The following is a 71,932-nucleotide window of genomic DNA, read 5'->3' as shown; positions in this document are numbered from 1 at the left end:
TTTGAGACCATAACACGCAACATGCCCGTGAAAAACGAACAATACAGTATGTCAGGTTTAAAAATGCTTCTGCGAGAAGAGAAATAGGAATGTCCTTGGACGTGATGAGCAGCTCCATTTAAAAGCGATAGAATGACTAAAATGTCACCATTTTCCACAGGTGGCTCCAGTCATGACTCCAAATCATCAGCCGAGAAGCATGCCAATTAGATGCATTTTGGCTCTCTGCCCAACAATTAGCATGACATTAGCAGTCGCTCCAAACCAATGCTGACCTTGAGGTACAACTAAAGCTAAATTATATTCGCTGAAACGGACAAGAGAAGGGCAAATATACAACGCATACAGCGAGGCATTCCTGCAGAACATCATCATCGGCCTTTATTTCTTAAAATTTTTCAGAGAAGAATAATCATCGCTTTATATGAGGTCTTCAATTGGGAGCGGGGGTGGGGTATGGGGGTCTTTGAATATAGCATTTGCCATCATTGATCTCGAGGTTAATTATCCTACTTGGAAATACGAGGCCAAAGGTGCGGCATTTCCTGACCATTAGGTATGCTAATATGGGTTGGGTGTTCCACATGAGCATCCGCAGGGTACTTTCCATTGGAAATAGCACCAAATCAGTCAGTCATTACGGCAACATCATCATAACCGCAGCACCTTATATTACGGCGGGCCCTTCTCACCTCCGCAACCTCCACATCATCGCGATCATCATGACCGCAGACAAACCCCAAACCGAGCCCGAGTTGTCCTGTTTATGTGAGTTCAGATGAGATGCGGCATTTGTCCCAACTCTCCTTGTAACCTCTCGCCCATAAATCTGCCCGCGCGGCCTGCGAGCGTTTATGAGCACTTTACATGAAGATCACTCCCCACAAACAACGCCCTTCAAGACGGTAATGAAAGGCGAACGCGCAAAGGTGGAGATCAATGTCAGCTTTTGGGGACTGGTGACAGGGCCTGCTTTGCGTGCACAGATGGGGGATGAATTAAAGGGGGAACCTCGAGAGGAGAGCATAAAACGGTAACAAATGTAGATGGCGCATGATAGAAAAGAGGCGATATGTGTTTGGAAATAAGGCGAAGCATATGTCATTGCCTTTGTGGCCACCATTTCAACTGAGTGAGTCCATTCTGATCAGGTGAACGTGCATGTCTGTTTCTCCGAAAACACAAAAGGGGTGAATGTGAGTGTGGCTTGGGACCAGTCCGTGGTGTACACTGAGTCTCGCACAAAGTCAGCTGGAATTGGCTCCAGCTCCTTCCAATGACCATTGGAAAATCTCAAGACTATCGGGGCATCCTGGAGCAAAATTTTGAGAGACCACTCATTGTGGCCTATGTGCCAGCATCTGGTGTGACTTATCAAATGCTTGTTGGCGACTTGGGCCGAAAGAAACATTAACATCCATAAAGATAATAAATGTCCCGAAGGCCAAGGGCCAAATGAAATCAAACGAATCCCCAGACGGTGGCTTCCTGTCACCCTGTGGTCAAGGTCAGGGGTTAAACGGGGGTCAGAGAGTCTTGAACCTTGAGTGCAGGGACGTCTCAGATCAATGAAAAGATGTTGAACATGATTGTCCACAATGGGTGATTGATAAGAGGATAAATCAGTCATTTGGATTGGTTTTACGTTAAGTTAGTGTTCGGGAAAAGAGTTTCTACTTTTATACAGCACAATAAAATGTCATTTTTGTTGACGCTTTATTAGATCGGTATAGATTTCTAATACTTCACATCATGATGGAATAATGAGAAATCCACGTGGGGGGATTTTTTTTTTACATTTTGGAGTAAATAGGGAAGCAAAATTGAATAACGGTAAAATTTACAAATATCCAAATCCATATTTTGTTATGCTTTCCATTTTGCTTCCTCTTTGATTTTTTTTTTGTGCCACATCCAAATCTCACACCGCACTCTCGTTTGAATGTAAGCATATTCTAACTGCCTTTTCATTCCTCGTAAATGTAATATTTTACCACAACCAAAAAAAAAAAATGCCTGACAACATGAAATTTATCATGTTTGATCATTTAAGAACTATTTAATCATATTTTCAGTTACAATATCTGACTGCAAGACTTTTGGTATCCATCCCGCTTGACTTTTCAGTAACCAACTAAGATTCTTTGCCCGAGAAAGTGCTACTATGGTGGTGAAATGTTTTTTGCGGCTAACGCATGTTCGGCATGATCTCATTAGAAAATGAGGAAAAAATAATGTCAAATATGAACAATTGTTTCATCACAAGCAGTACCGTCATTTTTAGTTTTGCAAAAATTAAGAAAATAATCTGACGAACAAATGGGGGTGGCTCTTTGTTCCTCTTTCATGCCTGCTTTGGACCCGATGCTGTGCCGAGACTTGGTTCTGGCTGTTTTCAGGCAGGTACCAGCTCAGATCAACCACCCAGGCACAGATTAAATCACGTCTCCACTTTCATCTACAGCCAGCAGTCCGGCTGAGCATGCCCCTTCGCCTCCTCTTATCCCGCCTCACGCGGGGGGTGGGCCCGAGGGTGGCATGCAGAGACAAACCTGGCTCCCGAAAAAAGGGAAGGAGAAGAAAACAGGAGGGGAAGGATGACTGAAGGGTTGGGGAGGGCGTTGGAAGAAAGGAGGCCAGGAGAAAAGAAGAAATGCACATTGTACTTTTCAAATGGATGGGAAATGATTCGCTGGGATTTGCTGACAATTATACGGTGGGGTTTAATCAATTCGGAGCATTCACAGCGTGGAGAGGGCTGATCCTCGAGTACAAAGAAACAGACCGTGGGAGGGCGGTACCTGAGAAAGCGGCGGCCTGGTGTAAGTAACATGAGGCAACACTCCCCTCCCCACACATTGCACTGCAGCATATGGCCCCTTTCTGAACTTATTATCTCGCGGATTAAGGCCAATTGCAGAGACCCAAGGGCCTGTGGCTACCTCCATTGCAGCCCCCCCGACCCCTCGCCCCTCTACGGCCCCCCCCAGGAATGAGGCTGACTGACAAGGGGCATTGTGTTGCGCACCTTGACGGCCACACCCCTCACTTAGCCTGTCATGCCGCATAGTGTGATGAGGTTATTTGCTCGCCAGAACACGATCTGACTGCTAGCGCTGAAGCCACACGGCCTACTGTAAACACGCTTACAAGGCGGCAACGGTCCTCGTGCCGTCCAATTTCTTCGTCATGTTTCACGAAATGACATCACCCTTTTGGCCCGGGCTGCCTTGACAACAGGCATAATAGCCGCAAATTAGCAAAACGCTCCAGCTACGCCGTGGATTAAAAGCACCTGAATGTGAACACACAGATTAGCCTGGCAGATATGAGGACTAATTAGCATATCATTGCACCTCGACATGCAGGATCGACGTGAGTGCAGACACGCTGAGAGAAAAGACTTCACTAGCCGGAGGTTGATTATGGGTCCATTATGCACACAGTACTTTCGTGAGGGGCTGAGAGTACGAATTAAGATCTCGATGACCACTGTGAGGGGACCTAGGCTCGAATATATTGATGTTACAAGTGGACAGGCTCAGGGGTCCGCAGGAGGCTGAGACTGTGGGAGGGCATACGGTAGTTTGAGGCCTTCCTGAGTATTCATGGGGAGAGGTTTGACAAGAGAAGAGCCCCTCTTTAAGCCCTCATTTGATCTGGCAATGGGCAGGTGATCCTCTGCTTTCTTTTGTGTCCCGCCACGGGGGTTTGTCCACCCCGTGTGACCTGTCTTACCTGGCGCCCTTATTTAGAGAGACGCTAATTCAGGTCTGGCCATGCGCCTCCCCTACCCCCATAACAGAGGCCCACCTGATCATAGGCTGGCAGGGGCAATTCCATGCCGAGTCAGCAGGGAGGCCTGATGCCTGCTTTGCTAATCCCTTCACATACGAGGAGGTGTCAGAGGGCCAAAGTTCAGAGATGGGGCAGTGAAGCCATCTCCCCGGTTTCTTTTAAACAGGATTAGCGGGCCCGGTCGGGGTTTGTCCTCAGATGCGAGGTCTCACTCTGGTCATGGTGAGCCCATGTCTGAGGAGAGCAGACGAACTCTGGTGCCATTGCATCATCAGCCCACCAGTTTAAGACCTGCCAAAAGCCAAATGTCCACAAAGTGTTGCGGTTGACTTCGGTTGGCCACGCGTATGCTTCAGAACATCAAACCGTGGTCAAGAATGTGTTTGTACTGCAGTTTGTAGGTGAGACGGGAATCAGCTATGTAAATTGCATGACATCAGTGCAACATGAGAGCGTGATGTAAATAAATAAATAAATAAACAAACATAATCCTGAGAACTCTGATTTCACGCGGACATATCATCACTGCTGGGCAGAAAACGGGTTTGCCCAAATATGGTGAAGTTGATAATTTTTCACAAATCGATGCTAAGGGTCAGTCCCTGCAATTCTTAAAAAAATATTAAATATTGTTTTGAAAACAGCATCGACAACAAATCTGTTAACTTCTTGACTCAATCGCAGCATTATGTTGCCTCAAGATTGCAAGTCTGCATGTTTGTTCGACAAAAATGAGTGACAATAGGTTGGACGCATTTGAGTAGGCCTGTTTTGTGAAAAACCAATCGCTATCATGTTTTGGTGTAGCGGGAGTGAATGAGATTGTGAAAATGCTAAATATCTGCCAATCCCATCCAGCCAATCGGATCAATTCTGGTACCAAGATCTGGGCAACTGTTAAGAGTCCAGATGAGCTGCGCGTTCAACCTCGGGGTTCATTTGCCTGCATTTGCTCCCATTACCAAGTGAATAAGCAGACCTGCCTGGCAGAGAGCCGTTACACACCCCAGCGCTCCACCGGAGCCCGCTCAAATCACGTTAACTCGTCAAATCAGGTTAGCTCCTCCTTAGCGGCAAACGCACTTTTAATTCCGAGCGTCGCCTCGCCTTTGTCGGCATCCTCGCAGTTGTCAGGGCCTCTGCGCCAAGACGCATTCCAACAGGGTCAGGTGTGCGTATGCGGGGATGACGCACGAGATATTTTATCAGTCGGTGACAATGTGGCAGTCCTTCACGCGAGCGTGTGTGTTTAATGGCACGTACAGCCCATTGTCGCCTCTGCGACCCGCCGCTGTCACGAAGGGTCGAGGATGTGACAAAGTGCCGCTGTTTGTGCAGCAGACGACCACGGTTTGTTGAGTGTGGGTAGGCGGCGGACAAGGACAAGGGTGCTTTGTGGGGAATCTGGTGCTAAGGATAAAGGTTGGGTCGGTAGCGCCAGTTACTGTGAGGCGAGCAACAACCAAGGTTAGAATTGATTTTGGGGGGGGGGGGTACTTTTCCTTTCATTGTAGAGTAGCTTTGGTTTTTTTTGGGGGGGGGGTGCTTAGTTAAGTTTTTAGTTTTAAAAAAATATATATTTATTTATTTTGTGTACAAGATTTTTTTTTTTTAAGCATGATGGACAGACATAATTTAAGCCTTGGCAATGAATGGAAATGTAATCATGATTTCGATTTTGCCTTCTGTTGATCTTAAAATCATTGTTTAATTATATCAAATATGATGTGAATGCAAGTTCCCAATGCTGTGAAAGTACCCTGAACGCACCACGTTAATTGAATTTCAGTATTTACAAGGTCAATTTGTACTTGACAAAAAGAACAAGAATGTTTCAGAAAGAAAGTGTTCAACGTGCAGGGATGAATAGCCATGAGGCTATGATGGTTGTTTTAAGTAGTAGTCGGGTGCTTGGTAAATAAATGTCAAGTTTTTAAATCGAGAATGTTGAATTGTATTTATTTATTTTTTTCCATAATCGTCCAGACGTAATTTAGACATATAAAGAGACAGAACCAAAACGAAGGACATTTTCAGTATAATCATAGTTAGTTTTGTTTTCATGAGTTTTGCTAGACATCTTTTTTTTTAAAGTCTCATTGTTGTTTTTTTAACACATACTTGTAACTTTTCGTTTCAGTTCTTTCATTTGTTTTCCTTAACTTGATTAACCTTGAGGCAGACCACTGTTTACCCAGTAAAACTAAAAGATGCATCCAAGTCAGAATACCAGGAGAAAAACTGTCCCAATCCGAAATGCTGAACATTATGTTTGAGTTCAACACATTTTCCTGACAAATAAGCCTCTGTTACAGCACTTATTCCAAAAGGAGAACCAGCGTCCACCATACAATTTGAACACCTTTTTTGGGAGAGTTACTTTGACATATTATTTCTATTTCTATTATTTCCTACGGGGCGCAAGGGGGGGGGGGGGGGGTAGTGTCTCCCATCCTGAAACAGATTGAATTCAACCTTATAAATTTCCTACTGTGCAAAGATGGAGGCAAAACTCTTACGCGCTGCATTTTGTGACATATTCAATAAATGCCGTCTCCAAAGACGCTCTCACAACCTCCGTTCACCGAAAACATATTGATGTCTTTCCCGGGTCAATTTTCCTGAAATTCCGAGTAGCGAGCCGATGCGCGGCGTCCACACATGAACCAATTACACTCTTGAACAAGAAGTGAAAACGAAGGCGGTTGTGACTCATATGCATGCCGGGAGGTGGAGTCGGCCGGTCTGAGTGTCTGAGACTAATAACGGCAGAAGTGGGAGGATGAGCTGCGCCGAGCGAAAAAGGCTGAAAAGGCTTCGGGTGTCTGTAGGCGGCTGCCTGTGTGTGTCTCGACCACTCCATGTCACTTCGGTTGTGTTCAATGTGTGGCGTGATTGTGATGGGCCTTCTCTGTAGCGCGGTGCTGCAGGCCATTGTTTGAGCAACTTCCTGTCTCTCTCTTTCTCTCTCCCTCACCACTTTACTCATCCGTATTCCTTAACGTGCGAGGTAACGCCTTAATGAACCCATTTTCTCAAATAGTGGCCGAGACGGCCATTTACTCAACGGGTTTTATTTGAAGGGATTTCTTTGAGTTCTTTTTCAACCCAATTCACGTGGCTTGGTTGGGATGAAAACTAAAGGCTTTGTGCGCCACTCGGTGAGATGCCACAGAAAAGGGGCCGAAAAGGAAAACGTCGTTTGAAGTTGACGTCGCGATTGTATATGAGAAATATGGTAGCGTGGCATTGAATGTTTGATGATGTTCTCGCTTGTTCTCACATGTGTACTGAACTGCAGATCTGGGAAAAATGTATTAATAGGCCATCTGACATTAATGAGTGGATGATTAAAGCTTAACAAATGATTCCGAGAGATTTTTTTTTTGTTTTATTTTACACCACCCATTTTCGTATTTTGAAAAGGTTTCGGGATTTTTCCCATGATGGTTCAAAGTTCACCGGTTACATGTCTCTTGCTGTAACCTGTGCAAATCTGGTGGGAAAAACAACAGTTCTCTGGACTGTTTCCAGAGATCCATTTCAAAAAAAAAATCTGACATTTATAGCATGTACAGTTTGAGTTTCAAGATCACCAAAATTACCAGTTTTCCTTGATTAAATATAAAATCCAGTTTTGCCGACACGGGTCAGTCTTAGTATACGCACACGTCGAAGCTGTAGAAAAAAATTACTTTATTTTGAATGACTTAAGGAAAAGTCTTCAAATGTCGAGGTGAAAAAGTAAAATATTGGTTATTTTGGATTGTTTTGAAATGTAAAAATGGTTCTTTCTTTTTTTTTATGTGAGGGTTAATTATGACATAAAATGCTACTCCCAATGCCTAAGTCATGATGCGAACGAGCTGATGTGTAAAACTGCACATTGACAAATCTGCAAAACAGCGGCGACACCAACATGTTACAAAAGTAATTTTCGCTCGAGAACTAATGAGAGCTACAAGGCTTGAATCAAACAAGGTGTGGGAAGAGGAGGCGGAGTATGATGAGGCACGCAAAAAAAAATTGTCTTTATTTATTTATTTGTTTGGGGGGAGGCGGGGTGGGGGCATTGGGGGGGTAAGTTTCTCTGGGATAATTGTCAGGATGAGCCCTTTGGAAGATGACTGACAAAAGCGAAGCTTTCGACAGTGAAATTTGTTGCGGAAACATGAAAACGTGTCACACATTCCTCCCCAAAAAGAAATGCAATATTTATGAATCATCCGAGAACTCACTCTCTGTCTTGCACACACGCACACAAAGACACATACGCACACACACACACACACACACACGCACACTCACACACGCACACACACACACACACACACACACACACACACACACACACACACACCGATTGTTTGAGTATTCTCAGCATCTCGTCCACAAATCTTTCCCCACATCTTCATGCGCCTCCCTATAGCGTTCCTTCATAAAGGGATTAACATGCAGAAAGCGCCGTTAACATAACAATGATAGAAGTGTTTAAAAATCCATATTTTAAAAGGGGAATGTAATAATCACCGTGTGAAAGTGACTGTACATCACAGGCGCCCGCCCGACTGTGATGTTGAGATTAAAAAATAAAAAATGTCCGCCTCATTTTTTCATGGTTGTCATAGTAAATATAATATGAAAAACACACACACACATTTGAGTAGCTAATTTCATAAGTGATCAGTGGCCGGAGCATTTTGGTATGACTGCACATTCATAATTACAAGGGCTGGATTAAATATTTGGCCTATATAAAAATATTATAGTGTTTAGTTTTATTGAATGTTTATTATTATTTGCATCAGAGCAAAATTGCACTGCATTATTCTGAGAGCTGTGTGTAATGTCTCCCCTCTTGTATCACTTTAAGGTGGAGTTTGCTTAGAAAAAAAAACAACAACAAAAACGTTTTTGGCACATTGAATAAAAGAGTCATTATGACTTGATAGTCATACAGCGCATGACAAAGATGATCTGCGGGGAAAAGGAAAAAAAAGCCCATCTCTGGCCCCAATTTTCCGTCTCTAATTTAATATTCAAGAAACCACCCGACCCGAGGAAAAACAACCAATCAGAGATTCAAAGCGTGACTAAAACACGGACACGGTCGCCTAACATGAAACATCTGTCATCAAAATAAGAACAAAACGATTGCCTAACAAATGAAGTGCCATGGTAGCAAGGTAACGGGTCAGGAAATTCCAACCTTTAATTTTGTCTTGGAGCTTTCGAGGCGAGCAAAACAAGCGCTCTATGAGTTGAAAAAAAAAAGGCATACTTTCGTATTGTTTCCAAAGTATTTTTTGATCATTCAATCTTGAAACACAAACTAACATGTCTACCCACTTCATGACAACAAATCCATTCTATTTCTATTTTACTCTATTGATCGCTCCTGAGGAAGCGGTCGGTGAGTTTTTAATGTACTAGGACTTTCTGAACACCTATCGCACAGACTGAACAAAGACGAACATGCATGCAGGCTCTGCTAAGTGGAATGGAAAGCCTCGAAAGTAAAGGGAGGATATTACAAATTTGGAGCGAGGCCGCGATTAATTGGAGCTATCTGTTTGAGGACCTCCTGCTATGGTTAGACAACCACTCCTTCGTCTTGAAATACACACATACACGCAGACGACGCGCACACACACACACACACACACACACACATACACACACTCAGAAGCACGCACACACTCTTTTGCTGTGCTACTAAGAAAACAAAGCCCCACTAATCATTTGAAGCCCGCGCTTTGTAAGTGGGACTCCATCATTATCAGACGGCAGCAGTGTGGGGTTTTGTTGGTTTTAGCTTTGCATTCTCAATCAATGGCTCACAGGAAGAGCTTTAATCAGCCTTCTAATGCAGCTGTACAAGAGGTGGGCCGGCCTATTGTCCGGCCTTGAAAGGCCGATCCGGGGGGAGTCCTCTCGCGTTTCTTTACATTCACCTGCTGGGCCCTATTGGCTCTCTTTCTGGGAGAAAAGGACAAGGGGGAATGAATAAAGAACACGGGCAAAGTGTGGCTCAGCTCAGTCAGCCTTTGGGCTCATCAAGGAGCTCCTTGTCATCTCCACAGTTTGGCCGGTTAAGCCTCGGCCGTCTCTTTCCCAGGCCAATTCAGACGCTCCAAGGAGCCGGGCGGCGGCCAACGACGGCGAGCCACAACACGGCCATGAGCTAATGATATGTTACTTGGAGGGGAATGGAGTACGAACAGTACGCCACATTGGCAACTTCATTCATTCATTGATTCAAGAATGGCTATCTTAAGTTTACAGAGAATAAATAACACAATCGGAATATTGTATGGCAGGGGAATTTAAGTTAGACAGTACTTTTTACAACCATGGAAGTGTTCAATTTTAGTCATTTTAGTGCAGTACTAAACTGCAACAAGCAGAGGCACTCATGAGCAAGTCGCAATTAGAACATTGGATTGGATTGGATTGGAATGGACACAAATTTATTGTCAAATGTGCTGTATGTGTAACATACAGCAGCACAGATGAAATAATGTTAGATATGCTACTTGCAACATAGTCTGTTTTATTGTTCAACTAAAAGTTGTTGTTTTTTAATTAAAATAATCCATGACAAAGGATTGCGACAAATTATTTTTTATTAGGTTTTTTTTTGGTTTGTGATGTAGCAAAAAAGAAAATTATATTGCAGCTATGCTATTTTTGCATTAACATTATTAATAATAATAACAGCGTTTGATTTCTTGAAAAGAAATCATTGGTATGCTGCCTTACATTGTGCTGCGTTCTCTAAACCCAATAACATGTTCAATTAATTGATTTTCTCGATCATGTCAGTCTTTGTGCATGATTTTCAAGAATGACAGTAATGCATGAAGAAAAGGTCTGGTCTAAATTTTAAAAAAAGAAAAAAAAAAGCTCGGTTCCAAAGAGTCCAGAATGATGTTCTTACACCATCTAGTGAAGAGCGAGAGTAGTTCATTTGTTCGCGTGCGTGTGCGTGCGTGCGTGTGCGTGTTTGCATGTCAGTGTATGCGTGTGCGTGCGTGTGTGTGTGTGTGTGCGTGTGTGTGTGTGTGTGGCGAGGCGAGTACAGATTCTGTTCAACTAACCCCTGAAAAAGAAATGTAAACATCATGAAAATACATACTGCTCCAAATTAATTATCAGGTGAAAGTGAAAAATACTGTTTTAACGCGAATCTTTCTTTTGGATTAGTTAATATCACTTGTCTTAGCACAACCGAAACATTTGGCGGCGTTTTAGAATGATCATTTTCTATGTTACAACTGAGCACAGGATCACTCGAATAATTTTTAATGTCATGGAAGGATCAGAATTACATCTCCCTTTTTTTGTTGATAACATCTCATCACGTGTCGTATTTGTGCTTCGTTCGCATTTTAATGCTCATGACGTTTCATGATTGTTTTAAATACGTGTGATTTGGAATGACGGGCGTTCCTTAAACTTCACATTTGTCCGACAAGGTGAAGAGTAGTGCGACCACCAGGCAGGGATTTTTTTTTTTTTTTTTGTGGCGTGTCCACACCGAGTCCACAGGAGGCCCAAGAAGTGCTCACGCACTCTCAAGAATGTGTCCGAACGAGAGCTGGGGTGGCGATAAAGAAGACAATTAGGAAAACAAAAGGTGGCAGGGTGCCAGAGATGACGCAACAATTCGAGCAGCAACACAATCGAAGCATCGGAACACGAAAGGCAGTATTGTGTGCTGTGACAAAAAACAACAACAACAAACAAACAAACAAACAAACTTTTGCTGAAAATAAAAAAAATGTATTTTTCATTTCATCCGCTGAAACGAGTCCATATTTCAAATCTAACTTGTCTAATTTGCGGCGCTGGAGTGTGATTGTTTTTTTTTGACAGCCACTTGCTGGGGAAGGTCAGCTATTCACCTGTAAGTAGGGAAATTACCCCCGTCTAATTCCCGCTGTCGTTCAGGTGCAGACAGCCTGCTTTGCATTTTAATGCCCACAGCCTGATTATTAAATCTCTGAGATTTCGTTTTTTTTTTGTCTGAAAAAAAAAGATTTGGGTTGCTACGCAACCAGCTTTGATTAAGCAAGCCCCTTTTCCTCATTTTTAAACACCCAATTCAAACATGTACCTGCCAATTAGAAAAGAATGCATATAAAATGTATTAGTTTTTAATTAATACATTTATAAATCAAATAAATAAATAAGTTAATTAAATAAATTAATTAACAAAAATTAATTATTTTTTCTTAAAGCATAGCATTGAGGTTCAAACGCTTCATGATGTTAGAGTGGCTTACAATAATATTAAAACCGGTCGTATTTTATGTACACTAAGGGCTATTGTGCGAATGTATTTCAACGTTGGTCATGGTGGTGATTCTTGGAGAATTTGTTTTAGGTGATGTTTGGTGTCAGGTTTGAGAAGCAGTGGCACAGTTTAATGCTGCAGGCAGGAGAGGCGCCACGACCGAGATCTGCATGTGCTCATGGCATTGTGCAATGTTAACTACATTTTCAATCTTCGCATCGTTTTTTTTTTTCAACCTAGAGATCCATCACTATGTTGTGCTTATTAAAGATGCGTTAATATTGTTTAAATCGAAACTGCAACGTGCATCGAACGGAACAGAGATTTGCAGAGGGGAAATAGCTAAATATGTTTACATGATGCATTTTAAAAAAGAATATTAATTGTTAGCCTAATAGCATGGTTGCCTAAGACATTTAAAAAAAAGTTTTCAGCAAGCACCTTGGTATTTTTTACTGATATTGTGACAGGAAGTACTGTGAAAAAATAACTCGGGCAGTTATGCTGTTAGGCTAATGGAATAAATTCTGACGTTTTTACATTGCACCAAAACGATTAAGCGGAACCGTGAATGTGGACTGAGCAGCCCTAGCGTATCCTTCCGAGAATTCATATTCTATGACTCTTTCACGTGAATTTATAAAACGAAACGTTTTGACACAGTAGACTGTGCATGTCTTTTCAGGTGGCTCAGTGTGAGTGCATTGATTTGGTTTTGCTTCTCATCTCTCAGATGCTTGTTGTATGTTTTTCGGAAACACTGACAGGATGCGTCGGCTGCTTAGTATTCACTTCACGTAAAGTGGGTCTGTGTTCCTCATTTAGTTCTCTACTGTACAGCTGGGAGCTGTCCGTGGTGCGGGAGTGGTATGCAAATGAGGCTGTGTTTGAATAGAGATGGAGGTAGACACAAAGCTCAATTAGAGAGCCAGCGGGGGGAAGGCAGCGGGGGCGCATTAAGTGTCTGTAGGGCAGGGGGAAAGGATCCCCCCCCCCCCAAAAAAAACCCAATGCCAACCAGGCGAAAGCAAATGTAGGAACACATTCAAACCAATTTCTAATTTATTTTCACAAATCTTTGACTCTCCGAGGGGGCTTCGCCCCTCACGGCACATATCCAATCAACATGCACTTCCCGCTTTGTTTCCAAGCTCACAAAAACACTTCTCCCATGCGGCAAAATATATGAGAAGGGCGGGGAGGGGGGTGGGTGGGGGTGATTGGTGGCCATCTTGGTGTTGATGCCCAGCTTCAATGCACATGACCCAGTGCCTGTACGATTGTCCTTGGAGGTGGTTCTGACATCGAGCACCGGTTGCCACGGTAACGGCTGCACAAAGAAGGGCGGGTAGGGGTTGGGGGGTATGCATGTTGTAATGGAGGGAAGCATAATTAATATGCACATTGGGGGATTTAGAATCAGGCTTTAATTGTATTTGTTGGCGCGTGAAGCTGAGCTGTTTAGCAAAAAACGAAGACCATCAAATGAGATTTAGTGAGCTCATTGGTCAGAGAAATCATTTGCATGGCCGCCAAGGTTATTTCCAAATGATTTCCTTTTACACAAGAGAGAGGGGCTTCATACACGTGGTGGTAACTATTGTATCAGCCTTCCTCCTCTGAGACATGCGCGGCCAAGGTGACAATGTACCAATCCATCAGTCAGTACTTGGATTTCAGGTGACATTGTGTCCGTAAATTGCAATCTTTTCACATTTTGTGCATGAAAAGGTTTGTCATGTGCGAGCAAAGACGCGATTCAATGTGGAGGCTTGATTAGAGGGGCATTAAAATCAAAAATACCGCAGCAGGGGCGAGTCTATGATGGCAACGGAAGCGATTCTCAGAACCCAAAACACATTTTACCTTGCAATTAATAAATTCACATAAATGTCCTCCATAAAATGTATAACGCTGGACTGGTCACCAGTCATTCTCAGGGCACAATCAGAGACCGTTCGGACATTTACACAGTCATTGAAATACAAATTAGAAAAAAATGAAATGTGTATACCTACTTATGCTTTTATATATTTCCTGCCAAATGAAGCATAAAACAAAAAGAATGACAAGCTTTATGTGTAGAACTACCACAGCTGTGCCTTCCTGATATTTAATGCTCGCAAACAATGCAAGACACCATGGGCAGACTAAAACATTCAAGCGACAGATATTTGAACACAAACGGTAGAGCAATAGATGATTTCGGAATGCTCACGGGAATATATATTCTTTATCCGCTGCGAAGATGATCAATGTCACTGAGACTGACTGAGAAGATGTAGATCTGTATGTCTGTGTTATATTGCCCCCAGGTGGCCAGAGTGTATACAAGTAAAAAAAAAGAGGCAAAAATGGTTCAATTCTTTATTGTTTATTTAATTGTATCGTGAATGTATGTTTTTATGAAGCAAAATATTATAAAGTGATATGGGGTTTTTTGTTTTTGTTTGAAAAGACAGACTAATTGTGTTGTTATTTTTTGGGCGGGGAGAGATTTCATTACAATAACATGCTTCAAGTTCATATTCCGTGGTAATTTTTAGAAATTTCATTCAGTTGATGAGAAAGTTATTCTTTATTTACTAGAAATGACATCTGGTTGTTCATCAATCTATACCAGCAACGTATATAGTCGAATGCAGATTAATTAAATGCTATTCCACTTGATAGCAGCAGGGAAACGTAAATGTGTGTATCTGCCTGTTACAAATCCTATGACAGAATAAAAAAGCTCCGTTTTCAACACGGACTTAGTAAAATGGTAAGTCGTCTCATTTCAGATGAGATCATAATCTTTGTTGTACACTGCATTTACGTTGTACGACATTTGCGTTTGGTGATGTTTTCATGTAAAATGCAGCATGATCTTTAGCTCAGTAGAGGCAGGCAAAACATCGGTTGAAGCTAATCACCTTGCACCAATTACCTTACATTTTTGTGACACAATTTTGACCAAAAAAAAATGCAGTACTCAACTGGATATACCCGGTAATGTTTGTTTCAAATTTAAATTTTGCAAGACTAATTATTTGTCATAACATGAACACTTAAAATGGAGTCCAACGAGCTACCAAAGCAAACTACTAAGGCAGTGACGGACCATGTAATTCTGAAAAGAAATAAAACAACAGACAAATTGCTCTAAAAAGCCCCAAAACCCACAAACGCTCCTAAGGCTCTATATAACAATAACAATAAACATTAGGTCAATCTTCTTCTTTCCTCCTTTCATTTTGTATGGCCCTAAGAGGACTTTATAATAACCGAAATGGCCCCTGATAGGTTCTAAGACAGGGTGTGAGGATAATATTATAGACTGTGATGATAATAATAAAATACAGTACATCATAACTACATTTATCACCTGTGGTATTTTAGGAGTGTTGAGATAGGGTTTAAATATGCCTGTGTCTTGTAAAGTGATGACCTGCAATCACACTGTTTCCCATAAAACATTGGCAAGAATGTAAAACACACACACACACACACACGCACACGCGCACACACACGCACACACACACACAAAGGGTAGAATTGCTGTCACGTTAAAAAAAAAAGGTTTGCAGTTGCTTGGGGCCCGAGATTTCCAGGGGTCCCCCAAATGTCTCATAAAAACTAACTCATATTTTTTTCTTTGATTTAAAGCAATAATTATTGGTTCAATCTTAATTTACACACATAAAAAAATATATTAATCTATCATGATCGTTTTGAGCGCAACCCTCACCCTTCTCCTGCAATAGGCTACCCCATATTTGTTCTGCTCAACTCAGCTCACTTCACAATTAGTAGCAGTTTGGCATGGAGAACACATTTTCAATGAAAAGTCTTCAAGTTGTTTAAAGGTAACTGTCAAACTAAACATTAAAGAAAGAGAAATGCATGTTGTGTACTCTAAACAAACACATACTGTAACTTTGCCATTAAGTCTGCTAGCTTAATGCTAACACATAATAGGAAACACCGTAAATTAGCTAGTGAAGAACATCTATAGTATGTTTCTGTAAGCCAAGGACGGGTACTTGGACAAAAACGGTGCATCAACACATGTAGACAAAATGGAACAAGACTCACACACTTTAACCTTTACGAGAAATGACAAAATGTTATTGCAGTTAGATAACAACCATCAAGAAGAACTTTAAGGACTTATCCTGGCTCAGAAAAGACAATTTTCTAACATACATAATTTTGAGTTTGTACGATAAACATTTGTGTTTGAAATATTAGCAGTGCACAGTTCTGGTGGGCTCAATGACTGGGTTTGCCTTTGGCCCTCGAAATGACTACCATAAATATGCCCTTGCGTGTGTGCGCGTGGGCACGTGCACTCATACATACATGCGCGCGCACGCACACACACACACACACACACACACACACACACACACACACACACACACACACACACACACACACACACAGGCCGCAGACCGTTGTTTGTTAATTTTAGACATGGTGATAGGATACCACACCCCCACAGCCCCCACGCTATACAAGCAGGCGCGCGAGAACGCACACAGGCTGCAATGGTCTCATCAACATTGCATGGTTTCTTATGTTAATGCACACTCGAGGACGGAGCAAAGGGCTGGGTTGAGGTAAACGCAGCACGACACAAATCAGCAAATCACTGACAGAATTAACGTGCACAATACTGCATGTTTCTTCCCCCCCCCCCCCAGATGTACGTACCTGTTGAAGCTCTATAATTCCTTACTTGTGGTTTATACAGGCTCGCGGGGCTGTTTAGGACAACAACACCGACCTAGAAAATCAAACAATAGCTGTGTTGATATGCAAATGATCGGTTCCCGCTGAACGCATGTGTATTCATTATTCATAAATGACTCCTGTTTATGCAAATTGCGGAGCACGGCAACTCGGGCGGGAGTGTTGAGTGGTGACGTGTCAAACATAGCCTGTGATCAAGAGCTGCCATGCTCTTAAATAAACGCATCTTTTGTGCAAACGGACTAAAGGTATATCGACATATACTGAACTGCAAAGGTGTTATTCAAATGAAAAATTAAATAAACTGTATATTTGCTGGATATGAGTGATAACAGTGCGATCCGTACTATAATCACAGCGAAAATGCAGTTAATTTTTATCTTTTAGTGTGGCAATGTTTATTAGAAACACGAAATAAAACACCTGTTTTATCCAGATAGCAAAGCATACAAAAAGAAAAATTTAGTGCGCAGTCCAGCAAAGATTACGGTAGCGACATCAGCAAGCGACGACATATTGTGACGTCAAACGTGCGACCAGTATTTAATGCTGGCTGTTTCATCAAATTCACGGACGTAAACAAGCTATTATCTGACTAACTGTTGTGATCAACGGTAAATATTTTTTCTCCAAATGACTAGTATTAGGTAGACACAAAGGGAGCCGACGTTATTTTACATGCACAACAGCCGTCGTTGAAAGCTGCTTTGAAACCATAACGCACGAACGTGTAGGAGATAAACGCGACAGCAATTGCTTCCACTGTTTTTGGTCACTAGTAAATATCAGCCATGAAATACAATACAATACAATACATGCCGATTTATGTAGCGCTTTCATAACAGCTGTCTTTATGGTTGCTAAATCTGTAAAACCAACAAACGATAACTCACTTTCTGTGACGTATTTTCTTGCAGCCATGTTCCATGACAGTTCACAAAGAAAGTATTGGACCTTTAACAACGAAGACGAGTTGGAACAGTTGCGATCTGAAGCCAACCAGAAGTTCAGGAAGAAGATAAGAGAAAGCGGGAAGGTTAAGAAGACAAATCTTTGCCACAAATCTTTGCCAAACGTCACCTTGCGCACCTTAACTTGACCCCCCCCCCCCCTTATTGTGCCCCCCCCCCCCCCCCAACAGCACGTGATAAGTGAATCCGTGTTCCTGAACCGTCACGAAGAAGATGTTCTCTTCAGAAACTACGAGAGAACACTTCTGGACTTCTGCAATGTCTTCAAACCTGCAATGCCCAAATCTGTTATCGTATGTATTTACAGTTGTAGACATCAAAACAATGTACAGTAAACCTGTTTATTGGGAGGGCTAACGTACCAGAAGCACTCATGCTAGGTGAAAAACTGCACTTCACTGTGAATTCATTCCTGTAGTTATGAGAAAGTTGTGTAATTTGTATGCAGGGTACGGCCATCATGTACTTCAGAAGATTCTACATGAACAACTCTCTAATGGAGTACCACCCAAGGATTATCATGTGAGTGGGGGGGGATGCTGAACTGCAATGTACAGTAGTTGTTTTTACACCAATGGTCAATTTCGTTTGTAACCTCAAAATGTCATATGCTGGCACCACCACAGAGACCCCCTGTGCAGTTCGAATTGGATTGAAGGTGACATTGTTGGAATGCTCGCCTGAAGCAATTTATGTCCTTACATCCTTTTTTCCCCCCTCCCTTTCTCAGGCTGACATGTTCATATCTAGCCTGCAAGGTGGACGAGTTTAACGTATCCAGCAGCCAGTTTGTGGGCAACCTTGTGCAGGAGAGTCCGGCCGAACAGGAACGCGTTTCAGAGCAGATTCTGGAGTACGAGCTGCTGCTTGTCCAGCAAATGAACTTCCACCTGGTGGTCCACAACCCCTACAGACCTCTGGAGGGGCTGCTCATTGACCTCAAGGTGGGCCAACTCTTGGATGCAAACCTCCTTAAATTTTTTTTAAAGAAAATACAGTGTAAAAACACTTTTTTTCCTTAAAAGGGCCAGTACATAAAAATAATCTTTATATGTTCTCTGTGCCCCCACTTATCTATTCTGATTACTATTGTGTTTGTAAAAGAATAATTAAGCAGAAGTATCCATCTCAGGGGGCGACCAAAAATTGGAAGCAAGCACATGAACTGATGGTGGCCGGGTGTTGTTAAGTTCACCGTTTATCTCAATTGACATAAATATATGACAACCGGTGGATACACAAGTAAATTGGACTTTCTGCCATGTCGTGAAAAATCAGGCACAGTGCTTGGGAAGCACCAGTGTTGTGTATGACTAACTTTATCACCCTACTCTCACCGTCCAGACCAGATATCCTACCCTGGAGAACCCAGAGTCCCTGAGGAAGAGTGTGGATGACTTTTTGGCATATGCGGCCATGACAGACGCGGGGCTGCTTTTTTCCCCCTCACAGATTGCACTCATGGCTATCCTAAGCAGTGCATCAAGAGCTGGCCTCAACATAGAGAGGTAGGCAATTTTGAGACATGGGGGGGCAGCGTTTGGTTCCGTGTATCAGAAATGGAAGTAGCCTCCTGTCTATTGTTTACAAACATTTAAAAAAGGGCCTGATGTGATAATGTTTTGTTTGATAGCTATCTGACTGAATGCTTGGGGCTTAAAAATGAGCAAGAAACGCTGTCGAAAATGTACGACTCGATGAGACGTGAGTAACCCGCCGCGAGATGGTAATGTTGCATCCTCTCCCAAGTTGTGAACATGCACGCTTCCTCTGCCCACTGTAGGGATCAAAAGCCTCCTGAAACGATACGAACTTCCTAAACCGGACGAGGTGAATGTGTGTAAGCAGAAACTGGCAAGGATCCACGCGGAATTTGGCACAAGTTCAAACAAGTAGGGATCATCTTGACTGCCACGAAGCACGGAACGTTAGAGATGTGGATTTTTATATTTGCATCCTTGCAGCACGTAGAGCAGTTTACATCCTCAGCGGCCCAGTGAAACCACTCCATGTTTGCGTCACAACAATTTTATTTTTGCCAGGTTGTCGTATCTAAGATGCAAAAAGGTTCAAAGGTTTCAGTTTCAGGTAGAAAAATAAAAAGGAACACATCATTGAGCATATGAAATAACAAGAAAGTACCAGTACGACACACCACAGCCGTCGGGTCTTCCGTACCTGGCGGTGGTCTTATCTCACCCGTTGACACTTGGTGAGCTCGGTGGTGTCATTACGTGCACACTTTGAGCTACGCTACATAACAGGCACGGATTCAAACAAGGAGGCCAGGTCCAACTACGACCAGCAAGGTGTGCGGGGTTAGGACAGTTGGAGACTATCTTCAAAATTCCTTGGAACATTTTGAGGAAATTACCCCCCACCCCACCACCCCTTTGCAACCCCCAAGTGTGACGTGATTACTTGTGTGGAAGAGAGATGCATGCGGTGGTGTGCTCCCAAGAGTGAAAGCGAGAGATTACAGATAAAGCAGGGTACACGCATACTGAAAATTGTGATGTCATTCACAAGGAGTGATCCCAAACTATTTCTAATGTGACTGACTGATAACTTTATATCGTCCAACTATGGAGGGTGGGGGTGAAATACTACCTGTGCAGGCATTAGGGCACTAATTTTCAAAATGTAGCACGAGTGCTCCCTCTAGTGGTATTTAATTATTAAACGTGCAAACTGTATAACGTTTACCCCCCACCCCATGTGTAGGGTCTCTTGTTAAGAGTTAAAAATCGGTACACATGTACCCTGCTTTTGAGCAACCATCGGCTTTTAGTTCTTAAAAGCGGTGTTTATGTAGCGGGATTAACACATGCACAAGACAGGTTACACACACACACATCTCCTCAACAAAGAATCTACATTTCTGCCATTTAGCTACATCATACAAACACATTTGGATTCTCCATCCACAAAGCAGCATATAAAAAAAAATGTCAGGGGGTGGATGGTGTGTAAGAAAGGGGACTTTAAGGCTTGTGTAGTCTCATGTTCAAACTCCCTGATGACGCTACTTCAGTGCTTAGGTCGCCCCACCCCGCTTATGTTCACACCCAAGTTCAAACAGTTCTGCAGCTGACTGTAACTCAGGTCCATCCCATCATCAATCGTGGCAGCACTGTGTCTAAAGCATATTTGGGAACAGCTTTGGAAGGAAAATGTTCACATAGGCAGCAAATGTGTTTCCATCCACCCCCTCTGCTCTCAGTGGGGGGCAGCCATATTGCATTGGAACTATGGAGATAGCAGGCCACATGCTGAGAATTAAGTTGAGGCTCGGACAAGGCCTTGCTCTTTCTGGCTGGCACTTGTACTCTCAGGTGTGATTCCACGGAATTCACATGACCTGGATGGCGGCCGCCAGTGACATGATGGTGCACTCTGTCCTGGAAGATAAAGTGGACACATTGGGAAAGGTACACACCCTCAAAATGTGAGCGGATTTGCTACTCTAGTGCAGTGATTCCCAACCAGCGTCACGGGAAATTATCCATTGCCACCTAGTTTCTTGAAAAATGATTGACTACAAATGATGTATCGTCGTTCAAACTATCTATGTCAGCGTCTTATAGTGACAGGCAGAACTAATAAATGCTCTACCAGGAGATGGCGCACAGTAAATTATTAACCTGTGTATAGACTTTTTCTTTGGTGGCGTGCTGAGAATGTATTTGAGAGGAAAATATGTGCCTTGGCTCAGTAAAGGTTGGAAAACACTGCATCTAGCCAATTTACTTACTTGATATGGCGTGGGAGGAACTACTACTACGAATGAAAACTACTATCTAAGGTTGCATCGATGAAAGTGCAAGGTTGTATGGTCACAAACACTGATCGTAGAGCTTAACAAGTCCAGCATATTCATAACGTCACAGGGCAGTCACTGTTATTATTATTATTTTTTTGTGTGTGTGACAGCAAACGCAAGCGGGGCTACGAGGAGGAAGGCTACGTAGCAAAAGAGCCGCGAATAAAAGAAGAGGTGAGACCATGTTCGACACGATGGATTCACATGGTTCTAAATCTGCTTTTTGTCTTTAAATATGTTTTTAATCACAGGAGTGGACAGATGAAGACCTCGTATGACCTATCGCCTTCAAACTGACCAATCTAAAGACATCAAATGCATTTACCGGTAGTGTTATTGGTTTGCTTGCATTGTGCGTTCCAAATAAAATGTATTTTTATACACCCTGTCTTTAATATGACAAAGAACAAGCCCATCAGCTACTTTACATACAAAAACTGTTTAATAAGTGCATGCATGTCTGATACAGTCTGTACTATTTTCCAAAAAAAATCTGCTGTAAACACTTTGCATCATACTTGGATTCTCAGATATGTTTTTTTTTTTTGCCCGGATTGCAACATTTGGAGGAAGGGAAAAAAAAATATCTTAACCGACAATCAAAACAGCTGATACAATCTGAGGGGGAGAAGAATTCAGCTCATCTCTCTTATATACTCATGATTCCAGCAAGAGAATTTATTCTTATATAAAATAACCAGACTTTGTTTTCCGCAAAAAGACTGTTTCAATCTAGAAAACTGAACAAAACAAACGGAAAAAAGAACCACGCTCACAAACTTGAAAAGAAGTCAGTCACTACTTACAGTATAAAAGCATCCTTGCTCGCAGTCCAGTTTCAACAAAAGACACAACTAGCTTCTTCATGTCAGTTTCCTCATACGAAGCGGGAAGGGGGTACACTTTGGCAATTTGTGCTAGAGAAGGGTGGCGAGTACTGAGAAACCTTTCAGAATCCAAATATTGTCCCTTATGTGCAAGGGAACTGATTGTACCCAAAGTTGGACTCATTCACACAGTTCAATACGAGAAAGGGGGGGTGGGAGTTTGTCCTGTGCAGGCAGCTGTCAAGTCACTGGTGCCAGTTAAGTACTGCATTGGTTGTACTCCGCTGTTGTTGCATAGCTCTCACGGTGAATGGGACAACATGGATGGGAATGGGTGGCAGGGTCGGGGAACTATCGGACAATGACGTTATGAGGCGTGGGTGGTGGTGGATGGGGTTGCCATGGAGATGGGGGTAGAACATGCTAGGTCTCTCCAGCGCAGCACCCCCAGTGCGGGAGACTTGTCATAAGCGGGAGGGGAGATGGGAGTGGAGTAGGATATGGGTTGGTGCTGTACTACCTGTTGCTGTTGGACATGGCATACTGAGCCTGCTTCTGTTGGAGGAGCTCCGTGATGGCCAGCAGCTTTTTTAACACATGCTGCACACGGGAAAACGAAAAGACACCCGTTAACATCCAGTACGTTCGTGCCTACCTTTCCCACATGTTTTGCAATGAAACTCTTTCCCAAAATTGCTCTACCCGACTTAATATAATTTAGTGTCGGCAAAGGGACACACAAGTCATCTCTCACCTGCTGAGCCCCCCTCTCATTACTCAGCGTCCGAAGTTCATCTGAGTGTGCGGCGCAGAGCTCGTGCAATGCAGCCAGGTCTCGGGACAGGTCCGTCCTAAAGTGCTCTGTGGTTTCGGGAAGATCACGAACATTCTGCAAACAAAGTCCGACGGCAACTCTTGAAGAGCGCGGCGGTTGATTGTGCGCTATTGGCGGCATGGCCGTCTGTCCCCCGCCACCTTAATTCCCCAGGGAAATTTACCGGAAACTCCAAAAAACGGAACTCACCCCCAACTCATCCAGGAACATGATCATCCTATGCTTGTTGTTTTTGATAAACGGATTCACACCCTCCATATAAGGCTCCTGTATGTGTGGATGCAATGGCACATTATCAGACGATCTCATACTGTCAATGACATTCCAGGTAGACGTCTCATACCTTTGCACCAAATTCCACCAGGTTGGCAAGGTTCTGAACCGACTTTGCCACCAGTGTGAGGGTCCTGCCCGCTGTTGAAGACGGAGGGTCTGCAAGAGGGCAGAAACGTAACCGACCGGAATCATGCTCAGCTGTTTATTGGACGGACGGTACAAGCAGCCAAATACAAAAGGAAAATACGCTCAAAGAGCAGGAAGCAGACGTGTGGCTTTGGATGGCTGCTCACCAGCAATGATGTTGAACATTCTTGGATTGAGGATCGCAGGACCGATGAGTCGTAGAAAGACGAACCCGCTTCAGGATAAACGATGAGAAAGAGACGTACATTATAACAAAAGGTGAGCTTAGCGATAAAATGCAAACCATCTGTAAATGCCTTATTTCCTTTACTTGCGACCAAAAAAAAAAAAAGTAATGGTAAAGTGACATGAAGTTAATCCCTCTATTAATCAGATCTGGGAAAATCTTGTACTTTCTTTATGTTCATCAAATAACAGTTTTAAGCAGCGCATGACGCACCTTTCAATTCTGTGAGGCAAGTGAGCAGCAAGACGCTTATTTTCATTCACAATAATCAAGTAAAAAAATGTTTTTTCGTGTTTACCTTACAACTCTAGTCCTCATGGTGGTATTAGTTGGCCATTTCTGCTGCACGGATTTTTGCAAACAACCATAAATGAATCTTAGCGTCCTGGAACGATAACAATAATAATCTTTAGGTGACTCCCTCGGGACATCGCCTTTGCGCTGTTGAAGCTCAACCATGAAAATGGTGCACTTTATAGAAGTCATCCATGCGCTTACGGTGGTAGGATCTCAGCAGCCATGAAGATCTTTTCGACCAGTTCTGACAGGATATTGAGGAGGTGAGCCAGGTTCAGGTTGACATCCTCGTTTTTTTCCAGTTTGGAGGGGTTCAACTTGAAATGAGACGGATGGAAACCAGGCAAAACGTCATGTCATGCGATGGGACGAGCGACAAATTTAGGAACAGCTCTTGCATTTACAATTAATGTAGCTTCTAAGATTGATGTTTGAGTGGATGGACGCATTGAGGTATAATGTAATGAATTAACTGGATAAAACTGGACCTACTGATTGTGCATTCATGACAGTACTGTTTCGGAAGTGAATCGTCTTTCCACGTAAATCTTGTGCAGAAGTAGTGCTTGACGTCTCTGTATCCTGACATCATTGTGCTAAATTAGCGTGAATTGTAGAAAAGTAAGGTTAATGTTATCCACTCCCCGGTGACTTTATTTAAGTACACTTGGCACAAGCTAATAAGAAGAGATGCATCAAGAAAAAAAATATATATATACTATTGCTCATATTACTGAAACAACTGGAGGGGTATTAATTTGGTCAGTATCATTATTGCCTATTATGACACATATTATCACTGTTTTTGATTGTTCGGTACACCATTTCTAGTACATCTATCATCCAGTCGTGGTCGACGGTTCCGTTTGAGCTTTTCTTAGCTTGGGTAGCTAAACCGAAGGTTGTGGCCGGTGAATGGATAATTACAAAGAAAACGTCTGCAAACCCGACTCACTTCAAGTCAAAAGGGATGTCGGATTTACCTCACAGGACTGTTTGCTCTCCATGATCTTGAGAATGGTGTCCTTGAGAGCATGATGGACGAACGGCGTAGCCGTGGCTTTCATGTACTGCTCCATCAGAGTGCTGGCCAGAGTGGTCGCCCGGAACAACGTTGTGGCTTCATCTGTCCACAAGCAGAGGGAGCTAGCTCAGACTAAACTGGTTAATCGTGGCCACAAAGGCAATTCTGTGATTAGAATTTGACTTATTTACTTGCAAGCTTGAATTAAGTGGGAGGAAAAAAAAGGGAGACACACACCGACTGATACGCTTTGACCGTGACACAAATGCTATGGCACTTGGCATTGGCAGTTAGCATGATGCAGATTTATTTAAAGTAATGCAATGTGGTTGTTTAAAAAAAAGTAATTAATTCTCTTTGTTTTATGTTTATTTTGACATTATCCTTGAACTGGGAGAGTCAAACAGCTTGATGCCTCTCTTTTGAGGTATTAGCCACTACCTGCAATATAGATTCTGAACTGTTGGAGGAGCAAGAACTATCACAGAATGTCGGTATTACAATTACAGTTCTAAAATGTTTTTTTTTTAATATTTGGGGAAATAAAAACAGGCTTTGAAAAAAATACCTTCTCTTCTAATGCTTGTTAATAAGTCACACTGTCCCATCACTGTTGAGCTATTTTTAGAACAACAGACTGGTAGGCTACTCATGTTGTCCTTTTGGGGCAGACTCGCAACCACGGCCACATTTTTTTTTTTTTTAGGACAATGAAAGATATGCACGCGTGTTTGTGCAGTGCTTCTCTTTCATCTTGCTCCCTCCTCCTCCAGTGTAAATGCTCACCCCTCCCCTCTCTGCTCACAAGAAGGAGGGAACAAAAAAGCCCCTGGCCTCAGTTCAAAGAGGCAGCAAGTTTACTCAACTCTGCGGGCAACCAATCACATTGCGCCTCGCTTAAGAGTCGCCTCAGCTCATCACCGATGACAGACAGGTTATTGAAATCTTGACTTTTTTAAAACCATGGTAAAACGTCAAACCGGTAATTAACACATACTTACAGACAAACTGCCAACCTTGATTTGAGTTCACCGCCACCATACAGTGTTCATATCTCAATGCAAAATATTGGGCATACGTCCAGTTATATACGCACATTTCAAGGCACCAGTGGACAATTAAAATTGAGTTTGCAGATTTGGTCTTGGAACGAATCAAATCAAGGCACCACTGTAATCAGGATTGTAGTACATTCACAATTGTTACTTATCTCCAAAAGGCACGTTCCAACTTCAATATAAATAGTCATGACGAATCCACGCAGCTTTTTTCACTTTCATTGTCTTACCCTCCATGCAAATCTCTCGGTCATTGAGAGTCCTGAGAAGAGGGGCTTCGGCCTTTTCGTGTCTGAAGATCCTCAGGAGGAGGCTTGCCAGTAAGGTGCGGTCCTGACCACACACGTGGGCCAGAGCATAGATGACATGGAACTCTTTTTGCAGGATCATCTACAGGAGGACACACAAACATGCAGTCACGGTGGAGAGTGTATGGACTAGTCAGTGTGCATGGCAGTGCTTCTGACCTCTTTAAACTCGCTGTACTCCTCTTCGGGCATGATCTTCTCCATTGAGTAGCGTGCGCGCACACGTAAAGAGCCCGGCTCGATGCCCTTCAGCGGCACGTGGGAGCTGAGAGGGAACCACTCGTCAATCATCTGGCCCTTCTGCAGACGGCTGAGCTGGCAACGCATGAATACTAGTAGCGACAGAACCGAAACAGGAAAAGTTGGAAAGATGAGAAAAACAATAGGCCAAGACTACAAAATTGGTCTTCAAACCGACAGATGCACGTACGGATGTCACTTTCTTTGCTCTTTTTTGTTTTGTTGCTCAGGCTGATCTCAAACCTGTTGATTTCACTCGAGAGGTCACTGCGAACAGACAAACACGATTTTTCAATTTTAGTGAGCCAGGATAAGAATCAACTCCAATGTGAAGCATAAAAAAGGAGGCGCACTCAAAAATGAACTCCTCTGTGAAGACGGGGTTCGGCCCCTCCCGTGGGTGCGTTTTGGCCACCTGGACGTTGTTCAGGTAGATGTTACAGTATGGGTTGGTGAAATACTTCACCGGCAGCTTATGGGCCTCCTCCACATAGAGCACCAGGCTGCTCACCTAAGGCAGAAGTTGCGATTCAGACTTCAAATGAAAGATCGGTTGCAATGACATTCCTACCATCATTTCCTTGCCCCACTAAGAAAATGGGAGTCAGATGACCTCATTGTTGCACTTGCATTGGACTTTCTACCAATACATTGGACCATACCCCCTATTCATTCCCTTTGCACTGAAAATGAGCAAAGATACACAACTAACAAGACTCGCAATCAACCGTACATTGTTTAAATCAACCAAGTGCTGTCAACCTTGGATGATGCCGATCATTTGTTTTGGGCAGTTGCAATTTACAATCCGAGAATAAATTATATTTGGTGCCTTTCTGTGTAACACATAACGGACTTCAAAACGGTTTCTTTATTGTTCGTCCACGTGTACCTGTCTCAACCTTTTGTTGGAGGTGGGCTGAGTTGTCTTCCTTAAGTTACTACAAAATGTTTGTAGGCATTTCATCCAATCCTGTGGGGAACAAAAAGTAAAGGAAAGAACATTAAAACAACTCAGAAAACCTTGTCCCAGGAAAGTAATAGAATAAAATCCTTGAAGGCAAGGACGACTTTGGGTTTATTTGATAGCCTTTTTTTTTTGTACCTGTGCCTGTTCAGGAGCCTCCCCGGCAAAGTAGAAAATGTATTGTTCCTCACTAAAGTGCTGGACAACTATCTGGAAACAGTTTGGCCTGAAAATGAGCACAAAAAAAAAAGAAAATAAGAACATAGTTTTACCTGATAGCATCTCCAAACAGCTTCACTAAATCCCGCACACCTTACCTGCCAAAGAGGCTGTCGTGAACACCATAGACGGAGCACACACTTAGGTCGATCAGCCCTTTGGGTTTGGTGGCTCTTTTCTCACTCTCAAAATAGATTAGCTGGGCATCGTTACCCTCCAGGATAAAGTACAGGTTCTTCCACCGTTTGCCTTTGCCTGCACGCATTCAAATTAGAGACAATTGAATCCCGACAGCGAGGGGATATAACGTTTGGGCCGTCGAAATACTATTCGTGCGACGCACCTTTGTTGAAGAGGAGGTAGCCTTTCTTGACTATGTTTTTGTAGAACGCATCTTTTGTTTTTCGTCTGATTGTGTTGTAAATTTCTCTCCCATCCACCGTGTCGGTGATGACTTGTTCTTGCTGCTGATCGAAAACAAGCGCGAGGTGCGTCGTTACGACCAGACATCCATCAAACTATTGATTATATCTTTGATAAGTGAGGTTAGCTCCATTACTTTGAATCTCTATACAAAATAATTCTCATTTTAAATAATTAAGAAAGGTATTTTGAGGCGAATTCTTGTTTTCAACATTCCACATCCGCGTGTCTACCTGTACTGAAACAGGATCTTTCAAGTTGTAACCCTCGACAATCTGCTCCTTCTTGTAATGGTCGATGATGTCGTCGACACTACCGAATGAGAGCGCAAATGAAGACGCGCATTTACACACATTTTTAGATGAAGATGAGAACGATTGTGAGTGCAGGTCAACACAAACCTGTTGTAGTACCTCCCTCCCATCATGTACTGGTTGTTGGGGGTGGGAGAGATCTTAAACCTTTGGATGTTTTCATTGGTGCGAAAAAAGAGGGAGTAGTCTCCAGGTGTGTTGTCTGACGGCCGCACGAGGAAACTGCACACCTGGCCAACTGTGCGTGAGCGGGAGAGAAGGGACAATTTAATTTAGTGGTCAAATCCATCAGGATATAATGATCTCCAAATTGATTATACTGCAATGACACTTTTTTTTTTTTTACATCAAATTTGACATAAGGGAGTGAACGCGTTTTACCCGTCATCAGGAGGTTGTAGGCCTCTTGTTTTGTGATCTTTCCATGATACCAGCTGTGGAGGAGCCAACATGAATGGCATCAGTCAGGTTCATTAACATTCAGCCACGAATGGCAAACTTCAAAATAATTCAATCACTTACATTTTTCCCTCATGTGGATCCTCTTCCCGGCACTAGAAATGCATTAAGAGAAAGTGGTCAAGAGTTTGCAACTGTCACATTGTAGGTCTTTGAATGCCGACGCCAACCAAGTCATTTTTGCTATTAGTTTTAGTCCCGTGATGTTTGCTGTCCGACTTAATGATATTTTTCTTCTTGAGTATAGTACACTGAGTCAATGTAGGATGCGCTTACCACCTCCTCCACCAAATCCTCCACAATGAGGCCCTGCTCCTCTGTACGAACGTTAGTCACCCACATCCAGCCGTCGTCCAGTTCATTGTGAACGATGAACATGTCTCCCTTCAGGAAGCTGGAGACGGATTTGGTCAAAAGGTTTCATGGTGCAAGAGGGACTATGTGACATAAAATAGTTTGGGTTATACTTTTTTTTAACTGAATCATCCCCACTAACCCACTTCCTGGTACTGTATTTGTGATGTATCATGAACTAGCCAGCAGGGGTCGGGCTTTGACCGCATTTGAGGTTTGTATTGCTGTCATGAAACCAAATTTCACACATTGACACGACATGTGCAAGACGCGTATGAATGCTTACCTGATCTCATCAGTATCTGGCACTTTGGTGTATGGCAGTATGGCCCTTACTCTCCTCCTGTCTTCTACAGGCTAAGCAAAGAGATTAAAAAAAAAAAATCAAGTTAGATTCTCTCCTCCTGAATGTGACATTTACGATATGTTACATTTAATCGTTTAGCAAATTACTCAAATTGCTCTACTGAATGCCAAGTGTCTGAATGCAGCTCTGCTCGCTTATGATATTCTTGCACAAGGTCAACTACATTTAGGTGATGGTCTAACCTCTGGAGGGGCCACAGGCCACTGCAGCTTTTCTCCTTTGAGCAGGCAAGACACATAGCTGTAGTAACCAATTAGGTCTGATAAGGAAGAGAACCGCCTCCCGCCTATGTAATAGTCCCCACACATGGCAATTATCCTGAAAGGAGAACACAATAACATCGAGAACAGTCAGTGAGACAGTATTTGATCATCGTAACATAGTAGTAATGTTTACCAGTTTGCCTGTTTGAGGGCTGAAAATGTATTCATCCATTAAACAGCAGCCAATTATTTGATTGTGTCTAAAATAAAGTGCAATTACCAGTTTGATTCATGGGTCATCTAAGCACATCAACCATTTGAAGTGTCATGCAATTAACCTGATGCTCATAATCCCTTTAGCGGGGCCATTTTTGCCCCCCCCCCCCCCCACAATAATTACATCATGGCCTGACATGAATGCAACGAGTAAAACACATGAAGTCACGGATACTTAATTAGAACAGCATCGTTTCTCCAAAGAACAAACTATAATCTCTCAAAGGTGAGAAAATACCAAGACAATTGGGTAGAATAACAAAATGAAATCTTAGTAAATACTGCACACATTCTCAGACCCAATTAATGTCAGCTTGACACAAAAAATGGCTAGAGTCTACCGGAAACTTCCTTGCCGTGTCGCCCCCTCAGTTTCGGTGGTTTTCTTAAATGGTAAATGGGCTGTCACTTGTATAGCGATTTTCTACTTTGGGTACTCAAAGCGCTTTACTCTGTGACCTCATTCACATATCGAAGACGTGGCATCAGGAGGAACTGGGGGTTCAGTGTCTTGCTCAAGGACACTTCGACATGGTGGCAATGGCCGAGGATGGAACCGCCAACCTCTGGGCTGGGAAACGAGTACGGTACTTTTCCGCGGAGCCATGCCGCCCCCACAGAAACCTATTATGATGAAATACAACAAAATGTTTGTGCAACATATGCGTGCTACATGACAGGGTTTAGAATTGAATTTAAGCCGCTATCACTTGTGGTTGCCAAAATGACGGGTGGAAAATATGGTCAAAAGAAAAATATAGTCTGACCTTGAGTTTTGAGACTTGATATTTACACCGCAAGACATCTACTGCATGTACACAATACAGTATTGTGCCACCCATTACATGGAATGCTCCAAAATGTGCACAATTGATATATGGCAAAAATAAATAAATCCAATAGTAATTTGTTTCACTGAGATGTATTTTTGTTGAGCTGATTTTCCAGTTATTTGTTATCTATGACAGATACTAATGTAACCTTAACCAATAGTTCTGGCTCACTCTTGGCAATTTTTTACCGCTCTGTTCTAAGAAGAATGGTTTTTGGAGTACGGTATCAGAGTATATCATTTTGAAAAGAAAAATCTGAAGAGAAAGTGCCACAGAGTGTCCATTCAATGCACGTGCAGAAACTTACCTGAAGTGGTTGACCACATTGGTCATGCTGAGGAAAGACAGGACAAAGGAACCGGGCCGGCGGTCACTCTCCCTGATGAGGTAGCTGCCATGGGTCCGAGCCTGGCGCAGCCGCTCCTCAGCAATGGTTCGGTCTAGCTTACCATGGTACCACCTGGGACAAACACACCACAAAACAAGGCAATTTAGAAGCCGTGGTTGCAATTAGATTGCGTTTACTGTTTGTACAGCCGAGTCCTTCCGTACATTAGTCCACTGTGCTTCTACGCAACTTCACATCCAGTACACAAAAACAAATATTGTAGGCTGTCACGGGCTTCTATGACATTTTACCAAGAAACTACTGAAACAGCAATACCTATCAACTGGGTTGTGGTGGTTGTAATAAATCACCTCACAACTATTGACAGGTTAATTCTAAACATATTCCACTCTGAAAGCAAACAACTTTTCAGTATGTACGCACTTAAACCGACAATTCCGCAAAGTCACTGCAGAAGTGCTATTTCATTTGTCTCAACTGGAAAACAGAAACGATATCTGTGATGCTCAAGGTTGATGACGCAAGCTCAGTGCTCACATTTGGTGAAGTGCCACCATTATCCAACATTGTCACAATGACAACCCCCAAAAAATGTAAACAACTGTACCCATCCATATCAATTTCTATGAACCGTTTCAAACCTGATGTAGAGCTCAGTGGCTACAAATTTACTACCGATAATCTTGAATGGGTTATTTTTTAATATATATAGTGCAACCTCTAAAAAGGTCTCAGAGTTACTGATGTATTGATGACTTTTATGCAACTGTGTGTGGGAGCAATTACCACTCAGTGCCCAATATATAACTAATCCGCAAAATTGAAATCAATTCAAGGGATGAATAAAGCAATATCAATCACTTTGGATTGATTACTTAGTGTAGCGCGAAAAATATCTGCCCCAAAGCTTCGCAGTGTACAATTGTGCACAGACTGTTACTTTGTGGACCCCCAAGTTCCGTTGTGAACATGATGATGGCAACGCCCGCAACTCACACGCGTATTTTATTGTTTTATTATGCAAAAACAATTTATCCGATTAATTGATGGGATAATTACTGCCTGAGCACCGGAGCCAAAACTCTTCACATTCAAACACACAAGCCAACTGCAATAAAATGAAGTAACTCCAGTTAAGCGATTTATCTCAAGTAATATAATGTGAGCAGTAAAGAAAACTTAACAAGTGAAAGCAGCTCAGTTTAAAAAGTAAGTCCGGGGGCTAAAAATGCCGCCTCCAGAATACAGTTTAACACCCACCCACCCCCCACAAAAAAAAAAAAAAAACTCACTCCATTCACTTTCAACTTATCCACATTACTGTTTAATTCTAAATTGTCTATGACGACACTTTGCTCTCCTTACTTTGTTTGGCCGAAACATGGAGCAGCCTAGTTGGGTCTGACTTGCTGTGCACTCTCCCTTTATTGTGCCACCATTGTTTCAAGATGCCCACATTAAAATAATGACATTACACATTAAAGACAAAATTAATTAAATAAAAAACAATGTATGAAAATGTCTTGGCATAATATTAGTTTGGATGCAGTTTCAGGATTTCTGAAGACCACTTACGTTCTTGCTCGCTTGTTTTTATTTTCGTTTTATTGCCATTGCATAAAAACACAATGAAATTGCACATGAACCCCCGCCCCCCACATAAATACCACAACAGCATTCAGAAATCTTATTAAAATATTCATCAGGTGAGCCTGAATATTATAACCTTTCCCGCCGACAGAGGTACAAAATGAAAATGCTTTATTCAAATTTCGGCCACAAGTGCCTCAAAGAGCAGCCACTCAGGTGGGGGGCTGCAGTACTTCTTGTAACAAGAGAGCTAAAAAGGCTGCCGTGTAGTTATGAACTAGCGAGTCTCTTTTTGTAAAGAAGAAAGCGTGATGAAACCTGCTACCAAGGAGAGCTTGCAGAGAGGAAGCCAGGAGCAGGAAAGTGAAGTGTCTGTGATGGGGGGGGGGGGGCTTTGAACGGATTTGTGCGATAAGAGTATTGAAGAGGGAGATTAAGTGCAGCTGCAGAGTTGGGCCAAGCCGCAGCAAGGAGCCAAGTCAAGGGTGGGAAATAATGCTGAAGAAGGATATACGAGTGAAGAGGGAAAGACAAAAAGAAAGTGTCAGAAAGCATAGCTCAGCACATCATTTTACAAGCTAAAGTAGTTTGGCTCCAAACCGCAGGTTTAAGCACTTGCCATCGCGGAATCGTGAGCAAACTGCCCACTATTAATTATACATATCGCAATCTAAAAAAGACAAATTATACAGTCAACATGAGAGGCCCATTTAATGGTAGAATTGCATTGCGATGTAGAAACCAACAAATACTGCCCACTTAACAAAAATGACTCCGTTCAAATTGTCCTGCTGAATGTAATAACAATAATAATAATAAAATCTGCACGAGCTTGGTTGCTGTCTGTAACTGTAGCATAGGATGTGTACGTTGTTTGTAGAGGACGTCATCTGCGCGTCTCCCGCTGCACGCGGAGCAACATGGCCGTATGAGGGTGAACTGAACAATCGTGAACAAATTAGTCTACAACTCACACCTGCGCACCTGGTGATATTCTAATAACGCAAAAAGAAGGAAGGGGCATGAAACACGAGTGGTTATTTGAGAGGCTGTTGCCAATGACACCCCCCATTCATCGACTCGGGCGATGGCACAACTCCTCGGCACATCCCGATTCAGCTCAAGGGATATTGACATGGACACAGGAGTTCAAAACCATCCAGAGAAATGTTCACGTGCTTCAATCTTAACCCGACGGAGTCAAGTCAAGAAGCGAGCCGTCCAGTATGCACTGCAGGTGTGCAATATTTGTGAGACTGTGATGATTTAGCCGAAATAAGTGGTGTTTGTATATTTTTACGACACTTCAAAACTCCATCTTATCTGATCAGGCAGCAACACACTGAAGCATCGGCCATGGCGGTGCTTATAGAAAAAGGCGCTTCTATCAACTCGAGGAATGCCCCGTCATGTCTGAACATGAACAGCGAGCAACACAGTGACGTCCTGTTTCTCTTATATGACTGACACCACACTCAAGGGAAGGTACTAACTAACATTCTGCATGTTCCCTCGCTCACATAACAAAAGCCCAATAAGGACATTTTCAACAATACCGTCAGACTAAAAAAAGACAACCCCCCCCCTCCTCCTTAACATCAAGTCACCACAGGACAGTCACAGAAAAATATGCAGAGTGGCCCACAGTGTCATGTTATCATGAGGCAAGATGAAAAGGAAGATAATTTTAGCACTTCCTGTGAGCAAGTTGGACTGACTGTCAGCTGTCAAGTACAGTATCACTCAAGATTGTTGAAACTGAATATGTCTAAATAATAAGAGCCTTGGCCCAGGTTGAGCAAGTTTTACGACCTCAAGGTTTCGGGACACAAAATGGTCACCAAGATGCGGTCTCTCATTGGGTGATCTCATGGAGCTCAACATGAATGAATAATCATGATTTTGTGAAAAATAATGATTTCAGGTAGACTTGACCTTGAAAATACTCAACTGTGTCTCACATTTTCAATCCTTTTAAGTATATGTCTATTTTAGAAATCAATTACGGTAAGAAAACCTGTGCCACTTTTGGTCACATGCCACTTCATTGTCTTCTAAGCAATGGAATGAATGTATCCCAATACAATTTGGCAATTTGCACTGCGCGCATATTAAATATGCACACCACTCATTAACGGGTATTCCAGGGATTACCGACAAGTTCTCTGCAACCCCTAATCGCCAATAAATGGAAAAAAAGAAACCAATGCTGTGGCAAACTCAGGCAGTTTTAATGATTTGAGATCAGTAGGAAACTCAATGCCCAATTCCACACCAACGACGCTGACACAGACCTCATTAACAGCAAAAAGCTATGGGATCGCATCGTTTGAAATTAGCATTGCCTCACTGGAGCTGCCAAAATTCACACGGGGAGGAGGGAAGGGGGGGAAAAAAACAACTTAAATCTGAATTTTAACACAAATTGTCTCATGAACTGAGGAATTCCATTTGAATATTGCACAATCATATTATGGGCTCAGCGAATCGAATGCAGTGCATACCCATTCATGTATCATTTTCACCACATTTTGATTGTCAAATTTGAATCTGGACCAAATCAGCAGGCAGCTGCTTGGGAATTGAGGTCCGAGGGGTGTTGATTTAATGGACGCCCCACTTACGACGAGTTCACCCTCTGCTGCATCTCCCTCCACTGCGTCCCGCCGTCTCGCAAGCTGTACCCGCTCCGCTGATGCGGCTACCGCATGGCCAACTGTGAGCTTTGACGTGGGAAGCTGAGCCCAGGCAGCTTGAAATCCAAATAAGCCATGATGACGCGATGCCGCTGTCGCCTTGATGCATTCGCCCCCACCCGACCCCGCAACCATCCACGGAAATAGGACGAAGAAGCCGAAACTCAGACGAACGCCGCTTGTGCATTTAATTTTGACTAACGATGTCTGTTATCCTTCAGCAGCATCAACGTTCTTCGGAAGGAGAGTGAAGTTCAGTGTAGCCCTGCAGTTGGTGCTCTCACTTATCCTCCCTCCTCTGACTTGCTGCCTACTTCTCTTCCCTTTCTCCCTCTCATAAAAAACCACGAGCGTGCCGCCGATTGGTTTCTGACTCAGTGGGACAGAAAGGGTGGGGAGTGGCAATTTTTGCTCTCAAGACATCTGTATGATACTCATCATCCTCCAGTGACGCGCGTGGGTCTTAAGACAGTAATGAATATGAGCGTGGCCCCAGCCTTGCCCCAAACATCGAAAGAGAACAGTTAAAATGACAAGGGGAGCAATAACCAGACTGCTGACCACATACTTAAGTCTGAATGAATGGCTTGTTGATGAAAATGTCATTGTTCTCTTTTCTCTTCCCGGGAGCTATAACCAAAAAAATAATAATTTTTGTTTGAGTAAATTATGAATAATTACCTTGTGTATGTGAACGTTTGCCCTGAACATCCAATTCCGAGCAGGGTTAGATAATAATGGCTTTGGGGAACTTCTCCATTGTCAGAGAAATAAAGGTTTTCTTATCTTCTTATCACTCAATAAAAAACGGATATTTACAAGTTCGCTACGATGAAATAATTTTGATCAGCATGAATTACTCCTTTGTTCCCAGTTGCCTGGTCACATACAACGTTCATTGTCCGCGATCGTTGGCTCTTGGTTTATCAGGACATAATATTCTGATCGGCTTTTCTCGTCCCCCGAATGGGGACGTCACATGTTAAAAATAAATAAATAAATAAAATGGAGGTGGACAACGTGTTTTCATAATAAACGTTTGTTTGTTTGTTTTAAAACATGTTTTCATTCGTTAGCAAAATGCTCTCAACAAAGCATGAAGGAGAGCATGAAGAAAGTCACTTCAGTTTAAATCAAAATGGTTGCATTTGCATCGTTCCGAAATCACAATTCGCTGGCCGCAGTCTCGTTCCATCACAGATTTTTTTTTTTTTTTGTGAAATATATTTCATCAATCACGCACAGAGCTCATTGCTACATGGTGAAAATTGTGCTCTGATTGACTGCTGGTAACATCGCTCAATCTCTCGACAGAACGGCCAACAGTATTGTCACTTTTTGTTTCACTTTAAAGGGGTGTTCACACGGCACACATTTGCTCCGGCGCTGCACCGATGTATTTTGTTGCGATATATTTTGCATCGCAGCAAATTGTGTGGAGCTTTCACACGTACAAAGCCGCTGAGCGTGTCTGCACCGGCACAGCGTCGGTGCAGCCCCACTTGCGTTCACACGGGAGTTTCTGCAGCGGAGCAAAACAACAGAAAACAAATGAGCTGTCGTGTTGGTTCTTTTTAAAACGTATACACAACTCAAGCGACTAGTGGACAGGCACGTCCTTCTCCTTCTCGGTTTCCGTGCCTTCTGCTCGAGAGTGACCGCCCCCGAAAACGTAAATCAACGATGACTTCAATGACACTCAGAAAAGCAAACGCATCATGCGCCAAACAGAAAATCAAGAGAGGAAATCACTAAATAAATTATATGGGGGGCGGGGGTTGTGAACACACAACAAAGGAACAAACTACACAAACAACTCTGAGACAGTCCAGTCTCCTACAAAAGGAAAGATGTTACCAGCCAAGTCTTGTGTCATTATTAAACAAACACATGACGGAAGTCCGACAGAGCGCGAAAGCAACGCATTCTCGCCGTACGTACGCTTCACAAGCATTTGCTCTGGAGCAAATTTAACCCAGTTGCGTTCACACGTGCAAATTTACTTCGGTGCTGCTTCACAAACGAGCATTTGCTCCGGAGCAAATTTTTAAACCACCTCCTTGAGGTGGATCAAATTTGGTCCGGTGTAAGCCTTTTTCCGGGGCTACGCCGGAGCTAATTTGCACGTGTGAACGCTCTACTGGGGCAGCCTCGGCGTAGCACCGGACCAAATCTTGCCGTGTGAACACCCCTTAAGTCACTATTCTGCATCTTCAAAATTCTCTGGTAGTGAACCAAACCACCAGAGGAATATCAGGAGAAGATAAAACTCTCTTTTCTGGTAACTCATGCTCATCATCCAAGTTACGGAGGGGATCCTTACTGCTAATTTGTCATACCCATACTGAGCTTTAAATGTTTCTTTTATTTTTCTATCACCTACTGTTTGTAGGCTACAATATTTTGGATTTCATGCTTGATGTTTTGTGTGTGTACTCATTCAAATCTGTTTACAATTATGTGTTTGAGTAAGTTTGAAGCCAGTTTCACGCTGCAAAATATGTATTTGTAGATACAACTAACCAAAGTCAATATGTTGCCGTACACTGTAGCGCTGCTACTTCCCTGCACGCTCGCAGCATCGAAAGCGAGAGGGACATTGCAACGATGAAAAACAAATGCAAGTTCACAACACATTACATAGCGGCATCTGTGCCCAGAAAGCTTGTGCTCCGAGGGACAAAGACATTCCCATAGGTTTTCGCTTGCATAGTTGACAATCAGGACAAGCCGAAAGATACAACAAACTAAGTCTCCAAAAGCCACACGGACCGCAGGCCGCAAAACAGCTGGCTCGCTGAACAGCATTACGGCAGAGATGGAAAAGCGACAGGGTAGCAAATGTGAAACATTTCAACAACCTACCCTACAGAAGTCGAACGCGTGTTTATTATTTTGTGACAATCACAGTGATGCTCCACCGGTGGCATTTGATTAGGCAATGGTGTTGTTTGTAGATTGGCGGAGTCGTGGACTTACCAACCAACCCGCCTGGCTGCACGGATTCATTATTATACATTTCATTAAAGACACCCACTTCTAAATAACTCTGCACTGTAGGGAGGTATGGCAAAAAAAGAAATTGTGCGATTAATTATATCCTTTTGTTTATGAATTGCCAATGTATTGGCTTGAGCTCCGATCGACTGATACTGTACTTAAAATCAAGTGACTCTGAATCAGGTGCATAACACGTGAGCAGGACATCCGTACTTTACAAGACTTACGCTATATCACAACTTTTGAGCCTAATGGAAAAGTGATACCAAAATCAGTGAAAGGTCTTTCACATAGTCTTGTCAAATGCAACTCAAACTATTGGGGACCCCGTTAAGGCTACAATGAATGGGTGAGAAGCGTTGAAAAACAGGATGCTGGAGAGAAAAGGCAGGGCAGAGAGAGGATTGGAAGGGCACGACAGGACATTGCATAATGCAATGAAAATGTATGGAAACTATCGGCTTTTTCCTCATCGATGTGCGGTACAAAGCTTCAAATACAAAATGGGGCAGGTGTTGCAAACTTACAACATAGGTTTAAGTCAAGCAACCCAAAACATAGTTCTCAAAATGTCACATGATCCACCCACAACGATGAAGTCATCAGACCATAAATACAACTCATTAGACAGTGAGCATCAGCAACTTGGAGATCCAATGTGACGTTATGCTTGTGTGAGACATTTTCCGCATCGTATTGTCTATGTCACACTACACAAGAGACATGTATGCAGTGAAAAGGACATTTCCATCTCGCTCGGACGTTAGCGAACTCATTCACACGGGCGGCAATCAACTTCAACCCCCCCTCCATCCCCCACTCCCCATTTTTCTCCTTGACCAACAACCCTGGGAAACCCTTTCTGACTTAGGGCAGTCTCTAATCTTCGTGGAAACTTGAAAATCCACGACTCATTTCCCAGAGTTGTTTGTTTAAGCTCAGGCATTAAGCTCGCTCTTTCTCCGGGCAGTAGCAAGGCGCTCGTATGTAGCTCAACTTTGTTCGCCATCAATGTCACATTCTTATTGCACACACTGAGTTTATGAATGGCATGTCAGTTGCAGAAGGTGTTTATGAATGTCTCGCCCGCTCTCTTTCATATTTTCACTAGAGGCACTCTGTTCAATGTGCCGAGTTAAGCTTTCACGGTCAGTGTGCAAGATGCAGAGAAGACCACTTTTATCGGGGCAAATATTTTCCACTGTCTACGCTTAGAAAAGACACTTCATGAGCTGCTAACTCAAAGGAATTGAATATCAGACGTGCACCCAATTAGAGAAGACGTAGTCCACAGTGAGAGAACAATTCTCTGTAGCCTGTTGTGAGTGGAACATTAACAATAAATCTACCCACATCGTGTATACGGCCGTGGTTAAAATGTGCCATTCAACTTCTCTCACACTAACTTCAATGAAGAAGAAAACGATCACCGAAAAGCGTATAAGTGAACAAACGGGCGTACTGTATGGATTAACTTGACTTTATAAAATGCAAAAAATATATTAACAGCTGGGACAGGTCTGAAATGTCGTTTAAAAGTCTATTCTCGACTTTGCAGCACAATCAAAACAATTTGACACTGGGCACCTGCTTGCTTGTCTTATCGACAGGGAGATGTTGAGCGGCACCTAAAATAAAAGTCGAATCCACATGCCGTTGCTTTCCATGTCTCATAGGACAAGGGCCAAAAATGACCAAGTGCTGCACTTCGCTAATGAGAATATAACAAATGGCAAGGCTGTATGAATGTTACAGTGTCATTTCGGAGTCTACAAGAGAGATGGGGAAGTGCTTCTGTTCCAACATCATTGCAGGTGTGAGTAACTCTGAAATGAATCACGCATGTCAAAAATATTGATCGCATAAGGCAATGATGACAACAAAGCGCAAAGTGCAGTTGGGTCATGTAAAGCAATTTGAATTACAAGCATCCTTAAAATGACTTACTGCATGCCGTCATCTTTCCATGACATCCCTTAAAGACTGAGCAGTGCTAAATGACGCTAGCAAAGATTACATAAAGTATCTCGCTGCAGCATAAAACTGTTGTCAAACTACTACCACCGGAGTGTGCGTGACGTATTTACAGAGATAGCATCTCCACTGCTGAAGTTCATGGTGGAGTTTAACAATAAAGTGTTGAGTATGCTAAACAGTGTCCAGAAAAATAATTCAGGATTTGGAAAAAAATTGTTTAGTCTGCTTCATGTCTGGTTTGTTGTGTTTGTGGAAAATGTGTTGTGCTGTGAAATTCACCCGTTTTTGTCCACCTCTGGGCGGCGTGCATTTTGTCATTTGCCTTCAACTGGAAAATGATATCAAAGGCACTCAGGGTTCAGGTAAGAACCAATCACGGTTCAGCTTCAGTAAACAGGTGAGCACTATTTGAATACCCTTTTTAGAGCCACCACTCATTTTTGTAAAATCCTGACAAATGGTCTGCTTGCTCTCTTTGTTGTCTAAGACAAAACAGAGCAGTACACTTATGAGCCATTCAATGCCCAGAGAATATCCACAAGCACATAAAAGCCCAGTTTGTTCCCAAGACCATGGGTTCCCATGTCATGGTTCCAACATTGAAAATCCTGCAAATGTTTCCACCCTATTTTTGCTAAGCAAAACTGTGAGTATTTGCATGCATCACAGGTCAAAGCTTGGTCGTCACTGTTATTGTACTCACTGGTTTGTGGGCGGTGCAGAGAGGGGGAACACCACTTCTTCCTCCTCGTATTCCGGTCCATCTTGCAGGTCGCTTTCATCCATCGTGCCGCCACAACCTGAAGGGAGAGGAGGGGGAGGTGGAGGAGGCGGTAGCGGGGGCAAGTCGGTCACCCCGTCCGGGGCTGACGATGTGGGTGAAATCCGACAGGCCGGTGCTTCTGAAGTGGGAGAGCCGCACATGCCGCCCACGTTCCCTGAGCTCGTTCCTTGGAAAACTGAATGTCCACCTCCGCCACTCCCTCCCGTGGACAGGGCAGATCCGCTTATATCCCCACTTGACATGGGATAGATCATACTCATGTCCGGGAGTGAGTCCGGAGACGTGTTTGTGAGTTGACGGAGGGCTGGCGCAGGTCCCAAATCCGCCACCCTCACTCTGGTCGACCTGGGATAGCAAGGGAACGGGGCCGTCTCCGGGCCTCCTCCGCCTGTCCCCGCCGTGACCGAGCCCGACTCCTCACTACTGACCTCCGCTGCCATCGATCCGGGAAAATATACGTAGAGGGGAACAAGTCGAGAAGGGAGCCGGCCCTTCCCCTCTTTTGTTAGGACACTCCGTCAGTGTTTAGGCTCCCGGGAAACAACAGCAAAAGTTGACCAAAACGCGTTGGGAGTCTGTCAGCTAGCGTTAGCCCACGAGCTAACTCTGCTTATGGGCTGCGCTAGCACGCGTTAGCTTTACCTCGCATTCGCTCTCAAGCTGGATGGCTAGCAGGTCCGAGACACTTGATGACTTCTTGCCTCGCTACGTCTTCATTGTTTCCTGAGATGAGAGTTCACACCGGGAAAGCACATGTTGCACGCTCCAAACAGAATATGCAGTCTCATTGTTACTTCTGTGATCAGATCTCACCTTCAACACGAGAGTTGTGTTGTTTTATTGTCACTGCTGTGTGTGTAATCCTCGTTTCTCTCGCGCTCCTTTTTCTTAAACCACTGTTGTTGTTTTCTTGCGTCCAGAGTCCGGTCGTCGCGAATGTTGTCCACAGGCGACCCGCTCCAGTCGCCTAAACCCACGGCGCGGTGCGTTGTTCGGCGACCCCGTGCATATCGCTATGTCAAAGTCGACATTTCTTGCGTACTGGGTGCTAAGTTGACGTTGATTTCCAGGTTTCTCCGCTGCTGGCTTTGCTCGCTCGCTCGCCCTCTCTTTCCTCGCCCACTCCCCTCCAGACATTGAGCAGACTATACCAAGCGAGCACAGAGCGACACAGCTCCATTAAAATCCATGCCATCTGGAATCACTGACGGGGCTGAACCACTTTTCTCTCCTATTTTTTTTTTTTTTTTTTTTTGCGGGGGGTGTACATTTGAGTGAATTGATTGGAGATAAATGGACGGGCTCAAGGCATATCAACAATACAGCACAATGTCAGATGTTTGTCCTCACAATTAAATATTTCATATGAGAACAATATAGTTGATGTAAAAAATAGTATGAAGCGTGTCGTTCGAAAAAAATTCAGTGGGGTGGCTGGTGTGACGCAACAGCGTGGCCGTACGTGAGTCATTCTCTATCATGGTAGCCACAGTCAGGGTTTCATGAAATAAAATGCACACATACTAATATTGCACACACACACACACACACACACACATTACAAACAGGGACAAACCTAAGTTTAAAAAAATGTTTAGAATTGTCCAGATGTAATTCGAATAACTAATATTTTCCACATTGCCCTGATGACTTTGAAGTCAAGATGGCGCCCGAGTAGGCAGCCGTCAGCAAGTGCTCTCATGAGCCTTGCTTTTTTTTTTTTGTGTGTGTTTGTTTTGTCACTTTGTGTTGTTTACGTCATGTGGACCTGATGTGGACTTTTTTCAGCATTTTTTGGCCACGACATTCATCAAGGAGGAGACTCTGTGCTCGGTGGTTGCACCTTCTCGGCAGCATGGGTATACCAGCACTGTTTTTGACTGGGAGGAATGTCGGCGCCATTTGACTGTCGTTGCTGGACAGTCCGGGGCGCTTGTGTCTTGCGCCTGTAATGGGCAGCATTTTTCACGGTCCCGCTTTGTTCAGCGGAGAGATCGGTGCTGCTGAACGGTCTGCGGCTGGATGGATGTAAGTCTTGAGGAGCCGACGATGAGAAGAAAGGAGCGTTAGCGCGGAGCGCCAATGCGGATTTGGAACTGGGAGTCGCGGCTTGGAGTTTGAAGCGGATTACGTGGGACAGGAGAAGTGAACTCATCTCTTTTCGCCAATGGACACTACAGCTTCGTGTTTGCTTTCAAAACTTAGCTTGTAGCAGACGTGTGCACATTTTCAGCATGACGTCTGATCCACTGGTGAAAGGACACTTTGATCCTCTCCTCTTTCATCTAGAACTGCTTCAGACAACAAAATGTATGCAGAAAAGTGGTGAAGATTGCACGACTGTCTGTGCCCTATGTGTTGTGTTGTGTTGTGTTATTTTGTTATTTTGACTTCAAAATGGCGCCGCGAGAGTGGCTGCCTTTCCAGCAGCTCCTATATTTTGTTGTTCTACTTCTTCCTTTCATAACTTTGCTGCTGTGAATCGGGAATTTCTCCATTGTGAGACTAATAAAGGTTTTCTTATCTTATCTTATCTTATTCTTACTTTGTGGCACCGTCACTGAGAGATTGCCACATCTAAACAGAAGCCCAAAAATCTGTCCTATATTTTGATTTGCGGTGCTCTCTGAGTTAATGTCAATGTCAATATGTGAACCCAGTTTTTGAGCAATGGCTCCAAATGTGATGTGACAAAGGTGACTGGGCATGATTGTGAAATAGCCCTGCGTCCTCATGGGTCATTCAGAGAACTGCTGTTTTTGTTATTTTTTCCCAAGGAATGACGTACTCACCCCCCTCTCCTTACATGGAACACAATAGTGACTTTCAAACATACAAACAAACAAACTCGAGCATTTCTACGGACCTCAGGCCTTACTGCTGCTTGGCCTGTTAGTCACCATCTTCTGTCTGAATGTGACAGTGTGCTGTGGATTCTCAAACTGAGGGTAATAAGATTTTGGACAGGATGCGGATCATTGGTTTCCCATGACTGAGCTAAGAATCTACAAGGGTGAGCTTCACATGAGAATGAAAACATGAAAAAGGTCATGTTTGACCTAGATACTGTGACTTTTTCATACTCAAACCTTGAACAAAAAAAAAATCAACTAGAATTTATTTTTAAAGCTTTTTGACTCTTGTTTAGTGTTGTTTGGTAGACTCGATGCTTAAAGACTTAGGACATGTAGGCCATTTTACTGTTGATTCTTTTAACAGTCGGGTACCTCGTCGTGCACGGAAGAACCAGACGCAGCCGCAGCAAAGGGGCGCCTCCTCCTCATGCTGGTCACCAACCTGGTTACCCACAGCTGTGGCATCACATTCCTCTCAGTCCTCGATCAGGAGTCATAGTAAGTCAGCCAATGTGGTTGTGTTGCTCACCCTAGCACAAATAGCATGCCCGAGCTTATTCCATGCTGTCGGGTTAAGGTCAGGCTTGTTGGGTGGCATTTTTTTCTATTCCCAAATCCCAGAGGTAGTCTCAGATAAACAACTCTGAGGGTGAACAAGGTCATCCTCGAGGATGGATTTGAGTGGCAGAGGTGGCGATTGCCACTGGTTGCAGAATCTCATTCTGAAATATGTCTGCATTGAGATTCCCTTCATTTTTTCCCCCCCTACATCATACTACTGCTGGAAGACAGCTGGGATGGACTCCAGCACGCCCCGCGACCCTTGTGAGGATACGCGGATTAGAAAATGAATGGATGGATGGATAGTGTGTGTCAAATCACTATCCATATCGTGTCTCATATTCAGACACAGGCTGCTGTGTGTGTAAATCTGTGCTTGGGTCTCTGGGTCTCGCACAGCAATCCAAGGATACGTATGGTCACATCAGGACTGTGAGTGAATAATTCACAGCATTGACATAAAAGGCAGCGAGTGACGAACGCATGAATGGCGTGAGCAAAGTTCCTTGGGATTCGGGGTGTTCTTTACCAGCATGGGATTTATGAAATGATGATGATTTATGCCAAATGCCATCCCTGCACTAGAGGCACGATACAACGTCACACAGGTGGTTAAATTTTAATATGTCATATGGGATTGTTCAAACGGGACACACCATATTACGTAATCCTCTAATATATACAGCAGACATACTGTAAATAATATAATATTGATTATTTCAGGGTTAAATGGGATTCTATGATTGAATGAATACAGAGTTTCCGTATTATTTTTTCATGGGGCCAAGTGAGGAACTTTGCAGCTGCCACTTGAGTGCACATATGGGCAAAGTAGTGGTGTTGTAGTTGGGGGTGGGGTATTGGCCAAGCACATGTCCTGCTCAGTCACACTCAGAGAGCGATGGTGGCGGCTCTGTCCAAGCGTAACGCTGTCAAAGGAGAGTGACTTGGTGCTCGAGGCTGCCAGTAATCACTCCGTGGAAATGTTCTGTACCGCAGAAGTCTTGCCCAAAACAAAACCCTCAGGCAGTTTCTATTGGGTCACAAAACCCTTAAAAAAGACTCACATGATGCCATGCAGAATGACGTTTGACCTCCAAGGCTCTCGGGGTGTCTTGTTCCCCACTAGTCATGGCCGAAGTTGAAACAGCATTACTTTAGAGGCATTCGTATTTGGAGGTTCTGCATTCATTTTTGTTGCTTCCCATTTTCAGCATTATTCATTGTTTCATTTTGCAACATTTACAAAGGCATCTAAATGTCATTGTGGTTTCTGTTCTTGCTGATAAAGACAAAGTGTACAGTTGCACTGGCGTTTGATGGCGAAATAATGAATGACACCGAAATTATATTACATCTCACCTCTCCTTCCTCACACTCAAATTATTCTCACAAATCGCTAGTTTAGCAAAAAAGATTGCTTAACTGTTTCATAAGAACTGAATAATAGACCAGTGTCTCGTATGCAGTTTGTATATTGTCACTGCGACTGCGAACATGTATTTATATTTGGCAACATCAAGTTTGGGTCTGCATTTACACATTTGTGCTTTGTCATACTGCTCGGAATGAGTCTTGTCCAGATGGGCTCCAGGGGGGACAAAGCGCACTCAAGTACATGTAGATGGACAAGTGATACTCCAAAGAGCGACTACAATTACAACTAATGGACAACATCGATAAGACAAACTCTGCTCAGCTTCAAAGGGTTGGAGTAATAGTTTACCATTCAAGCTGATGAGACTAATTTACTTTCAGATCTATAATGATCACAAATTCCCATTTTATAAGACAATCTCAATTCGCCTGCCCTATGGATCAATATTTGAAAGGGAGGAAAAAAAATCCTGATCATATGAGTGGAAAGTCTGGGATGAGGTCTTTCCTCGATATGAAAATGTGCTGTGTGGCTCAGTGCCCGCACGCTTTAGCTGCATGATTGGATGATCTCACCCCGGTAGGTATGGGCGGTTCCTCATCTGCCATCAGTGATGTGAAGTAAAGACGCTCTCCAAGGGCCAATGAATCGGGTGGACATTAGAAGCAATTGTGTTGCTTCTCTAACTAGATCTTGCTTGCCATGTTTGTTAACCCGATACAAAGAAATCTGCCAAGCAAATGGACAATGTATGATATGAATAGGCATCATGTGCTTGGAAACATTTTGCGAAAGCTCCACATTAAAGCCCACTGGTGTGTCTACACAAAGTGGGGGAAAAGTCAGCATCCATCAAATTCCATGTGACCTCAATACCCATTAGTCAAATTGTATTACTTCACTGAAATGATGCATGTGCTCCCCCTCCCCACCACCCCTTTTTTTATGGGCTTCAGCTTTTGCATGCTGGTTTGCTGCATGAGTGCGTAAGTGTCTGAATGAGGTTATCCCATCCATCCCGTCTGAGCATGCCGGATGACACCAGAGGCCGCTCGTGGCCAGGCCAATTTGAGCAACAGCTGAGGACAGCGCACCCCCCGCTGACTGTCCGCTCAATGTATGACATCATCTTTGCTGCTGTGTTTTATGTGCATCAGGAAGGGATTAATGTCTGTCTCTCCAGCTAAATTAAGGCTGCTGTTGCCGGTTGGCCCATTACACCCCCCCCCCCCCCCCCGTCTCCCTCATTGTGGCCTCCGAATAGCATTGCAGCGAGAGTGTGTTACAGTATGTTGCTTTGCTGCATGTCTTAACACCCCCGCGCACCCTCCATCCCTTTCTCTTACATCCTCTGACTCTTTATTTTCCAAAAGCTTTTTTTTTTCTTCACATCCCTCTCATCTTCCTCCTGTCCCTCCATCCCCTCCTTCCTGCCTTAGCTCCCCTCAGGCCCTGCGATATGCGTGTCGCAATCCGCAGTCCCGCTTCTCTGCTGTCTCGGCCAGGGCTTTGCCATCGCCCGGTACCTTCCCCCTCTTGTGCTTTTAGGGCCCCTCTGTTTTATTTATGAGCTTCCTGTAGCTCCTGTCATGTCTCATCGGGGTCACAGGAAGACACAGTGTAAATAATGCAGCGTCCCCAAAGACGTGCTGACAGTCACAGCTGCACCATGTGCTCCCATGGAGAGGACATGTACCTCTGTGTCGCCTTACTTACCTTGACACATATGTCATGCTCAAAGTATGATCTCATGTGTGAGGCCCACAAAGCACTGCTAAGGTGGTTATGTATAAATAGTCTCTTCGCAAACTTAATTTTCTGGCTGCAGGAATATTGATCACCCACTACATTTGGACTTTTTATTTGCACCATGCACAGGTGGAATCAGTTAAATATCTCCCGAAATCCCCCAAAACTCAATAGGATGCTGAAAGTATTGATATCGTTGTGAAACAAAAATGGGAAATTGGGGCACCAGCAAGAAAGTTTATAGTCTGACTACTGCTCTTTTTATGCATGGCCTACATACTGTACAAGAAAGACAAATATTGAGGCAGACCGCTTAAATTAGAATTCTAGGTTAGGCATGAATTCGATTGTAAAACTGAAAACAAGAAATAAACCCTACCAGCCTGAAACATCAAGACATAAAACATGGTTATGGAGTAGACGCACTGGTGCTTGGTTGACAACACAGTAATTTTCAAAAACAGTTTTTGTTTGTGGCTCTAATGAGTTGTTTGTGGCAATGTATCCCAATATATTTGTCTGCATTGTGTGTTGTGCGTATGTCGGCAACAAAAAAAAAGAAGATTTGGACGGGAGAATAAGGATATGCAAGACAGAAAAGTCGACCTACTGGACCCTTGAAGGGTTGTATGCATTTTGTATCCAATCAAAATATACTTTAAACAATTCTCAAATTATATGTGATGTGATAGCTGCTTTGTTGAAACATGTTACACAAGTACATGTTGTCATGACTGCTCGATGTGGATCCAATTCGAGGGAACGAATGCCGTTTAAAAACAATTGCGCAATTTTGTATTTAAAGTGTTCATGTGTTGTCAATACCTGTTTGATGATTAACACTCCTTCGGGAGTAACAACCTGTTCAAGAGAGCTTAATGTCTATTGATCAGTGGAGCCTTTCAGCAAATCCATCCCTGAGGTCCAGTGTGTTTTACAATCACCTGTGCAATCCCCCACCGTTCAACACTACTGTGTATGCTGTTTAACATCGCACGATTATGTCCCCTGTTGATATGTATTGACGAGATCAGTGGTTCTTAACCTTCTTAGAGGTACCGAACCCAACCAGTTAATATGCACGTGCACTGAACCCTTCATTAGTGAAAAAAAATAAATAAATATTTTTTACAAATTCAAGATATAAAAAAACAAACAAAAAAAACAACACATTTATTAAAAACAGAAAAAAGTCAATAAAATTTAGAGAGATATGTATACTTTTTTTAAATTAAATTGTATGACGTACTATCATGACAGTCACATGTTGACTACTGAGCGAACTAAATTTCCCCACACCACCGATTGGACAAGCAATGTAATGTGATCATCTGCAGCCAGTGATCGCGAAGCGGGCGTGTCATAATTAATTGATACAGTGATTTTAGTAAAAATGGATATCAATAATATCAATAAAAATGAAACGTATATATGGGTCAAAAAAGTCAAAGACAGGAGCAAATCAGTGGCTCCTGTGTCTGATTTTACATTTGAAGCTAAATCAGCAATAGAACCCTCAAAAGTAGGTCAAAAACCAACTAATTACCATAGCGCTTGATGACTCAATCATTTCACATGCACTTTATTTTAAATGTGATGTTTTATATTGTACAGTTTATATTATCGTGTAACAAAATGATGGAGAACGATGAAAAGTCAGATGCCACAATTTAGATTATACATTAGCTAGATTAAAAATCAATACAGTGTTTGATAGCTGTCTGTCTTCTGTTTTATAATCCACTTCCTGGAATGGCATTATACAGTAGAACACTATGTGGTTCAAACTGAGCAGGATGCACGAGCTGTAAAACGTCTCTGTAGAAAGTCTTTTTTTTTTTTTGGTCTTATGTTAGAAGGAGCAATGGTGGATGTGAGTGAAAAAGTACACCGCGGGTGGAGAAATCTAGGACATGCCTTCAGATGAGCAATGCCGCTTACATTTTTACCCACAGAAATATTCTCAGAGTAGCTCGAGAAGAGGATTCAAATTGAACTAATTGATGATGAGGATTTTACTCCTGTGCTCTGTTTGAATTTTTCAAAGTCTGACAGTTTGTTCTGCCTTCCTGTGCACTAGAGTCACCATGTGACAAATTCAAACACCTCTGTTTTGTTCTCTCCTCGACTCACCTTCAATCGTTTTTTAATCTTTAAAATATCTCTCCCAATTCCTCGGAGCGAGGACAGCCGCACCCAAAACAAACAAACAAACAAACAAACAAACCTCTTCATGAGGAATATAATGAAAATAAATATCTTCTGGATTAAGTCACTAGGCCTCAGGGACTTCTGAGTACTGTTTCATGTCCCATCTCTTTCACAATAAGTGTACACTACCACCATCATCATCATCAATTTAAAAAAAACACCTCTGATACATGTCACCTCTTTAGATGTCCAGAGATCAATTTAAATGGGGATTTTCACTAATTATGTATTCTAATCATTACAAGCGTCACTCAGTATGGCAAGTGTATAACTGAACATTACATTGATTTATGGTGCAATTCTGAGTTGGGGAAATGAGAAAGTCGTGAAGATTATAAAGGCAAATTTGAATGATCCAGTCCTTCCCCACCCAAAAAATTCAAAGTCCCTGGTGTGACATTTAGAGAAAACTGGAGATAAAGCGCCCTCTTCTGGACACAATTGGCAACACATACTACACTATAGTATACTATGCAGTGCAGTATTGGAAGTACAGTAGTGCATATAGTACTGAAGTACATTTCCTTAATAATAATGATTTATTACAGATAAAATACAATAACATTTTATTTTTATTTAACCATCAAATAATTTCTCTTTCATAATTTAATAATTGATGGAGGCATACATTATTTTTAAAATAAGACAAATAAAATAAAGATTTAAAAAAAATCTAAACAAGACTAAATAATTCAATTAACATTGAACGTCATTTATGTAACTACATTGTCCAGTAGACGGCGCTGTTGCAGCACAAATGACGCAATGATCACATGCTGCAATGCCAAGATGATGTACAGTCGTGAAATACATCATTGATGCCACATCTCATCATAGGGTATCCCAGACATCGCATATCTTCTCTTAATTAGGAGAGCAGATGGATTGATTATTTTTTAAAAAAAGTAAAATTGTGAGTCAACCAACTCAAACAGGTAGTTATTTTTTACAGTACTCACCAATGTTCTGATATTTTGAGAACAAGAAGAAGAATACGATGGAAATAACAGGCTCTCTATTTGGCATACACTGCCACAGTTTGCCCTCATTGGCCACTTTATGCAGCAGTAAATAAAGATAGTTGTGCAAAGCTTTAATTAAATGGCATAAATTCTTTTTACACTCTCTGTGATATAGTGAACCATAAATTGTCGGCCGGTTTGCAAAGGGTGTGCGTTTATGCATCAACTTCCCTCCTGCTGTTTTATACATGCTTTCACACTGTGGCCTATAACACTATTCATAGCTTTGATCCGGGCTGAGGATATTTGTGTGTTAAGCTGTTTTGACAAGTGATGATGACCTTGTTCCCACGTGAGATGTCCGAAAACCTGCTGAGCAAATGCAGAAGGCAATTTATATACTGAATAGCACAGTTCAGAAAAAACGGGACTTGGTATGTACGATCTGCATCTCAGCATTTTCTCCACTCAACACCCCGAATGATTTTCCGAAATGAGATGATTAGATGATAGATTTGAGTGTTTTTTAAGGGCCATTACGATACTGATTGGGCTTCAATTTTTAATGAAAAGTGCGAGAACAATCTGAAGTTTACGTGTGGCAAGTTCATGCGGCACTGCTTTGCATCATTAGAGACTCACAGAGACAAATTGGTTGCATTACCAGCTGGCTGATGTTCCTTAGTTATTTGTCATAATAAGGTGCCGTATATTTGTACTTGTCTGGTAATTGATTATGTGATATAGCACACCCACATTGCTCATCTGGGTGTTTGCTAGGTAGCAGTTACCATTTAACTTACCGTCACCCTTTGAGCATCACTGGCCTATAAAAATAACTTATTTTGGTTTTATATACAGTGTTGTTATTTTTCAATTATACTGTTGCCTTGATATATGAGTTTAATCTGTTCCATGACAATGCTTGGAACTCACAACATTCATATCTCACAAACTCATCTTTACACCTTGAGTGAAATTGAAACATCATATATGTGTTCCAGTGCCCCGACAAAAAAAAACAACGAAATATAAAACGTAATAATATAAACAATACAGTAATGACATAATTCAATAAAATGGAAAGAAATTGCAAAGTCTTTTACTTCAACTCAGTTGACATTGTGCTGCTCCTTCTGGCGTGCGCACCGTGGCAAACTAAGGGAAGTATAATACAGACACATGGATGTCCATGATGACGATCACAGCTCCTCAGTACGCTGCCGTAATATTAGTTGCTCTTTGCAGAGGATAAAGAATGTAACGCCTGTGAGTATTGCATGTTTATACTGCATTGATTTATGGTGTTTAAAGGGAGCTGGCGAAACAGCATTTAGATCAATTGACATACAGCTTTGAGAAAGTGTATGAATCATTTTGGCCACAGAACATTGTGTCAAATGTAAACGCAATCATGAAAACATTGAATTAATTTAAAAAATGGACAAACAATTAATTGTTTTGGCCCTAAGTGTATATTATTGTGGATGAAGTTAACAGTTTTGCTGAACTTGACAATTCCTTGTACTTGTTGGTGGTTTTTCGGTTGTCTTGCAGAAAGAGTCGGTGCTGGCTTTCATCATGGTGCAGTGCAGATTAACATCATTTGCAAACTACAAAACAGTGTTTAGCATCTTGCTAAATTCCTAAATCTTTGAGTAGTATGACTTTTTAAAATACTAAATAGGAGGTTGCACAATTGCCCCCAATGTTGGTGGGTGAATACAGAAAATCACCATGTGTGACCTTGCCATGACCCTGAAGAACACAGGCGGAATCAACATGAATGGACGAATGCCATTTTCGAAGAAAAAAAAATCATCTTGCTTTTCTGTCTGAATTATATTAACACCTCACTCCAAACATGGCATATACTACATATCTTTGAAAGCAAATGTGATCGTTTTACAGACTGTACTCATAAATAACACGCAGAAGGTCTCAGGCGAGCCAGAAAAGTATCTGGTTCATGGAAGAGCTAAATAATTCACATTTAAAAATAGTACTGCTCCTCTTAATTAATCTTTGGCTTTCTATCCAATAATATTTTATGGTAAGAACTAGTACACAGAGCCCAGAAGAATGTAGATCAGACTTCACTGCCCACTACAATGATGGGCACCCACAGCAAGCAGTTCATCGACTTTACTATAACCGCTTGCGCATCACTGTGGACCAGTTGGTATCTCACATACACTGTGTGGTGAAAAAAAAAAAAGGAAATGCAATGAGCGCTTTTGTATGAAGGGGGAAGGGGGTGGGTGGCAAGTGGGCTGGGGGGAGGGGGGGAATTAAAAGTGTAAATTTAATGAGGGCAAGTAAAGTGGGAATCGCCGCATTGGAAAACCTCAATGCACTGCTGGCTGGGAGAGAAAAAGTGCAGCCCAAAGCAAAGAAGCCGGAACAAATCTTTAAACTGATTCTTGGTGAGCCGAGGCATCCCGGTTCCTTTTTAAGAGTAAAAATAAAGGAATTCCAACATAATCGCCGGAGCTCGAAGACGAAGAGGTGCGACGTGTACAAGAAGACAAGTCCATAAGGGGTGATGAGGCCGACATCCTTCTCCCGGGCTTATCTTCCTCAGCATTCTGTTCACTTGAGTGAAAAGCCTCAATATTAAGACCTGCTCAGCTTCCCCTTGCAGTGGATTATCATTGTATGTCGCTATTCTCTCAAAGGTCAAGCAAGGCGATTAGTCTCTCTCCCACTCTGAATCCCAGTGGCGTCTGAGCAGGAATGATAGAGGCGTCTGTCCGCCCCCCCCCCCCCCCCCCGCGCCCCACCCACCACCCTTCCCCACTTCGTCTTTTTCTGCCATTCAAGTTCCCCTCATCCAAACAACGTCAAGTCATAAAGCAACAATGTGTGTAATTATACGTGTTTGGTTTGAATTTGCTCTTCAGCTGATGGCACCGTTCCCAAGTGTTTGTGTTGTCGCATTACCCCCTGGAAAGGAGCCAATGTTTGTCTCAGGCTTTTTTTTTTCTTCCAGTGTATTGAGAGAAACTTTTCTCCTCTACTTGCACTCTTCTTTTATTTGCTTTGCTCCCTAGCCACCATATTTCTTTTTTGTTGTTTGCCGCCGCTGCTGCTGCTGCCACAGATTGGATTCAGCGTTTGCTGGGTTTCAAAATTCCCAAATGCTCAACCTTCCCCGCTTCTTTCAAAGACGGCAGCTGAAAGGAATCCAAAGCCGGGGAATCTTTGTTGCATCCTCCGCTATACTAAGTACAGTACTGTACTTCCAACACAGCACATTCCCCATAGCTTTGTTGGTATCCTCTTTGCCTCACCCTGGCTTTTCCCCCTTTATAGGGCAAGGAACCACATTTGGTATGCATCTTCAAAGTTGAAATGAACGCTTAGTGTCACTCCGAGGTAATTAGAACCACGTCATTTTGACAAGCCGATCAGAATAGAAAGTTAATGCCAATAATTGAAATATTATACGCTAATTAAATACAATGAAAGAAAAGTATTCAGCATGTATGTATGTATATGAGGGGTCACCTTAAACTATTTTCTGTCATTTCTGATAGTATTCGGACAGACATGAGCCTATCAGCATTTGATAGTGAAAGCGTTGCAGTTGTTTGAAGCACACCCCCCTAACTCATGGCTCGCTAATTGACATTGGAGCAAGTGCTGCAAAATTGCTCCCCGGCAAGAAGTCTGACTGCACTTTAGAGACTGTTCGTCAAGCTTTGCAGCCGCCGCACTGCTGCAGCGCACAGGACAATTTGTGTTATCTATGTGAAGTTTCTCAAAACAGAATGTGTTTTTGACAGACCACGTAAGCGTAAGGCGCGCTATTACCATCACTCTAAAAACACCTAGAGCAGGTATTCGCTCAAAGCGAGAAAAAGTCTATCCAGAGGATTGAACTGGATCCCAGCGTCATCAAAAGCCCCGTTCAGTGGACGGTTTGGTGAGTGACACAGCTTCGCCTGTACCAACTTCGGGTTGAATCAAACTTGGTTGATACCGAGTTCCGGTGCAGCCCTCTGGATAGACTTTTGCTGGCTTTGCCCAAATGCCCGCTTTGCTCAAACTGTCGCTAATATTTGTTAGCTGCGGGTTTGTGAAGCCCTGTGAGGCTTTTTTTTTTTTTGAGTGTGTGTGATCAAGGGCTATGCAAATGAACTTGACTTGTCTTGGCATTTTCCCAATAGTCGATCAATGTAGTCAAATCTTCATCCCTTACACCGTCATCTCTTCTTTTAAAGTTGAGAAAAAGAATCGATGATTGAACTCTGATTGCAGCAGGAGTAAACAAGTCATTTGACCAGGGAAGAGTTGGTGAGAATGTCAAAGTCAATGACTCCAATGCTAATGTTTGCCATTTTCTCTACCGCCGTAGTTTGAACATGGGTAGTAGTAATTATGGACTTTTCACTTGCTCATATAAATGACGTCGACACGTTCTCTTGATGTGGTGTCCTCCATTTTTCGTAATTGCGGTGCAGATGATGGGAAACAAAGTCCAGTTTTGTTGAACTGTTTAACTGAAAAGCACTAAAATGTCCCATAGACTGATGCCAGGTAGGAAGGCATCGTAGGGATAAAGACCAATCTCATTTCACTCTTTAATGCTATAATGAAGATTGTACGTAGGCGAGTACAAGAGCAATTCATGAAAGAAACCGAAATAATAGCTTCTCCGCAAAGTGGTGAGAATTAATTTCACCTTGCAGCTGAGGTATTTGACAACAGAGCAATATACGCTCGGTCCCATAAATGCCCATTATGTACTGCTGAACAACACCCGCTGAGAAATAAATTAACTTATGAGAATAGACATTAAGAACAAAGACGCTTCAGACCGAGATCACATTTCAAGTCGAAGAACTTTGCTTAATTGCATTAGCCCAACTTTGAAGTATAGGTAAAATCCAATTTCAAAGTTTAAAAGAGCAAAGCTTGCATCAAATTGAGTCTGCTCACTTGCTTGAACGTATTCCAGTGAAAATGACACCAAAGTACGGAAACACTTTTAAGGCAGACAGGGAAGGGAGCTTTCGAAGGATGGATGAAAACAATTACTCGCATTAAAGGGACTCCACTGTAAAATGCGATTGCATTGTGATAATATGGCCATGAAAATTGATGAAACAATCATGTAATTCTGGCAACATTGGGGGCTGTACACTATTCTTAGAAATTCATATTTTGCTCCCTACCTGACTTTGTGTGCTAAACTGCAATCGGCGTAAGTCAGAGAGTGTGCGGAGATGGTGGCCTTGCGTGCTAATAGCTGAAAATGAAGTTTCTCTTTGTGAGAGTCAAACAAAATGCATCAAACAGATTTCATGCATTTGTGTTTGGCCAAAGCAAGTTTCTGAGATCCAACACGATCGGTGCATCAAAGAAACAAACATCCATCCATCCATTTTCCGAACCGCTTGATCCTCACTAGGGTCGCGGGGGGTGCTGGAGCCTATCCCAGCCGTCTTCGGGCAGTAGGCGGGGGACACCCTGAATCAGTTGCCAGCCAATCGCAGGGCACACAGACGAACAACCATCCACGCTCACATTCACACCTAGGGACAATTTAGAGTGTTCAATCAGCCTGCCATGCATGTTTTTGGAATGTGGGAGGAAACCGGAGTACCCGAAGAAAACCCAAACACTTTTTTTTTAAATTAAAAATAATATAAAGCTCGCCCCCGGTAGTCCAGTGGTTAGCACGTCGGCTTCACAGTGCAGAGGTACCGGGTCCGATTCCAGCTCCGGCCTCCCTGTGTGGAGTTTGCATGTTCTCCCCGGGGCCTGCGTGGGTTTTCTCCGGGTGCTCCCACATTCCAAAAACATGCATGGCAGGCTTATTGGACGCTCTAAATTGTCCCTAGGTGTGAGTGTGGGCGTGGATGGTTGTTCGTCTCTGTGTGCCCTGCGATTGGCTGGCAACTGATTCAGGGTGTCCCCCGCCTACTGCCCGAAGACGGCTGGGATAGGCTCCAGCACCCCCCGCGACCCTAGTGAGGATCAAGCGGTTCGGAAAATGGATGGATGGATAAAGCTCGCCGGCATGGTGGAAGACTGGTTAGTTAGCATGCCGGCCTCACAGTGCAGAGGTCCAGGGTTGCGGCCTTCCTATGTGGAGATTTCGTGTTCTCCCCGAGCCTGTGTGGGTTTTCTCCGGGTACTCCGGTTTCCTCCCACATTCCAAAAAACATGCATGGCAGGTTAATGGAACACTCTAAATCATAGGTGTCAAAGTCAGGTCCTGGAGGGCCGCTGTCCCGCATGTTTTCCAAGTCTCCCTGTTGTAACACACCTGATTCAAATGATCAGATCATCAGCAAGCTCTGCGCAAGCCTGACATTGAACCTGTTCATTTGAATCAGGTGTGTTGCAACAGGGAGACTTGGAAAACATGCAGGACAGCGGCCCTCCAGGAACTGAGTTTGACACCTATGCTCTAAATTGTCCCTAGCTGTGACTGTGACAGGGTAGGAGCCCTCCAAGACCAACGTAAGTGACACCCTGAAATACAGCAACCCTAAATTTGAATGATTAAAAAAAACACAGTGTATAAAACCAGTCTTCAACAACAAACAAACCTCTGAATTCACTCGACGGGGTCTTGATCAATGTTACATTATTGTTGTGTGGAACTGCACTGCAACATCGTGAGGGGGGGTTTCGCTACACTGAAGTGTCTCAATTTATGTAGTCAATGCATCCCGGTCTAATGTTTGTAAAGGCAGAACTGCCTATACGACATTCAGATTAAATTTGACTATATTATGCAGGTGTACCAAATGTTGTAGGTCACCACGTTTCTTCATATTCCGAACTGAGAATAAATTCAAACGCAGAGGCGTTCTACCGGATATGGTGTGAATAACAGAACGGCTGTTTAGTGACAACGCCATGTCATCAAATTAAAAATAGTCGGATGAAACTTCTTTGGAGAAAATCCATGATCGTGTCTTTGAGGATTGGGTTTGGGCCTTTGTTTTCCGACATCACTCTCACTTGGAGTGAGCTCCGCATTCCCATTACACATTCAGCAGATGTTTCTCTTCACTCAGCTTCCTCATTTGCCATGCAAGCTGAGCTGTCAGGAGGAGGCCCGCAATCTTTCCTTCAGTCCTTATCGTGCTTCCTCTCATCCATCCCTTTCTCTTTGCTTCACTTTTCTCTGAGTGGCCGCCCACCCCTGCAATGACTTTGTTCACCAAATTAACTTGGGCACCTACTGTGATTGCGATCAGCCAGCGGAAAGTCAACTTTAACCTTGCTTATTAATTGGATATCACAACCTCTTCTGTGACGAGCGTTTCAAGCAGATAGCGTGCGAGCGTGCATGCACACACACACACGCACACACACACACACACACACACACACACACACACACACACACACTCGCACACAAACAGGCAGTGTAAGACACATCACTGACATAACTATCACAAACCCGTGACACACTCAACAAATTCTAAACCAGGGGTGTCAAATCATTTTTGTCGTGGGCCACATTTTAGTTACCGTTTCCCCTGGAGGGCCGTTATGACTGAAACCAAATTTAAAAAGTCAATAATCATGGTTAATTCAAGTATTGTTTAAGTTACTGTAATGAAGGGTTTGGTTACAAGAAAATGGTTACAATATGTCTCTTATTTATTACATATGAGGATTTAAAATTTTGGTAGAGGTTTGAGCAAGCATCATTGAAGTTGACATGTTTGATTTGCTTTCGCAGGCCACATAAAATGATGTGGTGGGCCAGATTTGGCCCCCGGGCCTTCAGTTTGACACCAGTGTTCTAGACCATCACTGACATCAATTCCTAAACTGCTATTTCATCTCGTGGGCCACAAAGTGGGCACAAAAAAACAAGGTTTCACCCTTTCAAATAAAGTACAGTATTAATAATGGAATTGCTCTTTATCTGGTGCCTCATCTTATCTGCAGCGAGAAATCCAGATAACTATTCACGCTTATATGAAAGTTTTAATGGTGAAAAGTTTTCTTCTACTCCTTGATGCCCAATTATATTTCGTGTTCCATGAATGAAAAATGTAGAAAATATCGTGGTTGGTACCTCTCTCGCACAGTTATGAGGTTAGAGCTTCAAATCTCAGCTGTGACCTCCCTGTGATTAGTTTGTGTGTACTTTCCATGCTTGTGAGGATCTTTCTCTGGACGCTGACTTGTTCCCATATTACAAAAACATGCATACGAGGTGCATTGCAGACTCCACGGCGCATGAACATGAATGGTCATTTGTCAAGAAATGAATGATCTGTTTCACTCAGGATGTAGCCGATTTTTTAACAGAGCTGGCCAGCATCTTGAAGAAATGAAATGAAAATACGATATCTTAAAATGGTGACTTTCCTTTACCTTCATGGATGGGTTGACTTTAATTATTAAAAAATATATATAATAAAAGTGAACACTGTCAAAGTTTCCCTTGATTTTTTTTGTATGCACCCTTTGAATGACTTCCTTTCAATGAAAGTGGGCCAATCAATTAAGCATATACTTTTGTTTGTCATCTTGCGCGCGCGCACACACACACACACGCACACATGCCCCGCCCCAAGTCACTGAATTTATTTCGTGCTGTGCACTGTACAGCCACATTTGTACAAATGGGGGCGCTATTGAGCTGCAACACAGAAACAACGGAAGGCTTTTAACCTCTCTGGCTGGCTCCTAAGCCCTTTTTTCAGCCTCCATGAATGGCCATGCTAAAAGAAATTAAGTCAGCCGCAGTTGAGAAATCCATTGACTGAGATCTCTGTGACCTGGCGACATGGAGGACTGCGAACCCGAGGGCATTAACCATGACGGCGATAGATTTGAGGAGCAAAATACAGTTTTCCTCAACCATGGGCTTTTATGAGAGAATTTTTATCATTGACCGCTCCAAGAATGAGTCATGGCAAATGTGTTTTCTCTTGCACAGCCTAAAAACCACAAGCTTCTAGCATTCTCCGTCAAATCTAAAAACATAGAATTAACGTCAGTTTGTTTACAGCGCTATTGCTATCTTACTGTTGTATTGCACGAGCGGCTATTTAGTTGAATCTTTGTCTACCATTGAAAATGTTGCATCTGTGCAGCGATTCAATGGAAAACGCTGATCGCTGACAACACCTGAGTGACTCTGTTTAATTTATGCAATGATGCATAAATATATGTCCTCACAAACAAGCGACCTTTGCATAAATGTGACAGATTATAGTGGCCTGTCCGTCTGTTTGTTTCAGCACAGAAAACACACACTGTTTGAGTGGCGTGCCCATGGATGTACTCGAGCAGTGTTTGTGTATATCTGTTTGGAGGCTTAAATATGAGCAAACACGGATGAGAATAGCAAGGCTGTTTGGCAGCAAGCTCTCGTAGAGAGCAACAACAATGTAGGCTCCAGGAACGACATTGGACAGTTTCCGAAAAAAAAAAAAAAAAAGTCTTCAAATATTTTCTCTCTAAATGCCGGTAAAATGAAATCCGAGGGAGTGGAAACAATAACAACTGTTCAGCTTTTCTACCTTTTATTCTCACTCTCCATCTGGCGTGACCTCACATTGTTAGACCTCATTCCCACACTGCATGCATGCTGTTGGAGCGCATCTGAAAGTGTGTGAAGGGATGGTTCACTTGAGAAAATAATATCATTCACTGTTGGGTTTTCATCGTCTGTGCAAATTGCGTGGAAGCAGAACATCACATTCTGTTGGGGCTTTCTCCCCCCCCCCCCCCTCCCCCCTCTCATAGATTAACTGTCCAAAACTCCTGTATAGGTATGTTCTAATTCATAAACACTATAATATATTTATGAAAAGAAACAGTCACTGACGAGTCATTTTTTTGCTTTTATGACACCTAAAATTGTGAAACAAAAGGGACAGTGAAAGGGCTTTTAATGCCAAAATAATAATTTATTTACAGATATATAATCACGAAAGATGCCGTGATCAATGGCTTTGTTTACATTACATTCATCATTCACTCAATGACCTGTGCCACTACATTCACACATTAACTACTAACTACAGTGACACAAACTAGAGCTGGAACATCCCCCCAAACTGTGTTTGCTAATCTTTTTCATGTGTAAAAAATTTGAGAACCACTCATTAAGACCATCCAAACACTGCGTGACTAACAGCATTATAAACAGTGATGTACCTTGACAGTGGAGTGTTTCTATCTGGCTCAGGCTTCTCTGGCAAAAGTGGAGGGTGCAGGTAGCTTCATCTTTCTGCATGGGCAGTTCTGCACTTCCCCCTCGAGTCAGCATCTTTGCGCTCGAGTGCGGTAAACAGAGACAGTCGCGAATAAGTGGATGTGATTAGCAGGAAACTTGAGTGTGTCCTTGAAACTAGGAAGGACTGACAAGAGAGTCTTTTGAGGCCGCCGTTCAGACACTGTAGCCCTCTCTCGCTTCCACCACTTGGCGTCATCAGCGTGATAAGCGTGCAGCCATCATGACATGAACCACGTCGCAATCAATCGACTGCTGCAATTGCTGCTGCGCGAGATGACAACAAAGCGCTCATTAGAGCTCATCCAAATTAAGCATAAAGTAAATTTTATCTGAGGAGTATTTGTCAGACGCTCACTCTCATTTAGGGTAATGTCAATTTGTAAATGCTCGCAGATGTCACCAACTCAATGTCAGACTATAACCCATCCAGCTACATGAAAGAGGAAGAGAATCTAAAATATTGAGTCTTTCTATTGGATGGCTGCACCAAGCCAAGCTCGGTATATTCTTCTCTGAAGTGCAAATGAGTCCTATAATTAGATTCCACGTGTGGAAAAGCGCGAGTATTGAACTCTTCGCAGAGGCGCAACGAATACCCACAGATGCAGCAAATATGGCGACTTCTCAGGGAGGGCACATAAAACAGCATTTAGCCACTTGGACAGAGTCTCCAAGTAATTGCCGCAACAGAGATCACAGGTGAAGACGTACCTTTTTAGTTGCCGCAGTAATGAGGATAACCTATTTATTTTATTAGCATGCATGATGTTAAGCAATCTCTGAATGAGTATAAACTGGCATGGAATTGATCTTTAATGACTACACTTTGTTTTAATTAGAGCCTCTACGCCCGGGAATGCAAAGCATTCGGCACAACAATTACAATAATGAGTTTACTGGCTTTAATGAAGATGCAAAAGCGGGTATAACCACGAAAAAAAAAACCCCAGCAGAAATGCACAATAGCATATTCCCTTCCACTGGCATACTGAATGTAGCATGACAAACTCCTGCAAATAGACTTGGCATGCTGGTGTGATCCTTCCTGTATGGTACTCTGTGCTTCCCTCCCCCAGCTTCTCCACGCCGGGGAGACATGACGAGCCCAGTTGAAATGTGTCGTGTGGGCTATTGTGAACGCCGCATAGGAACCCCTGCTGCAACACGTCCTCCTCCAGCACAGACTTTTGCTAAGTCGCCTGAAATACACATGCAGCTAGGCCTCCGTATCTAGCGGGATAACACCACTGTCTCTAATTTGTCCACACTGATGGAGTGAGGCATCACCTCGGGTTCTTAAAAGCCCCACTAAGAAGCCTAATGGAAGATAATAGATCAAACATTTATAGCATAAATGCCCATAGAGTGCACTTTTCTCTCTGAGACGCCCAAATAATGTGATTTTCCACTCCATTTAATCCAAAATTTGTACTTTCTCGAGGCGCAAATCCACATCCCGTGTCATTTTTCTGGGGAAAGAGCTCCAAATATGGAAATACTTTTGAACTGGCACGCTTACATACAGGAAGCCAAACACAGTCCATTCCAAGACAGTAGTTGACCAGGTCACCATTATTGAACCGTCAAAACTTTCACTTGCAGTTTGTTTTTTTTTAACAATGAAATAGATATAAAGTTTGATTAATCGATTGTGCTGCTCCTTCTGGTGTGTGTGCCACATGTTGAATATAATCAGAATGTCTGTATACATTTTAGACGTACATTTGGCAATGAACCACAATTAAGAATACTGTCTAAGATGCAGTAATATTAGCTGTTCTTCACAGAGGATAATGAATGTACGTCTGTGACTATTCTTAAATTACCTGTCTACATATGTTGCACCACCTTTTGCGTTCAAGTCTGTTGTTTAAAGCAGGGGTCCCCAACCTTTTTTGCCCCACGGACCGGTTTATGTCAAAAAATATTTTCAGGGACCGGCATTTAAAGTGTGGCGGATTAAAACAACAAAATAATATGGTATGAGCTGCATGAAAACTGTGGTGTTTTCGAAATATCATGATAAACACAAGGAGCGTCTAATCTGGCCGCAACACTCTGATCGCTATGGTAATGTTTAATGCCTACAAAATACGATACAACGCAAATTCAAAGTGCATGAAAATGACGACTCACCACAGCGCCGAGCTTGATTTTCTGCAACCAGACGTTCCCATCTCTGGTTAATAGGAGACAATGACACCTCGAGTGTGTGGTTTATGTCCAGTCGACTTTGTAATTTTGTTTAAGTCGCCGTTGCTGCAGAAAACCCCCACCTCACACAGGTAGGAAATATCAACAGTTCTATTGTGGCGATCTCAGAGTATTCAGCCATAACTTTAATCCAGTTGTCTCGAACGTACTTTTAAGGCCGCTGTCATTTGCGGTCTCCAGCAGTTTTTTTTACTCATTTTGCGAGCTCAAGCGTTTTGTTTTTAGCGTAATTAGTCACGTGACGGAGAAGCGTGGCTTGACGTTAGTCAAGCGTGACACAGACGGATGTAACGGATATTCCGGTAATTTTTCAAAATAAAACATCTTCCGTATTCCGAAATAAATAAAACGGAATTAAGGCAAGTTATTTCTGTGCGACCCGGTACCAAATGCCCTGCGCACCGGCGGTTGCGGATCCGTGGTTTAAAGCGTTACACCATTGCGACACGAATATATTTGTTAGCATGTTTCCCATCGTGTGTTAGCATCAAGCTTTTAAGACCAAGTTACGTGGTTGTTTTAAACACACCAATGGGTAATTCTCTTTCTTTCACGTTTCAAATTGCTCATTGTAACTACGTCAAAATATTAAACATAGTTTCGGAACACATCTTAATCAACAAATAAAGCAAAATCATAATTGCGGTGGAGTCCAGAATACGGTGGATATGCAGTCTGAATGTTTTGAACCAGGTGCATATGATCAGTGTGCAAATCGGTGGCCTTACATTAAAATTGTATGTAAAAGAAGGTCAATTAATCAATTAACTCATCATAAATTTTACTGACAGCATATCAAGGACATTGAGTCAAATGTCACAGAAAATGCAATGTGAAGGCAAGCATAGCTGCTGGCAGTTTTCTTTTTTTACAGTGATACATTGTCACAGTTCAGAGAACAAAAGTTCATCTTTCGAAGATTCCAAATATGGAGAGGGGGGAAAAATCGACAAGCCGCAGTGTTTCTTGTCTGACAAATGGCATCATGAAAAGTCGCATATTCACAGCCTCTTGTGTAGTACTCAGCGGAGGGCGCCAGGATGAAACATCACTTCAGAGACACGTATTTGTCTCTGATGCCTCGAGAGCTCTTAAGAGGTGTCTGCAAAAAGAATGAGCGACATGAAGGATGGCTCATTACACGCTGATATGAGGGAACATCCTGAAAAGAGATTGTTGTTGCTGACGACGACGGGCCCGGCGCTGCCGTCTGTATAAAGCAGAGAAAGATATGGCGAGATCACAGGGAGCAGAATTTCAATGTCATGCATTATGCAGTGTTGACAATTTCTCAGGAGATGCTGATGGCGTTCCCACACGTGAAGAAGCAGGAAAAATTAAAGGTTGCCACAAGAGTTAAACGCGGCCTGAGGTGAAAACTCTTTGGAGATTGAGAATGCTGCGACAATGTACATTAAGACCACATCCCCTCTCCCCTTGCGCTTTCCACAGAGGACAACCTATTTGAAGTGAAATGAATCGAAAACACTCCCTACTCGTTGACCCCGTTACATTTCTGACACTTTTATAAGAGCCAAGCAAGAGTGGCGCAGCCTGCATGCGAGACCATTCAGCAGGCCAAAGGCACACACAATTTCATAGATTACATATTACATACACACACGCACGAGTACCTGGCAGGCTTACAAGTCACGATTAGGGATGTGTTTGTGAGACACCAAAAGGCCTGTCAGGTTGTTTTTCACGCTCGCGTCGCATTGTGAGCCTCTCGTGGATTCGTGCCAGCTCAGGCGATGCATGGGGAACAAAAAATTCACATTACAGCCGAGCTTTTGAATACTTTGTCCTTGGATAATCATCGCCACGAGCATAAGGTTAATTGAACGGAAATAAGTTACGAAGAGTTCAACTGAAAGGAGCCGCATAGTCATCAGGAGGGAGCAAGACTAAAATTCCCCACACGCCTTCAATTTTTCACGTTTAAAGGTAGTTTAGAGCAGCGATGTTATACAACACTTGATGAATGCAGATTCTAGGGTCAAAAGATAACTATATGCATGAGGTTTTGTGGCGTATTTTAACTTCTTGTACGCAAAAGGCCAAACCACAGACAGCCGTGCAGGCAACGCACAATGTCTTCATCTTGGCTTTAGAAATGCACTTGAGTCTTCAATTAACCTAACGTGCGGGTTTTTGCGGGTATGTAGGAAGGAAACCCAAGCAGGCACAGGAAGGGCTTGCACACTCCACACTGAAAGATGAAGCAGAGCTCCTCATCCTGAACCTCAGAACTGAGCAGACGTGCAAACTATGAGACGATCGTGCTACGTTATAAAATTATATTAAATAATAAGACTTGTAATAATAATAAGATGTGGCTCACAATTTATTGCTTATTTTCCACTGGTATTTTCTTTTGAGCTTCTGTACTTTCAAGCGTTGGTGTAGGGCATAGGTGTCAAACTCAGGTTGCAACACACCTGATTCAAATGATCAGATCAGCAAGCTCTGCGCAAGCCTGACATTGAACCTGTTCATTTGAATCAGGTGTGTTGCAACAGGGAGACTTGGAAAACATGCAGGACAGCGGCCCTCCAGGACCTGAGTTTGACACCGGTGGTGTAGGGTCACCGAATGCCATTGTTAACCTGTTGCTTGGAATCTTACTGCTGCAAAGGATGATGGGTAACATGGTGCTTCCATGGTCAGGAGTAGCCTATGCTAAAGGTGGGTTAAAGCCGGAGTCCACAACAACTGGTCCGTGGATTGGCATCATTTGGTACCCAGCATTTTTCTTTTTTTCCCACCCTAAATGGATGTTACCAACCAGCCAGGAATATTTATTCATCAGTTTATTCCCCCACTGCTCCAAGAGCATCATACTATAAATGCTTTGCTAAGGCTCATTGAAGAGTAACAAGTGCATATAACTAATCACAACTTTCAGCATAATGGTGAATTGTATTTTTTTCCCCCTTATTTGTTGGTCCATCAAAATATACTGATCAAAAAAATAAAGCGAATACTTGGAGTTACGTTGTGCTATTTAAATGTTCCCTGTATTTTTTTGGAGCAGTTTATAATTATGTGGCACGAAAAAAGGTTTGGAGAGCAGTGATGTAAACAGTTAATCAGATTTAAAATTATTTAGTTTCACACCAAATGCATAATAGTATTACTGTATTTTGGCCATTATGGAATAACTGCAGTTTTCTCAAAAAATAAAATAAAAATAATACAAATAAAGATTAAAAGACAGAGTCATATTTGAGGTAATTTTATTTACAAAGATTGATAGAGTCCCACTGTTCTGCACATGTAGAAGTCTGTTGAAGAAATATGTTCCTGCTGATGGCCTGCGAAAAGAACAACAACAACATGACAGTTGTAAAGACACTTTTGACGATAGAGGCTTTGCCAGGATAATCACGATGAAATTGCACCATCTCTACTAGCTGGAAGCAAGCATACTGACATTTTACAAAACCAAATAAATAATAATTACCGTCAAAGACATTTTATTTCTTCAAGATCTGATGTCTGACCACAATGAAGGGGAATGCGAAGCCACTGCCAAAGAACACTACCATCATGCCCAGCAGACGCCACTTGTTTTCCACGGAAAATGGAAGGTTCTAGACAAACAACGGTGTTCAACAGAAATCAGTCATACATGAGCATGAAATGACAATTACAAAATAAACACATTAAACCTCTCTTTCGCAAGCTGTGCTGGCCAATAAAAACCCGGTGTGCAACACTTTGCTTAAAAACCAATTAACATTTCTATTCGAAATGACTAAAATTGCAGCAACATGTCATTGCCACAATGAATTCGAAGGCAAAAGAAAGAACGTAAAAATAACCCTGAATTATCACTGACATGACAAGACATTGAACTTGGGATGGATACAAACGTAATTTACAGATCAGCCCTTGGTAACAAGACCTGCTAATTACTTTGTTGCTCACAAAAAATAGACCACTCAACACTGATTCATACAAATACATGTAATAACACTGACAAACATACACGTCAAGTCATGTGCATGACACGGACAAGTTTGCATTAAGTGTCAAATTGAAAAACAGGGTTGACCATCTATTTAGCCGCGAAGATAATGCTAACTGCAAGAAGAGTCGTTCACCGCCTTCATATATACTTCCAACGTTACGTTAATACTTTACGAAATATCCGTTATTTACACGCTCTCCTTTGTAGTTTTGTTTTTGTTTTACGAGATTGCTTTTAACTACACAGAGGAGCAATTTAACGGCATGACCTCCAGGTTACCTTTGCTACCATGGTCCGCGCATAACACTAGGCCGCTATTTAAAATGACCACATTCAACCTGCTTTAAATCAGTTATTTATTTTACCTTCCCTGGTCCTTCGGCATAATGCGAAGAACGAACAGCAGACGTCGTGAATCGCCGTATAGCCTGTCCCAACATCGTGAAGTGCTGATTTCTGTTCTACGCTGCTAACTGCGACCTTCTTGTTTCTGTGAGAGAGAGAGAGAGTGCGCATGTCTGGAGCAAAGGATGCTGGGAATGGTAGCCACTCATGGGAAAAGTAGTTCCAATTAGGATAAACTCGCTTCCCTATCGGATGCACCATTTCTGATTATAAAACCATCAATTATCAACTAAAAGGCATAACTGCATTGATTCATAGATATTTTTCTTTGTAACACATGCATACGCACACTCGTAACTACTCAGTAGGCCATATCTCCAGCAACCAGTCATACCACTACATGTTATCAAACCAGGTCCTTTCAGATGAGTCACCGCTACCGCGCGATAATTGTAAGATTGGATGCTTTTCAGCAAAAAAAGAAAAAAAAAAGCTTATCAGTGCCTATTTCCGCAAAGAGAGAGATTTTCATCCAGACAAGCTTCCCAGGCTCTTGTCCCTGTACAGAGCCAGATCTTCCTTAACATATACATTTAGTTCATATTAAAGCTCATTATGAAGCATATTAAACAGAGGAGGTATGCTGTCAGAATTTCAATCATATTAGCCTACAGTTAATGCTTTGATATCCATCAGTCATTTCTTTAAATAGTCCTTTTGGGCCCAATTTTTTAATTATGCACGATGTAGAAAAATGTTTTTTGTTGTAATTTCTATTGCAGCACTTCCATGTTTCTGCTCTCTTATTCCCAATACTTAAATAAAAGTTTTCCAATCTGGCGCCTTAAACTACGTTACTTAAATTTACCTTGCTCTTCATCGAAAGCCTTTCAGTGCTAGTTTTGTGGTTGATGTTTGTTGGATTGGTATGCTAAGCGCTTTGCCAATGGTCAATGTGGGTGGAAAGAAGATAGGAAAAAAGCCCCCCACATCATGCAAATAATTTAACGAATCTGTCTCATGAAATAATAACCAGTGCCATCATTTAGGACTACCAATTAGCATTGGGCTGATATTACCTTGATCCGGTCACATCTGTAAACAAACCTATAATGAGGCACCCACGATGCATAATAATTTTGAGGGCTGCATTCACAATCACAGTTCATGTAAAATGACTACCGGTAGTTTGATTCACACAGACGTTGAAAAACAAAACCAAATCACCATCTATGCAAAGAAAAATTTACTGGATTTTAACGTCATTGCAAAGAAAAATGTACTGGATTTTAACGTCATTGAAATTTACTGTTCAAACTGCGGCTGTGATGGACAGCATGTGGAACTGCCAAGGTGAACAACCTCGCTCAAGCCATGAGATAGATAATGATCATCATTGAGGACAACGGTGAGGACAGTTCATTTTGCGTGTGGGGTTAGCGTGTCTCGCCTGATTGCTGCTGATACTGCCTGACTTAAACAATTGCAGTGTCTCAAGGTACAAAAAGTGAATTATTCTCTAAATTTTCTGCTGTGCTTGCATTTATGGAGACAAAAAGGAGATACATCTTCTGTCAAACTCGTTCGAGGCTTTGCGTTCCTCAGTAGGTCAGAATGGTTTCTGACATTTTAGCCAGAAGTGAGATTTCCTCAGAAAAATTATGGAATGAGCACGTAAAACATACACACGGAAGCAGTGACACCCTCGCAGTGAGAGTTCATTGCATGCACACCGCACTGTGATTTGAGATTAATCTTTATTCCTCTTGGGGTGACCAACCCAATGCCGGGGTTAGCCTTCTTAAAATAGCACAACTCCTCACCTCAAATGAAGTTCACGCCCTGTGCAGTCCTCCGAAGCACGATGTTATTTCGACAGAGGCTCAGTGTGTCAAGATTTATTCCCTCCAAAATATATTGCTCATTCAATGCCAGACCTTTACAAAGCAGAATTCCCCATATTGCCAGCTGTTTTAGAGCATTCTGAATGATTTTTCAAGACCCACATAATATTGGGTTCTATGACCTCCCAAAAGAAAGAGTGGATTCTCTTCGTTCACGAGAAACAAAATGTTTTTTCTTTTAGTAATCAGCAGAAGAACGCGGCTTGGTTTCACCCAAAAAGCAGAGAAAACAAGCTTTTGGTGAAAAGATGGTTGATTTCAGTTGCATTTGGCCACATGGCTTGTTTTGCGGAAGGCTTTATGGTTTTTGCGTTCTTCATAAAAGCAAACAAAAAGCTCAGAAGACTGTGAACAGAATTTCTTTGGTAGAAATAAACAGTGAGCGCGCCAAAGCATTTTGTCAGGCCGACTCACTCTGAGCTGAGCGAGAACATCGTAAGCTTCATACGGCGCATGTTATCCGCAAGACAATTCTGTGACACCAAAACTTCTAGCGAAGCGAATGAAAACAAAGTTGTGTCAAAAGGGTCACTCAGTCTTCAGTGTCTTTCTTTTTCAAGCTGTCCCACTTTTTCTCTCGAAAACTTCATAGTCTTCCGATTGACTATTACATGTTCGACTCATTCTGCCGCACCCTTGAGGCTTTCCAAAACTTCAAAAAGGTGTGATGGAAAAATATTGTAATTTTTTTTTCAGTTTCACAAAACACTGGAGCCTGGAGAATTCCTTTTTCTTTTTTTCCCCAACTAGTAGCGTGAAAGTGAGAAGTGAACTTTTGATCTCTGTGCTGTGACAAATGACAATAGTTACAGTAAAGGCAACATTTCCCTCTCAAGGGAACCACTGGAGCAGAACACCTTGACAATAAATGTTTCTTGGCCTTACTTTGTGCACTTGCTTCGACCCCCCCCCCCAAAAAAAAACATTTTAGTTATTTTATCTACTAGTGACTGGCCACAACATTATAACGTCCATCCGTCCATCCATCTTTGTCAGAATATTTCAAACTCTACACTAGAGTCTGGCCAAGATTCAAACCTGTAGATTGTTATTATTATGTGTCCATGTGTGATCTCCAACTGCCTTTTCTCAACTCATTAATTAACAAAAAAAAAAAAAGACCAATTAAGGGACATTTTAGTTGGTAAAATACTTAGTGACCCAGGTGGGGAGGTTACCATGACATTACTTGTAATTTCCCAGTTTTATCTGAAAATAGTAAAGCATAACTGAACATCGGAACCATCCGCTACTAATATCATGTGAAATCTATGCTGTAAGGGTTTGTGTGTGTTTAACGTGTGTGAAACAGCTCTTGTATTTTTATTGATCCCAGTAGTCCATTGAAGATGAGCTCCCGCTTTAGCACCCTGTCAACCATGAGACAGGGCCACAAAGCCACCTGTCACGAGGCCGTTATGCAAAGCCCCAGGCTGACCAAGGACTGACCGGGAGCATCTGTGCCACTGTTTGTGTCTAATACACTAATACGTGCTGTCATACGGTCGTATCCGCTGCCGTCGCTCTACCGTGTTAACAATGGCTCATTCCGTTTGGCTGTCGTGAATGACACTGAAAAAGCACACAGGCACAAGAAAACCGACGTGTGCCAAGCAAATGGAGATAAGCAGATTAAAACAGCACACGTGTTAAATTAAAAAAAATAGAGATGAGAGAGAGATGTTTTCCATATGAAATTCCGATCCTTGTGTTGTTTAAGTACAGCAACGGGTTACATTGTAACGCTTCTCTCAACCGAGAGGAGCCAGAGGACTCCAGAGGATGCGATGTGGCTTGAGAAAAAAAGGAAAACAAGTCGTCCACTCTGAACGAAGCACACAAACATCCAGCTAAATAAATGTGATTGCTAGG

The 71,932-nt window shown here is 42.7% G+C and overlaps 3 protein-coding genes across 8 annotated transcripts; 1 reads left to right on the top strand and 2 right to left on the bottom strand.

Annotated features, from left to right (window-relative positions):
- The first annotated feature begins 17,351 nt into the window (after positions 1 to 17,351).
- ccnh (cyclin H) lies at positions 17,352 to 22,009 on the top strand. 2 transcript variants are annotated; one of them, XM_086110889.1, is made up of 10 exons: positions 17,352 to 17,448; positions 17,752 to 17,870; positions 17,976 to 18,098; positions 18,254 to 18,327; positions 18,536 to 18,749; positions 19,150 to 19,313; positions 19,439 to 19,509; positions 19,589 to 19,697; positions 21,739 to 21,802; positions 21,880 to 22,009. In XM_086110889.1, the coding sequence occupies exons 2-10, from the start codon at positions 17,754 to 17,756 to the stop codon at positions 21,904 to 21,906; spliced, it is 963 nt and encodes a 320-aa protein (XP_085967015.1). In that variant the 5' UTR covers positions 17,352 to 17,448; positions 17,752 to 17,753; the 3' UTR covers positions 21,907 to 22,009. The 2 variants fall into 2 exon arrangements, with proteins under 2 accessions (XP_085967015.1, XP_085967014.1); XM_086110888.1 differs by having other exon boundaries at positions 21,739 to 22,009.
- On the bottom strand, positions 19,818 to 42,804 carry LOC147205292 (ras GTPase-activating protein 1-like). 5 transcript variants are annotated; one of them, XM_086110883.1, is made up of 28 exons: positions 42,491 to 42,798; positions 42,320 to 42,400; positions 41,597 to 41,693; positions 31,589 to 31,741; positions 30,152 to 30,287; positions 29,889 to 29,959; positions 29,525 to 29,642; positions 29,312 to 29,343; positions 29,171 to 29,223; positions 28,877 to 29,027; positions 28,709 to 28,787; positions 28,396 to 28,519; positions 28,151 to 28,307; positions 27,972 to 28,059; positions 27,759 to 27,839; positions 27,220 to 27,377; positions 27,057 to 27,133; positions 26,786 to 26,958; positions 26,549 to 26,708; positions 25,220 to 25,362; positions 24,438 to 24,553; positions 24,238 to 24,324; positions 23,860 to 23,927; positions 23,634 to 23,722; positions 23,480 to 23,557; positions 23,210 to 23,344; positions 22,976 to 23,055; positions 19,818 to 21,206 (listed from the first exon to the last, which is right to left on the bottom strand). In XM_086110883.1, the coding sequence occupies exons 2-28, from the start codon at positions 42,324 to 42,326 to the stop codon at positions 21,158 to 21,160; spliced, it is 2,760 nt and encodes a 919-aa protein (XP_085967009.1). In that variant the 5' UTR covers positions 42,327 to 42,400; positions 42,491 to 42,798; the 3' UTR covers positions 19,818 to 21,157. The 5 variants fall into 5 exon arrangements, with proteins under 5 accessions (XP_085967009.1, XP_085967007.1, XP_085967008.1 ...); XM_086110881.1 differs by having other exon boundaries at positions 41,597 to 42,400; positions 42,491 to 42,800; XM_086110882.1 differs by having other exon boundaries at positions 28,396 to 28,516; positions 41,597 to 42,400; positions 42,491 to 42,800.
- Positions 42,805 to 67,057: 24,253 nt separating this feature from the next.
- Positions 67,058 to 68,332, bottom strand: cox7c (cytochrome c oxidase subunit 7C). Its single transcript, XM_086112521.1, has 3 exons — positions 68,177 to 68,332; positions 67,302 to 67,431; positions 67,058 to 67,152 (listed from the first exon to the last, which is right to left on the bottom strand). Exons 1-2 carry the CDS (start codon positions 68,249 to 68,251, stop codon positions 67,315 to 67,317), a joined length of 192 nt encoding a protein of 63 aa, XP_085968647.1. The 5' UTR covers positions 68,252 to 68,332; the 3' UTR covers positions 67,058 to 67,152; positions 67,302 to 67,314.
- Between the last annotated feature and the right edge of the window lie 3,600 nt (positions 68,333 to 71,932).

Source organism: Hippocampus guttulatus, chromosome 5 (genome assembly GCF_054856545.1).
Source record: "Hippocampus guttulatus isolate MCC_2025c chromosome 5, RoL_Hgut_1.0, whole genome shotgun sequence".
Lineage (NCBI taxonomy): Eukaryota > Metazoa > Chordata > Actinopteri > Syngnathiformes > Syngnathidae > Hippocampus > Hippocampus guttulatus.
The sequence above is the reverse complement of the archived record's forward strand: the minus strand, read 5'-3'. Positions and strand labels throughout refer to the sequence as shown.

Excerpts from the sequence above, each read along its gene's own strand:
- ccnh (XM_086110888.1), top strand. The coding sequence starts at position 17,754 with ATGTTCCATGACAGTTCACAAAGAAAGTATTGGACCTTTAACAACGAA. Across the intron at positions 19,314-19,438 it reads GCTGGCCTCAACATAGAGAG|CTATCTGACTGAATGCTTGG; the intron begins GTAGGCAATTTT and ends TTTGTTTGATAG. Across the intron at positions 19,510-19,588 it reads AATGTACGACTCGATGAGAC|GGATCAAAAGCCTCCTGAAA; the intron begins GTGAGTAACCCG and ends TGCCCACTGTAG.
- LOC147205292 (XM_086110881.1), bottom strand. The coding sequence starts at position 42,117 with ATGGCAGCGGAGGTCAGTAGTGAGGAGTCGGGCTCGGTCACGGCGGGG. Across the intron at positions 23,723-23,859 it reads AATGTTCAACATCATTGCTG|ACCCTCCGTCTTCAACAGCG; the intron begins GTGAGCAGCCAT and ends GCCCTCTTGCAG. Across the intron at positions 21,207-22,975 it reads GCCATGTCCAACAGCAACAG|GACAGAGTGCACCATCATGT; the intron begins GTAGTACAGCAC and ends TTTATCTTCCAG.
- cox7c (XM_086112521.1), bottom strand. The coding sequence starts at position 68,251 with ATGTTGGGACAGGCTATACGGCGATTCACGACGTCTGCTGTTCGTTCT. Across the intron at positions 67,432-68,176 it reads ATGCCGAAGGACCAGGGAAG|AACCTTCCATTTTCCGTGGA; the intron begins GTAAAATAAATA and ends TTGTTTGTCTAG.